The sequence below is a fragment of the Hakea prostrata genome, chromosome 7, assembly GCF_041222555.1.
Source record: "Hakea prostrata isolate BN-2017 chromosome 7, UWA_Hpros_2, whole genome shotgun sequence".
Lineage (NCBI taxonomy): Eukaryota > Viridiplantae > Streptophyta > Magnoliopsida > Proteales > Proteaceae > Hakea > Hakea prostrata.
Genome location: NC_142606.1, coordinates 24,958,698 through 25,030,465, shown reverse-complemented (window position 1 = coordinate 25,030,465; position 71,768 = coordinate 24,958,698). Strand labels below are relative to the sequence as shown.

At 38.7% G+C, this 71,768-nt stretch overlaps 2 protein-coding genes across 4 annotated transcripts; one reads left to right on the top strand and one right to left on the bottom strand.

Annotated features, from left to right (window-relative positions):
* Window positions 1–11,029: 11,029 nt before the first annotated feature.
* LOC149010767 (AAA-type ATPase family protein) lies at window positions 11,030–59,144 on the top strand. Of its 3 annotated transcripts, none has more exons than XM_089164467.1 (28): window positions 11,030–11,335; window positions 11,418–11,610; window positions 11,738–11,844; window positions 21,698–21,814; window positions 21,948–22,094; window positions 22,252–22,606; window positions 22,682–22,949; window positions 25,747–25,868; window positions 25,974–26,065; window positions 26,243–26,465; window positions 26,634–26,646; window positions 36,439–36,536; window positions 36,764–36,834; window positions 36,907–37,080; window positions 37,191–37,262; window positions 39,804–39,905; window positions 40,000–40,089; window positions 42,029–42,104; window positions 42,193–42,289; window positions 42,430–42,499; window positions 45,139–45,318; window positions 45,445–45,567; window positions 45,756–45,839; window positions 46,014–46,198; window positions 46,404–46,542; window positions 46,639–46,698; window positions 57,919–58,023; window positions 58,900–59,144. In XM_089164467.1, the coding sequence occupies exons 1-28, from the start codon at window positions 11,255–11,257 to the stop codon at window positions 59,011–59,013; spliced, it is 3,558 nt and encodes a 1,185-aa protein (XP_089020593.1). In that variant the 5' UTR covers window positions 11,030–11,254; the 3' UTR covers window positions 59,014–59,144. The 3 variants fall into 3 exon arrangements, with proteins under 3 accessions (XP_089020593.1, XP_089020592.1, XP_089020591.1); XM_089164466.1 differs by having other exon boundaries at window positions 26,634–26,697; XM_089164465.1 differs by having other exon boundaries at window positions 22,252–22,949; window positions 26,634–26,697.
* Window positions 59,145–59,679: 535 nt separating this feature from the next.
* Window positions 59,680–68,540, bottom strand: LOC149010766 (BTB/POZ domain-containing protein). Its single transcript, XM_089164468.1, has 12 exons — window positions 68,108–68,540; window positions 66,678–66,861; window positions 66,466–66,534; window positions 65,625–65,723; window positions 64,777–64,856; window positions 63,849–64,680; window positions 62,229–62,923; window positions 61,871–61,955; window positions 61,713–61,764; window positions 61,578–61,627; window positions 61,123–61,170; window positions 59,680–60,981 (listed from the first exon to the last, which is right to left on the bottom strand). Exons 1-12 carry the CDS (start codon window positions 68,356–68,358, stop codon window positions 60,805–60,807), a joined length of 2,622 nt encoding a protein of 873 aa, XP_089020594.1. The 5' UTR covers window positions 68,359–68,540; the 3' UTR covers window positions 59,680–60,804.
* Window positions 68,541–71,768: the final 3,228 nt, after the last annotated feature.

Sequence of the window (71,768 nt, the reverse complement as noted above, 5' to 3'; positions counted from 1 at the left end):
GATGCAGATTACAAGCACGGAACAAAGTGTCGGTGATATATCACCTTGTCGTCCCCCATATATCACCCTGTCATTGGGGGCGACACAACATTTACCAAATTTCGACGATATATATATCGCAAAAAGTCGATTTTTCACCATATTTAACATAATTTTATATGGTTTTTCTCCGATTTTTCATTCAAATTTTGCCATAGTGACGTAAGACCTCTACAGGCTCCAATGGTGCTGCCCTCACATCCCTACCGGGGTGGCCAACCTCGACCCCTGCCCGCTCACCGAGGAGCGAGACCCCATGTTTGTCAACAACAGAATGTGAAGCATGAATCATACTTCACATAATTGTATAATGAATCGTAGACTTTAATACTTCTCTTCACCAATTGTGTGTTTGTGTTCTATTTACATTTTTACATTAGTTTATATGAGTTTTCCAAACTTCCGGTTTTGTCCGCATATATCCTAGCATGTGCCAATCAGAAACTTTAGATTAAATGATGTTTTAGGCCAAAATAATGCTTCCAGTGTTTTTTTCGGCCTCAAATTAGGCTACACAAAAAAAATTCAAGCCAAAACGACCCTAAATACCTCCCGAAACCAAGGGTCGAATTTTCATCAACACTTCTGACAAACTGTAGTTTTCTATGCGAGTTTTTATTAAGGTTTTGAAAAACTATGACAACTTGAAAGAGATCAAATAGTTCTAAATCGAATTGAATTAACTTGTACCAAATCTTTTGGTCTATTGCCAACACTTAATAGGTTCACACAATCATAATAAAATTAAAACAAGTGACACCCCAAAACAAGCAAGGTTTATCATATCAACTAAAATTATAGTGTAAAACAATAAAATAGAGGAGATTTATTCTCTTGGTCATCATTATACCTTTCATAATACAAAGTATTTGAAACATTTGAGTGCCTTTTGGTATCAATCCTCATTTTGTATTTTGTTTATTTAAAAGAAATGAATGTAATAATTCATTTTTCGTTAATTTGTGACTTAAATCTTTATCATAAAAAAAATTAAATGTTATAGAAAAACAAAAACAAAAAGTAAAAATATTTATTTATTTACTATATTTTTTTTAAAGAAGCGTAGAAGGTAGAAGAAGAACTAGGTATGGATATCAATACTGACCAATAGCAGTTCTTAAATGCACGGCTGCACATGCATTGTCCTGAGTCTGGATCCTCATCCCGTCGGGGGGAGCACAGACTGCTCCCCGACGGCTTCCCAATCACACAAACACGTGGGGCCCATAGGTGAAAATTTAAAGTTTTCTTTATTTTTTTCAAAAAGTATTTTTTACTTGTGGGCCCCCACGTATTTGTGTGGTTGGGAAGCTGTCGGGGAGCAATCTGTGCTCCTCCCGACGGGGTGAGGATCCGGACTCCATTGTCCTCTTGTACACCCACTAATTGTGGATTTTCTTGTATCACGTGAAAGTTAGTGAACCATTAGAGAATCTCAATTTTAAGTTTTGTTTCTCTTCATGAGTCTAAAATGATAATCTGCACTACATGATCCGGATATAGTTATTTAATTTTGTGAATAATTCACGAATTATTTTTAGAATCCGAATAATACGATTTATTCTTCGAATCCAAATAGTACGATTTATTCTCCCGAATCCTCATTTTTCCTAGTGATTTACTAAAATTCACGAATAATTATTGCTATACCGAATGATATGCGACTAATTTTGGTTAATAAGGACATGAAAAAAATGTGAAAACTCATCAAATCTTCACTGCAAACACTTGATTATCCATACAATCCTTCTGCAAACAATTTATACACATTCATAAACTTCTCTATGATTCTTCCTTCTACAAATGATTTATACACATTCTTCTATTAATTGATTGAGATACTCAACTTAAGAACGACACTGCAACCAAGAGGCTAATTAAGTTCTCTATCAATTCATTGCTTTTTGAACTTGTAAAATCTACAACAGGTGTTTTAGATTTTGATAAACTATTGAGTAATGACCGTGTTCGTATAAACTAGGAGCATCTGAAACCACCATTTGATGTTGTTTAAATAACAACTTGTAACTAAATCTGCCATCACCGCCGATGCATGAACTCCTTGATGATGTTTAGAGTTGAACAACCAATTCAGTAGATAGGAAACAAAAGAAAACAAAAAAACATGATTCTTCTTGGAGATCCAGAGCGAGAGAAAAGTGATCTTTACATTTTGGAAGGGTTTCAGGTTTTCTTGTGCGCACCTCGATTACATCATCAGGGAGAGCTTTGTCGTCCGCAAATGTCGCACTCATAACCTCTCCACTGAGAAGTATGGATCTTACCACTCTACCCAACCCTGCATTGATAAGGTAGACGATTTGGCACTGTGGAAGAATATGATTGTGTTTGGGAGCAACGCTGCTCCCAGCAGTGCACGGTCCAGATTTAATTTGGGGTCTAGAGCAAATCTAGAACCGTTGAACGAACACTTCACTTCACTCAATGGTCCAGATTTGCTCCGAACTCCAAAATGCATCTGGGCCTTTGACGGCTAGTAGGGGCAGCATCATGCGATCAAAGAAAGAAATAGGGTATAAAGAAAGAAAAGAAAAATGGGCCTAACTGTAACTGGAATACTACTTTCACAGAATGCAGTACAGGAGCTTGATTTACAGTTGAAGTTCTATAGGCACATGAAAATGGGAAGAGGAAGGATGTAGGTCAGAGTCTCATTGGCAGCAGCAACTTGCTGTAAATGATGAGCATGATTGACTTGGATATAGAACAGTGATACAGGACAATAAATTACTTAATGACGATGGAAGATTCCAATGTAAGATTTTTATAGGCTTTACAAGTTCAAAATTAGGACTAAAAAAATGTCTTAAACAGGGTTCTATTAGGAAGAGGTTTCTTCTTTTTCTTACCTTACCCCTATTTCTCTCCTCACCCTTCATTAAAATTCTCAGCAACTGCATGGACCAAAAGATCATTACCGAAGATTAGAACTCTAATATTACCTAAAGCAAACCCAAAGGTAGAAAAGCTAGAAAGCTACAGAAAAATAAGACCAATGGAGGAATAAACAGAATGGTGGGATGACCATGCTAGCTTCACTGTGAAAACTTAAGAATTGCCCAGCAGGATCATGAGAAATTACCTTAGTGTCTCATAGACCAAGGAGCAAAGCTGATTTGGTGGGGTAGAGTTTTTTTTTTGGAAAGTAAATTTCATAGAAGCGACAAGCGGAGGAAACAGAGTTACAAAGAGCCTGTAACCAGGGAGAAAAAATGAGCAAATATGTCACGGCCGCTACTGACTCGGTCCTTCGAGCTCGGTGATCTATGACCCCGTTGATTGACCTAGAAATATGGAGAAAGTAAGAAGCTTCAAAGCGCTACCCTATCTCCATTATGTTTGAGATAATAGGCAAGACATCAAAAGGGAGGGGGGGGGGAACTCGACCCATTTACATAGAGAATTAAATTGTAGAAGACAAGACCAAATCCACGGAACCGGATGATTAAACAAATCACCCAAATGAACAAAATAAACCAAGATCTTGTGCAATATAAATTGAAAGACAATCACAAAGCAAATAAACAACAAACCACTACAAGAATGAAAATGAAATGCAAACAACACACAAGAATTTTACGTGGTTCACTAATCCGAAATATTCGAGATTAGCTACATCCACGGGGAGGGATTTCACTATTTTAATCTTCAAAATAGTACAAGATTTGAGTGTGATACAATGTTACCTCAACCGGTCACATAACCTCTCAAAGCTCCTTAGAAAACCCTTCCACCTTAAGCTCTTGAAGAAAACCCTTCAATCCAAGCTCAAGCTACAATGGAGTTGCAATGGAGAAGAACACAAGAGAGAAGAAACCCTTTTCTTGCAAAACCACAAGAAGAAGAAGACTCACAAAAGCTAATCCCGTTTTTGGACAAAACCCACTTTAGAAGTCCCTAGAAACTCACTTTTTCTCTCTCCATTTACCTCTCCCAAGGCCCTCTTAATGATACCAAACACCTACCCATGTTTAACACTAAGTGGGACCCACCAAATTCAAATTTGAATTCAAACAAAAGATAAAGTGATTTTCATCACTAAACCCAACATAAATCTTTACAATCTGATTCGAAATAATCGATGTCAATCCCCTCTGCAAGGGCATATAGAACAGCAAGTCTCAAAGCTTGGGCTACTGCCATAAGAGCAGTTGTTGCTGAGCTTTTATCCAAGATAGTTAAGACCGGAGCCCCTCTTTGATCCCTCACTATGCAACCAACGCTAGCTACGCCATTCTGTGCATTGAAAGTGGCATCAAAATTTATCTTATGGCCTCTCCTGTGGGGTGGGTGGCAAATGTGTTGGGTTTGTGGAGCTTCAATAGCATGGGGTCAGGCTGCAATGATCTGTATGAGCCTTAGAGTATTTGTCCACCAATCTCCAAGCCTCACGGCCACTTCTTCTAGTGCCCAACTTCTCCTAATGAAAATTCTATCGTTGCAGGCTAGCCATAGGGTCCAACACATACAAAACCAGGCTGCAAGAAATGTTTTCCTATCCTTCTTTGTTGCAAATCAGATGTCCAGATCAGGTGGAGTTTACTCTTTAGAGAATGGAATAAGGGATGACATGGACTCAGTAAGGATATAGTATCTAACTAGAGGAGTTCTTTCAAGTAAAAACATGAAATAAAGAAAGAAGGTGGTCTCTTAGAGAATTAGAATGGTGGAAAAGATTTGTGTTGCAAAGTAGCCAATACCACACAAAGGAGTCTTTGTTATCTAATGCATTGGCTGAATGATAGAATGTCTTTATAATTGTATGATAAATGAAGTTGTAGGTTCAACTAGAAATCTAATCTGACTTCAACTCTTATTGGAGAAAAAAGAAGAGATGCTAATCAAACAATTAAGGGAGGAGTACAAAGATTTGCAGTGTAATAATATAACCTATCATCACATAATGCTATAGCATATATATACTTTTGATGCAAAAGCTGCCTGTAACAATGGAAGTGTTAATAGGTTTTTTTGTAGTGATTTGATGCTTATATTTTACCATAAAATCTATTTTTAGAAATCAAAACTGACCTACTTTCCAATCTTCCTCCAATAAGAAATGCAAAACCCATAGATGAAACCATTTGCAATTAGCAAGATTTAGTTACACGATTATGAAAACAAGAAATTTTTATTCCAAAAATCTAACAAGATCAATTTAACGGGTAAGGAATAGAAAATCAATCTAAAGGAGAAGAGAACTAATCTTCTGATGGAGATATAAAATATCAGTCAAAGTAGAAAATTGTGTAGTTGGTCTAATAAATAATAGTTGAATGCTTATTCTAGACAAAATAGCATTCTATGTGAAAGTAGAAGTAAACAAGAGAGGAATGGCATCCCATGGTCCCTAAATTCAACTAACAAGCTCAACAATAAAAATAACAGCACACAGTTGAATTGTTTCTTTCATCCAATGAAACAATTGCTTTCATCATCTTCTTTCAATTGAATGTTGACTCTTCCATAAATGAGATATCTGCATAAAAAAATAAAAAATAAAAACATTGTTATGAAGATGTACATAAAAAAATGTACCATAAAATTCCCAAACCAAACAACAAAAGAGTTGGAGCCATCAACACCTACTACTTGAAAGCATGAAATGATACAATTTAAAACCAGATAACATGCTGAATAGTTACAACACTAATAAGATTCTTGTTAATGATCCTACCATACCAGCTTCAAATAAGCAGGCTAGAAGCAACAATTATATAATCAACTAGTCTACTTCTTCCTCATTGGTTGCAAAAACCTTCATTAAAGAACCTATTCATGAATCCTAACTTGAACACCTGAAAGCTGTAAGGAAATATTATGGTAAAAAAACATCATCAAGCAACAAACAGTTCTGCCACTAGTTAAAACTTCATTAGGGCAAATTTCGGGTGCTATAACATTCAATCTACATTTTAGTAAATGAGGCTTTGCTTTAGAGTGGTAGAGATCGATACTTCTCAATGGAGAAGTCGTGAGTTTGACCCTTGCAGACAGCGTCTCTCCCCCTAAGGATGTAATCAAGGTGCGCACGAGCTGGCCCGGATGAACCTCAGCTTCCAAAAAAAAAATAAGGCTTTGCTTTAACATAAAAAGAACCCAATAATACATAAATTCACTTGATCAATTTCAATTTTAACTTGGATAACATTGTTTGGTTCAAATTGTAAGCAGAATCGAAGTTGTTCACCTTCGCGTTTGATGCTGAAACAAGCCAATGCTGATGAATTGGAGTTCTACTTCGGCAGATGCCTTAGGCTTAAAACAACCACTCAAGCCTTGCTATGGTTTACACCCCATACAAGTGTTAGAATCTAGACACCCATAAAGGTACAAGAAAACAATGAAATAAACTAATGGATGGACCTTGGCCCAAATAGCCTTTTTTTCCCCCAAAGGAATGATGAAAACATGAAAAGTTTATACCTTAACGAGATGTGTGACATAAAATGGTTAGGGAAATGCATACATTTGATGTGAATGATGTATATTAAAAAAATCCATTATATTTGCTTATACCTTCACGAGATGTGTGACATAAAATGGTTAGGGAAATGCATACATTTGACTTGAATGATATATATTAAGAAAATCCATTATATTTGTTTATAAGAAAGGCACCATTTGTTGATTTCTTCTTTTTCAAAATAGATGCATGTTGTTATTATAAGAGATACTAATTATTTGACAATGCAAAGTTCCAACACTAAAACATTAGAGGAAACCAACTACATTAACTTATCAAGTAAGTTTTTTTTTTCTTCATATGATCAAGATTAAAGTATACACATTCTTACAAGAAAAAAATAATAATAAAAGTGCACATTGAGTGATTGAATTTTATTTTTTTCTTTTCTCTTTCATATTGAGAAGTGATGATTTTAGAATTCTAACCTTCATTTTGAGTTTTATTTTACTTTCTTTCTTCAAACCAAATTATTGGATTGGTATTATGTATTAGATTTCACTAATGCACAAAGTTCTAGAATCAATGATTTGATTACCCACTATGCAACGGGCCATAGCAACAATTTAGAGGAAGACTTGATATGTATGTATAATAATCTCCTTATCATATAAATATTAAAAAGCAAAAATCCTTTTATGTTGTTACATGCATGCTTTTTTTAGTTAATTACCATTTATATGACAATTTCATAAATATGGCAAATAATATCTCTAGAATGAGAGCCTCACACAATGAGAAATTTAAGGGAAAGAAGCAGATGAATTAGCAAAAAATGTTGTTATCATGATCTCAAATAGTCATCTCACTAAATTTAACTCACTCCATATTATGGTTATTATGGTTATTACATTTTCCATCAATAGGTTCTTTGATGATAGAATTGAGTTTTTTTTGTAACAAAGTATAATTGATTTTCAATTGATGAGATTGTAGGAAACCAATCAGGGCCAAGATCAAGATTGTAGTATAATTAACTCACTCCATATTATGGTTATAATTGATTTTCAATTGATCAAGGCCAAAATCAAGGTCAGAATCAGGGTCAAAATCAGGGCCAAGATCCAAGAATCAGGGCCAAGATCACGGTCAAGATCACGGTCAAAATTAGGGCTAGAATCAGGGTCAAAATCAGGGCCAAAATTTGGGCCAAGATCAGGGCCAAAATCAGGGATGGGCCGGGATGGGTTGGGCGGGCCAGAGAGTAATCCCAGGCCCGCCCGTGACCCTAATTTAAGGCTATAATATTTTGGCCCTAACTCGCCCTTAGGGCCAAAATCTTTAGCCCAAGCCTTATTCGGGCTCAAGGCTGGTCAGGGCCGCCAGGGCCAAACTTGCACCCCTAGATCCTGGCCCTGATTTTGACCCTGATATTGGCCCTAATCTTGGCCTTGATCTAGGCCCATGATTTGAGTCTGAACCCTCCACCCATATGAAGAGGAATTAATTTTATCCACATGGGTGAATACTTGACACGTGTCAAATTTTAAAAACATGATCAACTGACTGGGTCACAGTGGCCATATCAGCTTGAGTTTTGCTCTGTTTTGATTTTTTATTTTGATGAAACTTCTTAACCTAAATCTAGGTGATCTCTGAGGTTTACTGGACTTGTTACTTGTGAAGTTTAATTGTACTTTCAATAGCTTTTTCACTACGACAAGTAAGCTTACGTTTCCTTATATATGGATTGACATGTAATGTAATGACTGTTCATTGCTTTGAATGCATAAGTGATCTTATATCTTGTTGTTATAGTAGTTTAAATGATTCATTGATAATAATTTAATGTGCATGACGATTAGATCTACTTGAATCAATATGTGATATTGAATTATGAGTTGTTGTAACTATGATTGAGGGTATCCTTACTAGGTATCCCTAGTTTGGGATATTGGGGACTATGGTATGGGACATCATTCTCTGATGCCCCTAGCACTATCATTGTTACTGGATTACATACATAGGAGGTTTAGATTGCACGGTTAGGTACTCATACATACTATTACCCTTTTGGCAAGGGGATTGAAGCTGAATGACTGGTGATAACAGTGACGTGACTCTATTTCATCCTACAACAGTAGCCAGCCCATTGGGAGACTTAGTAGTCCACTATTGATCATGCATTGGTAGGGTTGCATATGTTAGGGTTGGGCTCATAGGCATCCAATAAGCCGCTAGGGAGTTGTGAGGGGACACGAGAGCATCCGCTTCAACAATATGTGGATGACCATAGGGTTAATGGCTTGAGTCTAATAGAGGTAGTCAGTTCGTGAGGATTCTTATTCCTAGGTGGAGAAGGATACTGAACTGAGTTGATTGGTGCCATAGGGGAAGTATATGGACCATATGTAGTATGTTCATGCCAATGGTTGTGGTTAGAGAGTGTGGACCTAAACCCCAGTCAAAGTTGATTAACAAGGACCGTACCCCTTACTCATGATTCCAACAGAGGTAACTAGTCCATGAGGGATTAGAGTGACAATACCTACTTAGAGGAGGGCTGGTGTATACCTTAAAGCGTGTCTGTCATGCTAGAGATTTACATAGTTAGCTACTAGATGCATCCATACTCATGCATATTATCTTTCCTTTATGTTATTTATTATGATATGATGTTGACATGTATATGAGATTTGTTGCCTTACTGAATTCGTTAGAACTCACTTTTTTTTTTTTTATAATTATTTTTATATTATTCAGATTGATACATTGAAGCGGGAGAAGTTTTGTATGACTGGGAGAACCCCCATGAAGAGGCTTTGGAGGCGGCAATAGGATATAGTGTTGCACAACACAAAGGCACCTGTGGGTGCATGGAGTGTGTTTATAGCACCTACTGATGGCAAGCGAATCCAAGTGATTCGCCATTTTGATAAGGTGATGAAGGAAGGATTCATGACTCATTTCATTGAGAAGAGAAGAGTGCCAGCCTTAAGAAAGAACAAAATAACATTTAAACTCTTATTTTCTTTTGCTTCCGCTGAAATACCCCTTTTGGACACGTTTATTTTATTTATTAATTGGATTCAATTTATTATTTATTGGATTCAAGACGCTTGTATATCATTTTATTTAATTACTAAATTGTTCTTTGCTTTTGATTTATTATTATGTGTATTTATTATCACTAATGACTAAACCGTGGATCTTGTGATTGTGGATTGCTCCAACGGGTTGTTAGGTGGGATTGATATTGGCGGGTGGGGTGTGTCAATTGCATTGCTGAATGGCCATTTAACTGCATAGCTCTACATGGTTATATGTTACAAGCTACATGGCCGAAACCATTTTTAACATATAGAACCAGTCCAAGTTTGGTTGTAACCGCTCTTTGGCTGTGACACACTCCATTAACCTATATATCAATAATTGACTTGCATGGCTGCTTGGTTACATTGCTTCTTGACTACATGATAATTGTAGAATTGCATGACTTTTTTTTTCTTAAGCAAAAAGGGAGATGAATACATTAGTCTTGTAAACTACCTGTGGATCACTCCCACAAGTTGTCAAGTGGGATCGATACTGGCAGGTGGGGTGTGTCAATTGCATTGCTGAATGGCCATTTAACTTCATAGCTCTACATGATTATATGTTACAAGCTACATGGCCAAAACAATTTTTAACATATAGGGCCTGTCCAATTTTGGTTGTAACCGCTCTTTGGCAGTGACACACTTCTTTAACCTATATATCTTTAACTGACTTGCATGACTACACGGTTTCTTGGTTACATTGTTGCATGACTACATGATAATTGTAGAATTGCATGACTTTCTTTTTTTTGGCAAAAAAGGAGATGTATAGTGGCACCCTTACACCCCCCGCTAAGTCAATGTTTGAACTTCCAAGTTTGACCTATGCAAACATTAGTCTTGTAAACTACCAGTGCAAATATTGACTCCATCAACGTAGCACTACCAGAGTGCTAGTATAATACACAGAATCTCAACTGCCCAATGTGAAAAATAGAGGAGCAAAGGAATTTGAACCTGAGACATATGGACTACCAAACTACTGATGAGTGAGCTTCAGACTAATGTATTATTATTATTATTTTTTTGGTAAATTATACTAATGTATTATTTGCATGACTGAAAGTCTGAAACACAAACAATACCTTGTTTTAAAGGCAAATTACTATGACAATTTCGGTTATAGCTCTACCCATAATCTAAAAAAAATGGAATATTAAAATAAACATATTTACAATGTTGACTTTTTCCTTTTAATTTTTCTTTCAGAAACTTTCCTTTTATAAAGCGAAAGCCAACCTTTGTATCTACCTTTTTTGAGAAATTAAAATTGCTTGTCGGTAAAAACTATTTCCTTTTATTAGTTGACAATGATAATGATAACCTAGTCACTCGTCGGTCGTTGGATAGAGCGACTGAATCGTTGACCTAACTTTCAAGAAAGAAAAAAAAGAAAACCTAATTTCCACTTCACCCAGAAATTCACTCGTCAGCACAAATCTATATAATAAAACCCAATCAAAATCGTCTCGGCTCGGCTACCGTCTGAATGTGTATGTTTTTTTCGTTTCCTTCTTCTTCAAGTCTGTGTAACCTTACAGAACAGAATTCCAAGATACCAAAATAAAAAATAAAAAAGAAGATTTTTTTTTTTTTTTTTTTTTTTTGTTTAGTATATTACGAATCTTGCACTCCTTATCTTCTCAATCTCCGACTATCTACGACGAAGTTCGACTGGAAAAGTGAAGAAATGGTTGAGACTCGAAGCTCAGCTGCATCTAAGCGTTCTGGCTCACCTTCTGGCAATTTTTCACAGAAGAAACGCTCAAAGGTGCGTGTAGATTTAGGGTTAGTGTCTTGTTAATAAAGTTTGTTCTCGAAGTGTGGTATACTGATTTTGAATGGAAACCTAGGTAAAGGAGGAATCTTCGGTACCGTACGAGGTTTCTAGTGAAGGACTGAATTCGCATGACTCTGGGTCTGAATCTCGCTGCCCAGAAGTTCCACTCGCTGATGAGTCCAAAGAAGTAGATGCAAGTGATACAAAAAATTCCCCAGATTTGGGCGGGGAATACGAGGCACCGGCTGCATCTTCATCTTTAGCTGGTTGGCTGGATCTTTACTCTTCCGTTGATTATTCATGCATGCAATTTGATTCTCTGTGTAGTTATTTATTTATTTTCCAGTTCTAATTGATTTGTTTGGTGGCTTCCTTTCGGTTTAAATGGTTTAGCGCCTGAGACCGACAAATCAGGTGTCGCTTTGAAGCGGAGGAGGAAAGAGTCTAAAAAAGCTCGTGCAAATGTTCCATGGGGAAGGCTTATTTCCCGGGTCACCGAGGTGGGTTTAGATGTCGTATCTTATTCACGGCCTTTGAGTTCAGTGACATCTTTTTTGAGATGTTGTGCATATTATCTATTTTAATCCTAGATTTCATTATCTGGATGTGCTATTCCTATAATGTCTATATCATTTAACAGAAAAAATGCGAGGCATTTTAAAAAATTAGGTGTTTAACTGTGAGCAAGGGGTGGTGGTTCTTAGACTCGCTTACCAGCATCAGTTCTGTCATCTGTTGACAAGAAATGCTCTTGGATCAGTGGATATAATTATGAATTTGATAATAAGTTCTGCCTATGTAAAATGTAAAATTTTGAGTCAGAGCTAATATAGATTTTTATTTAGATAAGCTGGATTAGTGCATTTAGCAGGAAAAGAATTAGGCATGAGAATTTGCTAAATTGCCTGCAAAGAGAGGGAGCCAGCCTGTCAAGAGTGACATTTTCATTATTTTGTGCTTGATGGCTTGTGAGGAGGGAGATATAGAAAATATTTTCTGAAGAAATAGTGTGAAGTGGATGAAGTGGTGCTCCTGTAGTGTAGGATGATTAATGTGATCTTGCTTTCTGATAAAAAACTGGGTGGTACTTTATCTTTATGGATCATTTATTATACTCACTAGTCACTATTTTATTGAAAACAATGCTGGGCTAAGAAATGACAATTCTGTGCTCCATGGAACAAGCATGATGTTAGCCAAGGATCTTTTGAAGGTCATAAACGGAGCATGAGGTTCCCGCTATTGTGGGGGTCTTTGGAGGGTCATAATGTACGTAGCCTTCCCCTGCTTTCACAGAGATATTGTTTCCAGAGCCAATGTTATTCTGAAGATAAGTTGAAAAGGCATAATGTCATGTGTAATTTCTTCTTTTAATTGCTGAGAAGGATGGATTTTTGGAGCTAAATGGAGATGGTGTATAAAATTTGATCTCAGACTCTGTTTTTTTTTTTTTTAATGCTAGTTAGTGAGTAGCACTGTGTCACTCAGCCAGCTATTTCTGGTATCAGAGAGATTTTAAATATGGAGTTTGTCATTGCTTAGCATTTGAACAACATCGAAATGTAGGCAGAATTTATTGGAGTATTTCATTACTTTTCATTAATGAAAATCTCATTCTTTGCAAGGAATGTTGTTCACATGGTAGATTGAGATTTGTTTTGGATTTTGTTTATGTTATTTCTGGTCTTTAAATAAATCTCAGTTGAGTGAAGTTTTCTGGGTTGTGCATGCTTGCAGCAGTACTGAATTCTAGGGAGTTAGTATCTTGTTTTAGGTTCAAGGTTGTGGTTGTCTGGTTTCTGCTTATTTGAACCTTTCTTTGGGTGCTGTGTTTGATGCAAAGCTTTGTGGGTTCAGGTGGTGAAAGATTTGCTAAAACTGCCCTGATCTTGCACCTCTATCTCAAAACATGGGTTTAGGTAGACCACATTAATCCAGTCTGCCCACCATTTCTTCTTCTTCTTCTTTTGTTGGTTTATTGTTGTTTCCAACCACAGTGGCAGAAAATGGAACTGTTTTATCTGTCAAGATAATATATTTTCCTTACAATTGTCATCTAGTTGGTTGTATGGATCAAGAATTCATGGAAAAATAGCATCAAACAACAGCAAACCATTTTTGTACAGACCTTCATCTCCTTCCATAAAGATGCTTAATATATTCCAAAATTCGTCGAAACTGTTTGGGTAGTTTGAAACTATCATTTTGCTAGTCAATCAAGATTTCAGATTGGACCATGGTTTCAAAACTCAAATATTTCGGATACCAATCAGATTTCAACCAAAAGCTGGTAACATTTCTGATGTAGATCAGAGCATGACAAAACAAATTTCAAAAACAAAGTTCCTAATCATGTACCATTCAAAGTTGCTGATCCAGCTTAGAATATATTACATGAGGACATCTATTCTAGAAGCCTTGGGCAGCAGGACACTCCTGGATAAGTGGGACAGCATCTAGAAGATCGAAGACTGAATTTAGCTTTCTCTTTTTCAAGGACCTAGTATCTGTTTTTGAGAGATTTTAATTTCTGATTTAGAGTTTCTATTGTAGTTGCTTAGTTTTACTTTAGAAGTTTCTGTTTTATGCATTTTAAGAATTAGAAAGTTCCTTTTAATTGCATCATTGTAAATAAGAGTATGAGGCTGAGTAGAAAAGGACTGATATACTGAATAATAGGGTTTTTGAAGTTCTGGGATGCAGTGATGGTTTGGTGGGGGACCATGAATGAGAGGGAGAAGCTGACCCTATCCTCTTCTTCTTCCTATTCTTTATGTTCTTCTTCATATCTAAACAGGAGAAAAAAGTTTCCGTTAATTTTATTTGTTCTTCCTTATTGTGTTGATCCTGGCTGCAGTTGATTTCTCACTGGTTTTCTCTTGTCCTAGGTCGATCTTGCGTTAATTAGGCTGGTTGACCATTTCTGGGGCTGAATGATGATCATATTTGGGCCTGAAACATCAAGAAAACCGTAATTAAGCATCTTATAGATATTTGAGCCCTTACATTATAACCTTCCAAGTGATACTTGGGCTTCAGACACTAGGTTGCTAGTCTAGGCTGTACAATGTGTACCTTTTCTAATATAGCATATTCTATACATAATCGAGTGCCAGAATATGCAAAATTCAATTGATACAATGTGCATTAGGAATTTCCCTTTAACCGTAATGGGTATGCCTTTGTCACATAACACTCCTGAAGCTCCTCTCTGTTTCATCATGACTTTAATTTTGTGGGTTGCATCATCCTCTATATCACTTGTTTGTTAATGGCTGACCTCAAGCATCTAACACATGTCCTTTGTGGTAGTTCTCAGTCTTCAAATTTCACTACTTCATCCTCTCTACACAGAGGGAAATTCTGTCTTTGTTCTACTTGTCTGAAGAACTCTTGATTCCAAGTTTCATTTTCATGACTCTAGCTTCACATTAATTCCCTCTATTCTCTCATCTATCAAAATATTATCACCATTCACTAGTGAGAAAAGCATACACCAAGGGGCCTCAGCTTGATTTACCCGGGAAAAAAGATAAAAGGGGACCTCATCTTGGATGTGGCTTGTTGCATCAACCATGATGAGTGTAAATAATCATTGGCTTAAAGCTGATCCTTGGTGTGACCCAATTGTCACTGGGAATTCACCACTTTGGCCCTCTTGGCAGTCCTAATACGTGTCATGCACCATCATACATGTCCCTGATTATACCTAGATATTTACTTGAGCTCCTTCTTGGAACACGCCATGTGAGCTCATTAGGGAATGTGTCATTCCTTTTCTAGGTAATTGAAGATCATAGGGACTATCCTTTTGTAAGCTCTATGCCACCTTAGAATGTAAATGGCTTTTAAAATCTCGTTTGGTTTAACTAAATTTTTTTTCTTTTTTTAACTTTTGCCTCAATGTTTTGGTGGGCTTTTTTTTTGGGGGGGGGGGGGGCTTTGGTGTCTAGCCTAATTTGAGGTCAATAAACACAATGGAAGTGTTATTTGTGCCTAAAACCTATCCTGAAGTGGCGTTCTCAATTGGCACATGCCCAACTATATTGCTGGCGAAACTGGAAGTTTGGAACATGAATTTTAATAGGTGTAAATATGGATATTATACAAGAGAACTGATGTAAAGCCAGATTTAGGGTTAAGGGTATTTGGGAATTTTCCTAAATCTAAAGGCTGCCTAGGAATTCCAGCGAAGGGAGAGCTGATTCAGGGTGTTTAGGGTATTCTATAGCTCTGAAAAACCCTGCTGTAACAGTAATTCAGGTCTGAACTTTAACTAAAATTCCAAAACTAGGGTTTGGAGGAAATTTCGGCTAGGGTGGGGGAAGATCTGCACTTGTAGTTCTGCAATTGCAGAACTGGCTTTCACTTTTCTTGCATGTAGGTTAGGGTCAGGAATTGATGCAGGTTCAGATTCAGAAGTTTCAAATTAAGTTGCAGAAATTTCGGAAATTTTCTGTTCATCTGAATTTTTGCCAGAAACAGGGACCACTTGGGGGGAGGGGGCTCGCAGGGGCTGGATAGGTTAGGGAAAGCGATCAGTAGGGTTGCAGGAAGGTGGGGAGGGTGCCTAATGGTCTGAAACAGCAAGGGTCTAGGGTCTGTGGGGGTCTGGGAGTATGGTTCTGCTATGCGCCGAACAGGGGAGAGGTCAAGGGAATCTTGCAGGTGGGGAAGGGGGTGAGGGAAGGGCTGGGGTCTTGCTGGGACTGAAGGGGAAGGGGGAGAGAGAGGGTGTGATGGGGGGGGGGAGGGGTGGGTATCCTTGGCCTACGGAAGAGGGGAAAGGGGCAGGGAGGGTGCAATTGAAAGAGGAGGCAGGGGAGGGGGATGATTCTATACTTGAGCTGCTGAGAATGATTGTTGGCTGCTTGATGATTGCTTGTAGACTGCTTGAATGGAGAAGAAGAAGGTTGAACCATTGAACTTGAACAAATTCTACTCAAACCAGAGCCCCCTCAACTATGAAACCTTGATCCCAAACTCAACAATTTTACTAATCATCAAACAATTACACTGAAATAACAGGCTATTTATAGCCTTTAAAAGACTTTGACCCTATGTGGGAATCCTTAACAGACAAGGATCCCACCACTTGACCTAAATTCTTTATCTTGGACTCTAACTACTAAAAGACCATAACTCTAGGTGGGATTCCTTTATGGATTAGGATCCCACCACATAACATGGACTCTTGATTTGGAACCTACTAATAAAAGACACAATGCTAAAATTAGACTTTAAGTTAAACGAGTGCATGCTCAATTCTTTTCAAATAGAACTCTTAAGCACTAATTAAGATAAGTGGGGACTCAACAAAACAATGTTTAATCAAAACAAAACTCTTGAGAGCAATCCAAACTCAACTTAAGGGTTTAAACTCAAATAAAATACTAGAATTAATATGAAAATAATTTAAAAAGGGGAAAAATGCCCAAAATACCCCTAATAGGGTTCGCCCAGCTTGATTGGTGGGCCTTGGGTTCCCACTTTAGGGTTTGGCCATTGAGGTCACAATGTTCACGTCAAAAACACTAATTCATTAGAATACAACAACTAGAATTCAATATACGAGTAGAAGTGTAGTGTAGGACTCAGTTGTTAGTACACGGTTAAAACAATATAAAATAATAGTAGATGAATGAATTACAATTTACAATGAACAATGAACATACGTATAAGAACTAAAAAGTCCACAATTACAATACACATGAGACTTACTCTAACCTAATAATAGATGTTGTGGTGGGTTAGATCCATCCCTTGAGCTAGGGAGCTCCCTAAATACTGTACATACTTAGGGCATCACCTTAAAAAAATAATCCACTTTGCAAAAAAATTTCGACACTGTGAGTTCGTAGATCGGCCCGTGATGTTCAATATATGCCCATTCAATAACTATCTAACATGCATTTTCAAAAAATTTAGGGAAGAATGGCATGACTTAGAGATGAAAAACTTCAAGATCTAACTGAAATGAGGCTCGATTCACGCGTTTGCAGGCAAGATCCACGTAAGAACATGCGGAAAATGACGAAGATTGAGTCCTAAAATTCCCAAAATCCAAGTTGGGGGTGAAATGTCGCATTTTGGAGTGTTTGGGTTGAAATTTTGTTGCCGAAGTGCCGCTTTTATTTGAATTTCGATCGAAAATTTGCTTAATTCGTGAGATTCCGATAGTTAGCGAGATTTTGCTGAAATTGCAAATTTGCACATCGTTCGGTATTTTGTTCTCCGTCCACCAAAATTGGCGAAATTCAAACATTGCTCATAAGTCATATATACATTAGTTTCCCTGCAGGTGGGTTTCGAGGATTTTTCCTCAAAGTTTCATTTTATGACTCATTGGTTTTACGGCTTTATTGTTGGAAATGCTTCTAGGACAACCCCTTTTGGTTACTTCCATCTTATTTTAGGACAAACCTGTTTTTTCTTCTTCATTTTGTCGGACTGAGGTACATATATCCAAGATAACCTTCTTGAAACACATAAAATGGGTCAATATTTTGATCAATTTCAACCATTATGGTGCTTTTATATCCATTGTTTTGTATTGCTTCAAGCAAAATGATATTGAAAGTGACTCAATTGCAATGTTGATTTTTTTTTTTTTTTTTTTTTTGATGAGAACAATGTTGCAATGTTGAAATTTTGATCAACACTATGCATGTTTAGAGCATTGACCTATATTTTTTTTCAACTCAAGTTGAAACCTAAATAAACAATGAGGTTTCAACCATTCCTACTGAAATCTTAAACCATGATAAAGTATTGTAAAGTGGTCATATAGTTTCCCTTTCTTGGCCATGCCTGGTGTAAGCCCCTTCTTTTGTAGGGTTTCTTCAGTGGGTGGATTGGAGAAAATGCAAACCATTGGCATCTTTGATTGAAGAGAGGGGAACCTGTCCAGTTGATTTCCCTCTGATCCAGCTTATTTTGTGGAAGATTCTCTAGATTTGAATAGGATATCAATTAGGATAAGCTGCCAATATTCTGCCTAGATGTCAAGGATCGATCAGCTTGTTTAGTTGGAAGGTTCGTAGCTATCCACTAGTTCTTTGAGGAAGCTTATTTTTCAGAAGTAGTAGATATTGATTTGCCAATTTGTAGGAGTTTTATCAGATTTTTGTGGAAGAAATTTCCAATTTTGAGGACTCTTGGGGTTGGGCAGCTGTATAGGAGATGATAATTAACATGACTATGGGGCCATGCCTTGAGAAGATGTGGAGGAATATTTCAACTGATTTGTGTCCCCCATCCTTGCTTTACATGAAGAACATTTGATGTGAACTAGGATCTAGGGTATAATTGATTGAAGGGAAGCCCTAGATCTAGGTCCATCCTCAGATCAGTCAAGTAGGGTTTAGAGTACCCTATGAATGAAGGAATTGGGCTGTTTTGGAAGTCCCCGGGGGGGTGTTCAGGGTAGGGTTAGGTTTGGCTAGGGTTTAGGAGCTAGGATTTGCAACTCAAGTTTGATACCTTGCTGTTCTGTTGAATTCAGATTTGAATATTCAAGTTTAGGGTTTTGGATTGTAGGGGTTCTATTGGAATTAGTGTTTCTAGGGTCAACTTGGGGCTAGGGTTACTTGAGTGTTCAAGGGGTGGTAGGGATGCTAACTCTAAAAGGGTTTGGGGTTTGGTTGATTGATTAAGGAGATTTAGGGTTTTGAAGTGTTTAGGGTTTAGGGTTCCTAAAGAAGAAGATAAGTTGCAGAAATTCTAGGTTTTAGTTGAAGAAAAGGGATGGGGTTGGGATTGAGTGTAGGCAAGGGGATGGGCAAGGTAGTCCTAAAAGGGTGAGGGAATTGGGGTAGGGTCTAAGAGATATGGGTGGATTAGGGTTGGGTGAAATGCTGCTGTTATGAACTATGGAATTTCCCGAACTACCGAAATTCCAGAGTTACCGCAAGTAAGAAAGGAAGAAGCAGAAAAAGAGAGAAGAGGGCTGGGAATAGTAGTCTAGGGTTTAGGGAAGCCTCTAGGGTGATGCCACAGGATTGTGAAGGGGTTTTGAGAGCTTGCGATTGGAGTGGGCTGTGATGGTAGAATTAGGGTTTGGAGGATGTGGTAGGGCCTGTGGATGAGAGAGGAAGAGAGGGGAGGGCAGGGCTGGCACAGGGGTGGGGGCTTGGCACTTACTTGGAGATGCAAAATGGGAAGCCGGAAATCTGAAAATTCTGCAGAACACTCTCTTCTAAAACTGCCATAAGTCCCCTCTAAGGAACCTACGACTCCATCAGTTGTTCCTTCGACTCTTAATTAATTTTATTACTCATCAAAACCGAAGATTACATTATAGTGAGGCTTATTTACAGCCTTTAGAAGGAACTCACACTAGGACTCTAATTTAGAAAACAATTCAAACTGAAAACCCTAATTGACTAAGGACTATTACTCACACAAGGGTTCTTTCATATCTCACCCTAGAAGATTCCAAATTGAAATCTAAGAGTAGATATTGAATCCTTGTAAGAAGTAAAACAAAACTAGATGACTCATTTATAATGTAGAAATCCTGACCTAACAAGGACTCTTCAATAATTTAACAAATATGGACCCAAAAACAAAAGTAGAGCTAGGGTCCCACAAACATATTGGACCCAACTAAACTTTAGGTGGACTCAACTGAAATAGTGCAAATTTACCAAAATACCCTTGCTGTTACGAGAGGGCCGTAGGGTTTGAGGAAGCTACCCTAGGCCCTATTTCGGCCCTGGATTTGGTTCACATCAACAATATTGAAGTGTTGCTGTTTGCATGGAAGAGCCCTCCAAAAGCAAATTTATTGCCCCCACCTTTAGCCCTTTACTTATTTTAGGTCCTTCATTTATTTTTTATTTTCCCATAGTGCCACGCAACCAACTCATTACTTCTCTTCACTCTCATTCTCATGTTTTCCAAGTATACTCTCTCATCAAAATTTGGAGGATTTGTTTTCTTTGCTAAATTGAGTTCATTTCATTTACAATTTTGCCTCTATTTTTATAAACCCACTAAATCATGGAGATTGATTGATATGACTTACTCCTTCAATTAGTGGTTGGTTCTGTAAATTGTAGATAACCTTTTAAACTGATGACATGTTTTTGGGAGCTTGTTCATATTAACAACTTCTTATCTGATAATATGTCAAGCATGATACAGTCGTGAAAAGGTCAAATGCAAATCAAATATGGAATTGGACACTGAAAGTGAAGATCAGACTGAAGTCCATAATTTGATCAAGGTTGCAATTGAAGAATGGATCAACCGACCTTTTTCAATTGTGAAACCCCATGATCAGAGTCCCATTGAAAAAAAGTCGTTTGCTCATGGCAATCTGAAGATATTTACAGTTTATCATGAAAGGCACTTGATCTTCGCCCTGCCAAAGCTGATTGTTCGACTGAGTAGTACTAATTTTCCGTTTTTCAAAACTGAAAACTCGTGGACAAGATTTTCTCCAAACACCAGAGGAATTGATGCTGACACACTGCCTTGGTTGGACTCAGACCCAGTTGTGTATCTAGTTGAACATGAGCAGCGTCCAAGTAGAGTGGATTTTAGGAATTTATGTTATTTGGGAAAATGAGTGATGCCTTTTAGTTTATTTAGAAGTTAGCCACGTAGGGTACTAGATTTCTCAATTGTTCCTATTTATAAAGTGAGTCTTACTTTTAGGTGTCCTTTAATTCTCTTTGTATATGATGTAATTAATTCCCCCATTGTTGAATACGGATTTGAGATTATGGATTGAGTTATAGTTTGGGAGCCTATGTGGCTGTCTGTGCGTGTGAACTCCCTCCCCCTTTCCTTCTTCTTTCCAGATGCAACTCTGATTTATTTCAGGATTCCCCTTCTCCTAACTGTCCCCCATCAGACTTTCAATAGTCCATGACAGAGGTAGTGATATTTGCTATTACAAGAAAGGAAATAAAGTAAAATAGAAAGTCCCTTACTAGCATATTGGAACCAGTCAACCAAGCATATATATATATGTGTGTGTGTGTGTGTGTGTGTGTGTGTGTGTGTGTGTGTGTATTTGTTAGTCTTCACTTTAGGTCTATTGCATTTAAATGATTTCATGTGTGGATGCTTTTTTAAGCTCCTAGCTGCTTTGCTGTAGATTTATTGTCCATTTGACTCAAGTCCCTATTGCTTTCTTGTTCTTTTACATATGATGCATGTACTTAGAAGTTTCCCTGCTAAAACATATTTGTTGTGATATGAGTTATCTGTGCCTGTAAGAAGATGAGAGTTGGTACAATTTTCAGATGTATTCATTGGCTGTCTTATCTTAGTATGAGCTAGTGGTGCCTTTCTAATAATTGTTTTACAATTTTCTTCATTGTTTTAATTTATTTTTTGCAGATGCAGCCCCTGCTAATCTTGGAATCTACTTTCACTGTTGGTCAAGACCAGAAATGTGACTTGCAGCTGACAGATCCATCTGTGAGTTCAGTTTTGTGTAAACTGAGGCACATTGAGGTACAACGTTCAATCTGCAAACACTACTTAATTAGTTTACTTTGCATTGAGACACCATTTGTGGTATTTGGATGTTTTAACAATGTGTTTGTAATACTCATTCTTTCTATTTGTTTTCATTAATTCTTAACAGAAACACGGTTCATCTGTTGCCTTACTAGAAATATCAGGCAGCAAGGGGGTTGTCCGAGTGAATGGCAATATATTTCCCAAAAATTCCTCGACCATCCTTGGTGAAGGGGATGAGGTGATTTTTAGTTCACCTTCTAAGCACACTTATGTATCCTTTTGACTGTTTTATCTCGCACTTTGTGATGTAGGTGTAGTCCCTCTTACTTAATGTGGAGACTGCACACTTTCCTTTTTGCTTTTTGGGTCACTGGTGTATATCGAACAATTTTCATTTTGGAAGAGGAATTCCTTAAATATGTTCTCAGATTTTCCAACTGCTCACAGACGACAATGTAATTGCTACGGCTCTGCCAAGTTCCATGAGAAATTCACAATCTCTGGGTGATTCAGTCAAAGGAACCCTTCATGGGAAAAGGTCTGGTGACCCGTCAGCTGTTGCCGGAGCATCGATTTTAGCGTCTCTATCAAATATCAGAAATGATCCATCATCTGCTCAAGATGGAGAGGGTGTACAACAACAAGATGGGGAAAATAAAGTACCTTCTGGGTGTGAAGAATTGTTTAGCCCTGTACTGGACCTTGATGTCAGTTGCCATGCTGGGAATGGTAGCCCTCGGCATAATGAGGCTGGTGTTTCATTGAGTGAGAAAGTTGCACCTGGTCTGTCTCCTGACTTAGCTGCCAATGACTCCTTGCATGTTGGTGATGTTGACTTTGATGCTTGTTTTGGTGCAGAGATTGGAAAGTTTCGTCAGCCAAGCTATGAACAAAGGCTGCTTTTGCGGATGCTTGTGGGGAAGTCCGTTGCAGACACTGATTCGAGTGGAAACATATTGAGGACATTTGATGGACAAAGAGAAAACAGAGAACTTCCAAAGGATTTGGATCAACCTACGATTTCATCCTCAGCTAGGCGCCAAGCATTCAAGGATACTTTACATAAAAAAATTCTCAATCCTAACAACATTGAGGACTCCTTGGATAATTTTCCGTATTATTTGAGGTATTTTATAATTCTTTTCTAAGTTGCTTCCTTGTGTGTTTTGGATTCTCTGCTGTATTGGTACCACAAAATTGGCATCGTAATATGGTGTTTCTGTATTACTGTATAAAGAAGTCTATTTATCCTTTGCAGCAGCACTACTTTACATACTGTGTTTAGTTCTCTATGATAGTTGTTGATTAGTGAGAACAAAAAATTTGTAATTTTGTGTTAGCATATGGAGTTCTTAATGATGTCAGTATAAGTTGTAATTGTGTTATGTGAATGTTGATATTATTCTCCCAGACTCTATAAATCAAGCTTCATATTGGATTTCTCTTTTCATTTTGGAAATCAGTATGCAGTCAGGGTTTATTTCCTAACATATTTACTTCCTTCCACTTCCTGCCTGCAACTCAATATTATTTTTATGCATAATAAAGAGTGAACAATTCCAAAATTCTATCAGATGAGTAGATTTGGAGATGAATTTGGCTTAGGGAGTGCTTGTTTTCTACTTTTACTTTTAAGAGAAAGAGAGGAGGGGGGGGGGCAATAGAACACCATTTCCAGTGACATTGTGATTTAAACCCAGTTTTAGGGTTAGGGTTTGTGGGAATTTTCCCTAGAACTAAGGGCTGCCCAGGATTTTTCAGCAAAGAGAAAGGTTATTCTAGAATGTGTAGGGTGTTTTATAGCTTTGAAAACCTTGCTGTAATGCCCAATTCAGATCTGAATTCAACAAAAATTTGAAAAACTAGGGTTTAGGGGTGTTTCGGCTAGGGTGGGTGAAGGGGCTGTACTTGCTGCCTAGTATTTCCAGACGTTGTTTCAATGATTTTGGAATGTAGGTTTAGGTTTCAGAAGTATGAAGACAATTTGCAGAAAATTTAGAGGAAGAAGGTGATGCGCAGGAAAATTTCAAACCTAGGAAACGAGGCTTATTTGAGAAATAACAATTGGATTGACACCTAGGGGATGGTGCGATTCTAAGGGAAGAAGAAAAGGAGGCTAGGGGCTGGGAATTAGGGAGTTGCGGGGGGTGGGATTCTAGGGCTGCCGAAGAAGAAGGGGTGGGGAGGCCTACTGGTGCCAGGGAAGGTGGGGAATGGGCTAGGAGGGTTGTAGGGATGAGTAGGGGCTAAGGGATGTTGTAGGGGAATTGGGGGCTGCTGATGTGCTGCTGCAGCAATGTGGAGGGGCTTACCAAGGCGCACAGGACAGGGGAGGGGCTGGAGATGAAGGGGCAGGGTTAGGGATATGCTTGCATGGGTAGGGAAGAAGGGGGGAAGGGGCTGGGGTGTTTACTCAGTAAGAGCTTCTGTAGAGATCTAATGGCTGCTGGAAATTGAGATTAGCTGCTGATTGTAATTGATGAAAGCTTCAAAAACCGCCGTGGCCCTCCCAAAGAGAACCACGACCCTGTGTCTCACAAATATTTTAATTTTATTCAGTCAGACTTTAAGGAATTACAAAGAACAATAGGCCACCAAAAGACTCGAACACTAAATGGGATTCCTTAACAAACTAGGATCCCACAACATAATCTGGATTCTTGAATTAGAATCTAAAAAAGACACATGCTGAAAATAACACTTTTATCTCAAATTCTAATAAGCACGTGCTTGAATTCTGTTTTAATTGAAACTTGAATGACACACTTGCTAAACTTTTAGATAACCAAGGACTCCTGAAAGATAGGAACCCTTGTTGAACATGAGTCTTATCTTATCCACAATTTTATCCACTACTTATCCAATGGAAGACAACTCAAATTAAGAAGTAAAACCTAAATAGAATTCTAGGAATGATGCTGTAATTAATTCCATTGATAAAAGAGGGCTGAAAATGCCCTAAACACTCCTGCTAGGGGGTTTGGCCAGCTCATGGGGACTTTTGGAGCCATCTTGGGGTCAAACTTGTGATCATATCACACTGGGTGAGAATTGATATGCGGTTGAAGGATTACATGTGAGAGGAAGTCTGAAAGGATGCAGGTTAACTTTTTAGGATATGAGAATATCGTATAATGTAATTTACATTCAGGGAGAACATGGTTCTGGATAGAATCATATGATGAAATGTGATTTTTGTTGCTAAAGGCTGATTGGGTTCAGGCTCAGTTTCTCCCCTGTAGAAGGGGAAAAGAAAATATTTTGTCGGGGCAACCAGGATTAGCTTGTGAGAGAATTCTCATATTATCAGTTTCCGTTTATCTGTTTCTCCTCTTCTGAGTTTATAGGTTGCCTCTTTTAGCTCATGCATTTGAGATTAGCTTATGTTGCATTAAAACTCTTGTTTTAGTTTGTATTTGTGTATATGTGTGTTGTCTAGTTCATCTTTCCGAATTGTGATTATGTGTTTTTTTACGTCATTTATGAATTTGAATAACGAAGAACATCCAAGAGAGTGTGTATATCATTATGCTTGTATTGTCCTTGTACTTTAATAAAGATGATCTATTAGCCCCCCCCCCCCCAAAATAAAAAAAAATAAAAAATAAAATAAAAATCATGCTTGTATTGTTGTACCCCTTATTATTTTTTCCCTTAAATATTGTTTGTTAACTTTACTAGTGTTTATAATATTTTCTTCTCCGTTTACGGCTCCTATTCAGTGGTTCTAAATATAATTACATATCTTTTAACGATGTGTTCACCCAAGTTCTGCAGGGCCATTTAGTGAATAATATCTTTGTATTGTTTCTTTGTCTTAATCAATCTTTTCCTTTCTGTAATTTCTATATATAGTTTTATCATAACTCAGGATCTTGAACTTGTGTCTATGTTAATAACCCTATCTGACTGAACTCATACAGTGAAACCACAAAAATTACTTTAATTGCATCAGTATATATACATTTGAAGAGAAATAAATTCGTGAAGTTTACATCAGAGCTCCCAACTCTGAGTCCACGGGTGTTGCTGTCTGGTCCTGCAGGTATTTTTTTTTTCCATTTTTTCTTTCTTTCTAAATTATATATTTGTTATCTAGCTTTTCCTTGTTTTCAGTAATGTGGAGTATTTTTCTTCTACCTTATTATAGGTTCGGAAATATATCAAGAAACGTTGGCGAAGGCACTAGCCAAGCATTTTGATGCTAGGTTGCTCATAGTTGATTCAGTAATGTTGCCCGGTGTAAGCAATGGGTTTCCTATTTGGAAAATTTGCAATTACTTTATTCTATTAGCTTAGCTTAGAATGTTATGCTGAGAATTTCTGTAAATTTCTGCTGCTTTCCTTTGTGGCAAATACTCCATTTGACTCAGTGTTAGACATACTGAGCTGCTGAAACTGCTTGTAAAATTGTTTCAGGGACAACCATTGAAGGAGTCAGTATCATTAAAAGAGGGTTCGAGATCTGAAAGATCAAGCACATTGGCTAAGCAACGGGCTACACAAGGGGATGCTTTAGCACACAAAAAACCGGCTTCTAGTGTTGAAGCTGATATGGTTGGGACCTCTACACTTTGCTCTCAATCTCTGCCAAAGCATGAAGCGTCTACTGCATCATCTAAAAGCTGCACATTTAAAACAGGCATGTTACCTCTGTCAAAGGCTCCTAGTGTACATTGGTGATTATCTCTTGTTTATTTTTTATGTAACATTCCATTTCCCTTTTCTTTTTTAAATATATCATTTGCTTGGTCCTCAATATCTCGTTCTTCAATTTCTTAGCTGCATTAGGACTTTGTGAACTTGACAGGTGACCGAGCAAGGTATGTAACTTCCACACCACCATCTGGGTTTTCTGTCCCTGCTCCTTCAAGGTATCTCTACTAATACAGTCTATTGTAGCCGTGAATGTCTCTTCAAATTGATCATTTGGTGTGTATTTGCTGCACAGTAGTATCATGCATGGCTTTGACTCCATGGGAAAGCATTTATAAGTAAAAATGAAATAACACCCCTACGCCAATATCTGTATCTTTCACGGTGACTTATTGATCTGGATCTACAAAAGTGTCTTCTTCCTACTCAGAGCATTGGGATTATGGTTTACAATTGGTCCAGAATAGGCTCTCCATTATCCAACTACCATTTGTTTAACTCAAGAACAGCAACTGTGTTGCCTTATTTGCTGGAAGTACATGACAGTGCATAGCTTGTTAGGAGTTTGCTGGGTTAGAGATGAGAAGAGAGGTAGCCAGCAAAAAAGGGGGAAAAAATAAAATTTCCTGACTTTTTTTTTTCTCCTAACCAAATTTAACCGTAAACATCAATTATGAATATACATCATCAAGTATGAGTGTTGACTCTCCATTCCTGCTCTCTCAAACACGGAAGACATCTATCCATCCTGTCCCTTTCCCAGTCATTAAGTGAGATATGGATTCCTAGCTTCATGTGAGATAGAAACCTATTCCCATTTTGACCTAAAGCAAGCCTTCCTCACACAAAAAGAGGAAGACCAGTAACTAGAACGTATTGGAGTAGGAATTGGACATCACATATCTGCTACCCTGTAATCAAGCTAGCATTTCTCACCTTTTCTGTATTGAATCTCATTCCTGAACCTTATGTACCTTAGCTGGTCTGTCATGTCCCTTTCCCAATCCAAAGCTAGAAAAAGAACACATTTTTTGAGTGGGCCTTGTTTGTGCCCATAATTCACATTCCTTTTCATCTTGCAGCACCTCAGTGATTTTCTTGGGCTTCTTCTGTTGCCCACTATATCTATATAGTTTTCATTCTCAAGCAAATTCCCCGGTCAAGACCTGAGGCTCTGGCCCTAGCTTGGGGAATCTTTCCCAAATCCGCAGTTGCAGAAGCCAAGTGTAGTCCAGATATGTTGGGCCTAGCTGTTAACCACCTAGGACTAGTACTTCACTTGCCTACTCAACTCATTGAACCCATGATGGAGCTTTGCAACCATGCTGCCAGAAAAAAAGATTCTCCCTTAAAGCCACTCTGGTCGCCAAACTCTATACATAAGCTCATGGTAAAAAATTTGAGGGAAACTCAAGTTTCGACCGGGTGAAAATGGGAAACTTAGTTGGAAACTTGGGAAATTTCGAGGAAACCGAGGACTTTTCCGTACAAGTTTCGACAGGTTTTAGAGAGTATTTTGGGGTGGGATCCTGTATTTAAGTTAATTAGAGTATAAAGAATACATTTGTTGTATTTTGCTAAAAAAATCAATGTAGATATGTCATTCAATGTACATAACATCAATGTAGAGTTGTCCAAAAAGTACATTATAAACTTAACTACTTAAGCACATAACATTCAATATATAATTTCTAACTTCAAAATAGTTGTCAATAAAAGGAAAATACAACTTAGTGTTAAGAGGAGTGCCAAGAGTGGATTCATCCTGTGAGTTGAGTAGTACTATGCCTGTAACATCCTCTTCTCCAACCAACGAACATGGACATCCCATGACATTTTATGCTTATGGTTTTCAAGTTAATCGACAACTGTAACTTTATGATTCTGGTCATCAATATGCTTAAGATAACCAACATGAGGGAATACGCACTTTGGATAGGGAAGTCCTGATGGAGGGGGTATTTGGGGAAACATGAAATAAACAAAAAAATTGAAAATTTGGGAAAGCTACAAAATTTACAGGAAAAAGTCCCAAGTTTTCACGAAATTTCTCAGGTTTCCACGAAATTTCCCAAGTTTCCACGAAATTTCCTAGGTTTCCACGAAATTTCCCAAGTTTCCACGAAATTTCCCAAGTTTCTATGAAATTTCACAAGTTTCCCATGAAATTTGGGAATTTTTTTCCTCATGAACCAGTTGGTCCAACTGGGTTGAACCAAGTTTCGACAGGTTTTGACAAGTTTCGACAGTTTCGATCAAAACTGAGGACTTTTTTTCGGTCCTCCTGAGTTTCGTTTCGCATTTTCCAAAATGTGAAATTTCGGTTGAAATTTCGCAAGTTGCGATGGAATTTTGTTCTATGCATAAGCTGATGTAACTCAAATTCTAGGATTTAGGGATTTTGACACCAAACCCTAAAATTGGGTTCACTTCAGGATCCTCTCTCGGAGAACCAACAATCTTATGGGATTCTATTGGAAGAAATTTAGGGTTTTATTTCCCAAACAATACCCAAGATGGGATGGGATTGTGGGAAGGGGATAGCTTTTAGGATAAATAATATGACCCATGGTAGTAGTTTAGGGATTGTGGGATAAACTTTTTGAGATGTAAGCTTTGGTTTATAGGTTTCAAAATGGGCTGAAACTTGGATGGAATATAGGTATTAATATAGGAAGATGATTCCGCAAGTTTGGTGGGGGTTTGGATGGCTAAATTGAAAGATATTAAGGTTCTTGTTTCAGAAAAATAAAATAAAATAAGATCTAGGGTTTAGCCAACACACTGGACTTGATGGGGCCTGGAGGCTGGACCTAAGACACCCCAAATTTGTCAAAACAACCAAAATACCCCTATAGACAAAATTTGACAAGCCCTTGGTGCGCAAATTGGGCTTCGTTCTAGGGTCCATCTTTGAGGGTTTCTTTTTTTGGGGGGGGGGGCGGGCAGGCTTGGTTACATTAGCGCTCCCCTCCTTGAAAACATTCATCTCTTGATGAATGTGCTTATTGTGTGATTCAGGATCAATCCTCTGGTGATCTATTCTGTAAACTCGTCCTCACATTCTGCAGTGGGGGGGGGGGTGGCATGTGTTTCATTGCTTGTGTTGCTCCTGGGCAAAACTTTGGTAATGTGAGTAATGTAGTCTTTGAGTTTGGGGGCTTTCTCTTTGAAGAACCAAGGTGGCATGTAAAATTTGATATGCTTGGCTCAAAGTCGGCAAAAAAGTTCGACCCCAAATCCTGTAGTGTGGTGGAGCAGACAACTTGTGTGCTACAATGTGGATCATCCCCAAGCAGAACTCTGGCAGTGTAGAGCACTAGGAATGAAGTATTCAATTTTGACGAGTTTCTTTCCAAAGAACCATGGGAGCATGCTCAAAATCGATAGCAATGCCTATGGAATATTCTGTAGGCACTTCCCCAGCTGGTGGTGTTGTTCCAAGCATGTGCCTGTAAACTTTGGTTGTACCATAACCAGTTTTCTCGGTCTCTTTATCAAGGGCTCGAGTCTCCTTGACTTCCACTTTCTCATTCCTGTGGTCTCCCTCAAGATCTTCTGACATTACTTTAGTAGGCATTAGCTCCTTTTCTTCCACCATTTCAGTAGGCTCAGAATAATTGTCTAGGGCTTCATTTTCACCAAAGGAATCTTCTGGGGCTGCTTCTAGAGGTATGCAAAGGACTTCTTTTTCAAGAGATTATTGGTGGGTTTTGAAGACAGCAACTCCCATTATTTGTAGGCAAACTCTGTGATGTAATCCAGGGTCTAGGTTAGCATTCCAGGACCCTCTTTAATTAGGGCCAGCAAGTAAATGGGTTATCTATAAGGTAGGGTTATCTATGGGATGGTTTGGACATGGTTTTGGGATTTCAAGGTTTAACAAAATAACTAATGGGATGATTTTAGGATAACAAGGATCCCTAGGAGGGATGGACCAATTTGGAATTTGGTGTCTTGTGAATGGTATGTGTTAGAGAAGGGGGGTTTAATAAAATAATAAAGATTCTATGGGATGAACTAGGGTTAGGAAAAGGTATGGGGAGAATTAGGGTCTATATGGTATCATTTGAGATACCCAAACTTACCTGGGGAGGATAAGGGAAGACGATGATTGAGTCTAGGGATGATTAGGGTTAACAAAGATGGTTTTTCTAAGGTTTGCGGTTAGAGGGGAAGGGGTAGGGAAACTTGCAGAAAAGGGAGAGGGGGTTCTTGATTGGATCTTGAAGAATTCTTGAATGGATCTTGGAATTCCTCAAGATTCATGATTGTTCTTCTTCTTTCTTTTTTTTTCATTCTTGGAATTCTGCTGCTTTTCTTTCTTGAAAATTCTGTTATTTCTTTTCTTGGATTTCAGTCCAGGTTCAAGTGAGGAATTTTATTACAGAGATTCTGCAATACAAATAAGGGGCTGCGATGGGGTTTCTTTTAGGTTCTTGGGCTGTCGCAAGGCTGGGGGAGGGGATTGAAGGTTAGAAGGAGGGAGGGAGGGAAGATGGGGAAAAGCTGGGTAATCAACTTACTTGAGAGAGAGAGGGTTGTTGGAGAGATAAGGAACTTCAAACTGCCACAGGGAATTCTCAGCCCTGAAGCACCATGCGCACTTCCTGGCTGCAACCTTCAAATCTTTATTCGTTCAAAACTAAATTTAATTACAACCATGAACCTGAGTTGTAATCATATTGAGACTCCTACTTGGACTCTTAAGGCTGCGTTTGTTTGCAAAGGTGGGGTGAGAAAAAAAACATGTGAGCCAGTGAGGGAGAAGGAAAGAAAAGGAAGGAATTTTGTGGAAAAATATTAATTGTGGGTCCCACATTTTACTTTTCCACGCTTTTCCATAAAGTCCCACACATTTTGTGGGGTTTTGGAAAGGCTTGGGGTGGGAAAGTTGGGTTGCCACCTCACCAGACAAGTTTCCTTAAATTAAGAAAACTTGTTTCTCACTTTCTCACCCCAAGCAACCAAACAATCTGCACTTTTAGGATTTAAAGGAAAAGTAGGAAAATTTTGCTTTTTTCAAGAATTTTCCCACCCCACCTTTATTCCAGCAAACAAACGCAGCCTAAAGGAAACCTAAACTGACCTCTAACTAGGGACCCACTTGAACGTAGGACTCCCTCTACAACTCAACACTTGGTAAACCAATAAAAAGGAATCTCCTTAAAAACTTGCAAACTAATTTTTTTTGGATGAATAAATGATTTCATTACCAAAGAGGAGAAAAGAACAAGAGCACAAAGGGCAAAGCCCGAGCAACGGGAGCGACAAGGCTGAACAAACAAGAAGAGGCAATGAATTTAGCAACCACCTAAGAGCGCAACGGTAAGCAAACTAGTCATACAAAGACAGTGCCTCCCTTTTTCTTTTTCTTCTTATTTTGCGGCAACATAAAATCAACAATGAAATCTTTGCTGACTTGGTGTTGCCCTTTATTGGCATGGTTGCTCCTTCTACAATGCTCACGATGGGGACCAACAAACGATTTGGGATGGCAACCTCGGTTTGGCTGGAAGGGGGGAATGGGGGTAGTGAAATGTGCTGGAGAGAAGGGGGGTAGGGACCAGAGGAGAAGTGGGTCCGGATTGCTAGGCAAGCAAAGGGGGGCCAAGAGGTTGGGTTAATAGCAGGGTTGGGCTAGAAAGAACTAGAAGGGGGGAGGACAAGGGCCTGAGCTAGGTGAAAATCCCACTCCTAGAAGGAATCGGGCCCAGTAAAAAGGTGGGGAATGGCCAAGCCCATTAGGAGGAGATATAGAAAGGTGGAGAGAAGGATTTAGGGTTAAGTGGGGTAAATGGGCTGAAAGAGTGGGCTTGTTAGGAGGGAAAGGTAAGGGGCTGGGATCCAAGATGGGGGGGCCCATAAGGGAGGGAATAGAGTGGCGAGAAGTGGAGGGAGGAGAGAGGGTGGAGGGTTGGTTGTAAATCACAAACGAAGGCAAAGCAGTGAACAAGGGGAAGGGGGTGGACCAGTGGGAGGGAAGGCATCAGGGGAGGGGAGGCATCAGGAGTGTCAAGTTAGGGATGGTAGCAAAGGCAATGGGAATCCCGGCCTATGTCGCAACCAGATTCCTGTCCTAAAGCACAACGAAAATAGCATCCAGAGAAGTAGAGTCAGTGGCGGGATTAGTAATGTGGTCCAACCATTTTGAGCTAGTTAGCTACCTACCGGAGCACTTGTTGGAGTGATGGTAGGTCGCCGCTGTCAACGTTGTTAGACCGAGGGAGTAGAAGCAATGACAATGGGAGCTTCGGGGAGGTCTCTTGTAGCAATGGGAGCTTTAATGGAGACTTTTTAGACAGGAATGTCATTGCCGTAGGGGACGACCATCGATACCTTTTCGAGAGTGTCTATGATGGAGGACGAAACAGTTGACAGTTCTTCCAAAGGCATTCTTTCTTCAATTGAGGAGGGAACCATGGATCGGTTTAGCTGGATAAAGGAGTACAAGGAGTTATCATGGCCAAAAGAAGAGTAAATACCACATCTAGCAAGGACCCGATCGTAAACCACGATTTGGTTGACTGAGACCATTGTTGTCTTCAATGGTGATAAAAGGAAGCAGGGCTTTAATAGCGGAACCTCCACACAAATTTGAATGTAAGAAAGGCGCTCCAAGTTGGTCATTTTTGGATCTGAGCACAAGATCTTGAAGAGCCAATACAACTCAAGTAGTCTTGATTTCAGAGGGAGATTGGGGAAATTATTTCACAAGGGGAGGGAATTGATATTGAGTCTACAGAGGGGCATCAAGGGTTCCCAAGGTCTGAGAAGGATTGGGGAGCTAGCTATAGCCCATGGAGAACCTTCGAGGGCTTTAGACATGCAGGCAAGGGAGGCAAACTTAAAGAGAAAGATCCCATAGTCAAGCATGAAAGTGTACATCATGCCTTGAGCCTTCCATTGTTTATCAAGAGATGATTCAACTATGCTAAAAGAGGGAGACGCCCCAAGGAATTGGCCAACAATAACACTTTTCCGTCAGTGGATACCAGCGTTGGTGGCAGAAGAAGGGCAATGGATGTGGGGTATGGGGTCAGTGGAGGAGGGAGGGATGAAGGTTAAGTCTCAACTAGCAGAGGATTCCAGAGCAGGGGGAGGAAGAGAGAGAGTTCCATGGTTTGGGAACAGGAGGAGCAAGGGGGATGGTGGAGCCAGGAATAGGAACGGGAGGAACAGGGAGGGGAGAGGTGGAGGGGGTGGTATTAGCCTTTAAGGAGAGGAAAGAGGTTTAGAGGTGGTGAAGGTAGCAGAGATCACTTGAAGCAGTTAAGGTAACCATCACCAGAGCATTCTCATGATCTTTTACAAGCCACTTAGAAGAGCATTTTCTTAAGAATTAGTGTACTATGGATTTGTGAACTATTGCTTTAGTACTTGCAAATTAATTAATCTTCCTTGAATCCTGTGGCAGAACTGAAACAGAAAAGGAAAAAAAAGAAAAGAAGGAAAGGAAGGAAGAAAAGAAAAAGAAAAAGAAGAAGAAGAAAGATCATGGAGTTTGAAGAATTCCAAGATCCAATCAAGAACCCCTCCCCCTCTTTGTTTCAAGGTCCCCTATCCCCTTCTCTCTCTAACCGCAAGCTTCTACACCTATTTCCCATCCCCATTGCTCCTGAATTTTGATCCTTTTTAATTGAGTTCTTCCTTCTCATTTAGGTTTGTTAAAAACTTAATATCTCACAAACTCTACCCATACTAACCCTAATCCATTCCTTTCTTTTCCTATCAACCTTAGTTCATTCATAGGATCTTTGGGTATCCCAAATCTTGTAGCTCTAGCTCTGGCCATCTCATCTTGATAGTGCAATGCCTTGCTCTCTATCATCACCCGCGTCAAATCCCTCTCCTCATGATCTCTGCCCACACCAATGGGGTTAACATCTTGATCATAATCTGAATCAACCCTATAGATGATGGTCCCGCACCACATCATCTAGTGCCTTGTCCACTCTCCTCTTCTCCTCTTTCTTCTTCCCCTTTGCTCTCCCTAACTCCCAGATTGCCTTCCCTACATCCGAATGGCCTCTATGCATGTGGCCACATCCTTCGAACTCTCGGTGATGCGAGCCTTGAACTTGTTGATGCCACCTAAGTTTAACTTCTTTGCACTGAAATTACATTTTGTTTTATTCTTGTTTCCATCAATATCCACACAATATTGACATGCTAGGTCAACCCTTCCTTTACTGCAATCTCTGTGGCTCTCCTTGTGGCTGTGGCTTTCCTTGGCCCTGTTGTCCACCATGTGAACCACCTCCCCTCTAACTCCCACTAGCAGACATGATAACTATTGCATCCAAAATGATTACATGAGTCACTGAATAACACCAAATTAATTTTCTCTAGAGAAAGAAACAATTGTGTACCTAGCGAAATTTTTTTCTCTTTCCCATGGTTTTTTTATTTTTATTTTTTTTAAATTTTTATTTAGAGAATGAATTTTTAAATTTTTTTTCAGCAAGAAAATAGACTATCCCTACCAAAACCGGTGATGAAACCACATGGGCAGCACTTTAAAAACATTTACCTAGCTATTACATAATTTTTATATTTTTCAAAACCCTTTTCCCTGTTTTCCCCTTTTTCCATAATTATTTTGATTTTTATAAATATTTTATCAGTTTTTGAAAAAATAATTATTTATTGGGTGGAAAGATTTTGATTTTGTGAAACCGTAGATTGGCCATGGAGTTCCACATGTGTATTCCATCACCATACAAGATATATATCATGTTGCATTTTAATGTAGGAAATACAATCTTTGACGCCCAAAAAATAAAAAAATAAATTACTTTGCGGAAAAAAAAATGCCGACACCTTGAGTTCGTGGATCGGCCCACTGTGTTCAACATTAAATTCATATCCATCCAACAACATTATAGCATTCATTTTGTGAAAATTAAGTTTAGAGAATAGTGGTGTTTTTTGGATAAAGATCTTCAAGAATTGAGTGAAATGCTGCTTGATCTACACGATGCACGCGATTGTTGGCGAAAATTTGGCAAGGAACACCCCCAAATGTCAAAGATCGACGGAGAAATAGCAAGAATCACAAAATATGAGTAGAGAGAAGCTCTAGATGCTTGAGACGAAATTTTGGCAAAATGAACCGGAAGTTCGATAGAAACAGGGTTAAATTGGGGAGAATTTGGCGATTTTTGGCCGATAAAATGGATTGAATGGGATGTATCACCCAACGGTCAGTATTTCGTTCGTTGGGTGAAATATTGCCAATGTATCAGCGACATTTGGGAATGTCGTTTTTGCTCGGCTGTTTCCTGTCACCACTTACTCACACACCAAAATATCGCCAAGTTTTGGCGATATTTCATTCTATGGTGGCGCGGCCGGCTGGGGGGGATAGGTGTGGTGGTTGCCGGAGGTGGTGGGCAGTTTCTGGTGAGGTGTAGGAAGAAGATGTCTACTGGTTGCGCATGGGATGAGACAGAAGGATAGTTTTGTAAGTTGATATTATGAGGGTATTTTGGTCATTTCATTTTGGACGTAGCTGAGTCTGTTATGTGCGAGCTTCATGTAATATTGGAGTGAGTTATATGTAATTTTTCCCACTTGAGTGAGGCAACAAGAGTTTCAGCCCCACTTAAGTGAGTTACACTGAAAAAACTCTTAAATTTGTGTGAAAACAAGTGTAGACATGAGTTCCTACTGGACCCTAAGTTCTGAAGAAGTCAAGATGTGAGTACCAAAATTGTGATATCACAACTGGCACATGCATCTGTGAAACATGAAAGGATGATGCACCGCAGAAACTTTAATCTGCAAGTCGCTTAGATCCACATCCTTCAAAATCACCCTAAGGTATCTCCTTGCGATAGAAAATTATGTTAAAATGAAGACAATATCATATTCTTTTTTCTAAATGGATGTTGATGTGTTTAACCCATTGTATGCCCTTCTCCAGTGAAGAGCTTATGCAGACTCTGTATTTACAGGGGACCAAGTTATGGTTTGCGACGCAGTGTAGTAATGAATTTTGAAGAAAATGGATCATCAAAAGCGGGAGTGAAATTTGACAAAGCAATCCCTGAAGGTAACGATCTTGGGGGCCTATGCAAAGGAAATCATGGATTCTTCTGCAAGTTTGGTTTCCTTGTTAAGGGTCTTGCATAGACGATCATGGTTTCTTTTGCAATTGAGATTCCATTGTTCCAAGGCATATTTTGTCTTTCATTGATATCTGTGATCATTTGTTGTTTCTAAATGTTCCCATGGTACTTTTATTACCAACTGATCCCTTCCTCCACCCTACTTCTACAGCTGATTCTCTTTGTTTAGATGACTCTGGAGGTGATGATATTGACAATCTCGCTATCAATGAGATGTTTGAGGTAAAATCCCTACTGGCCTGATTGTAGGGTTAACCTTGCTTGCTTACTAATCTGAACCATCTCCTAATCCAGGTGGCTTCCAGTGAAAGTCAAAGTGGTCCATTGATATTGTTTATTAAAGACATAGAGAAGTCTATGTCAGGTAACCTAGAGGCATATATAAATTTCAAGAGTAAGCTGGAAAATCTGCCAGAGAATTTAGTTGTCATTGGCTCTCATGCTCAGATGGACAACCGCAAAGAGAAGGTAGAATATGATGACTCTCCTTTGTTACTTCTTTCATATTGCAATGCTTTCTGCTAGGAATGCATTCGTGTTATTCATGTCTCATCTTGACATCTGAGCTGATTGTCCAGTCACTCCCTGGTGGTCTTCTGTTTACAAAGTTTGGAAGCAATCAAACAGCTCTGCTCGACTTTGCTTTTCCGGTATTGCATAAACTTGCATTTCTGAACTTGTTTAATGAATGATTTATTAATTTTCATTTCTATATTTTTTTCTTTTTTATAGAAGAAAAACGTGATCAAACATTTGAAGGATAGTTGTCATTAAACTATTTGTAACTTGCAAAACGGATGGTATTGTATGTGAAACTACCCACACGATTATTTGACACTCTGCATTCATGCTTTGAATAGGGAAGATTTCTTTGCAGGTGCACTACATAAAACTGATCTAAACCTGTTTGGGAATATTGATGGAGACCGCATCCAGATTGAGTTTTTGGAATCTATTTGAATTTTAGGAAATTATTTGTTTAGGGAAAATAATGTATTTTGCTACTTTACTTTATTCTTCTTATTTTACAAGTTAGGTATGTAGGATATTTAGTTTCCATATTTGGATAAGTTTCTTTGTTAGCGAGTTGGTTATTATTTTCAGGAGTCTTCTATTTATTTTTATTTGTTTATGATATGGAGTAATCCCTTTCATTGAGATGATTGAAAACATGAATTGCATTTGTGAAGAGATTGCATGGCTGGTTTTGTGTGTTCCTTAATCCCCTTCTCTCTGAGCCCCCTCTCTGTCTCTCTTTTATGCTTTTTCCTCTTGCTTTAACTCTGAAATCCTATCTCAGGATTCTTTCTTCTCCTAATTCATAACAACTCGCTGCTAAATCTGGTTTCAAGCCAAAGGATTCATCCGTCTTCTCCATCAATTTCTCTAGTCCCTCCTTCTATGTTCCACATTACAACCCATCTGATGAAAATCCAAAATCCAGGGTTTATCTTCAGGATCTTATTCAAAAACCAACATAATTTCTAGGGTTTTAATACCCTGTGATTGTAGGCTTAAGGCTGGATTGGGTGGTTCTAGAATTGGGATGGAGTGAGACTAGGTTCGGCTATGGCTCGGAACTATTCAATCCTGAAGCTTACTGTAATTTTAAATTCTGAACTGAAACTTCAGATTTAGGGTTTCAAACTTAGGGTTTAATAAGAATTAGGGTTTCTAGGGGGTGACTAATGCTAGGCTTAGTGTCGCAAGGAGGGGTTGGGTAGGGTGATTTTAAAGGAACTAGGGTTTGGATGAAAGGTTTAAAAGTTATGAGTGAAAGAGGGTTAAGGTTTCTAGGTTTCGGTGAAGAAGATGAAGTTAAGGTTTTCCTAGGGTTTTGAGTGAAGGGAAGTAACTGAAACTTGGATTGAAAGGGGAGGGGAGGGGTATTGGATTCATAAAGGGGGTGGGAATTAGATGGGGATTTGGAAGATCTAGGGTAGGGAAAGTTCAAGTTTACAAACCTGGAAAATCCAATGTTGCTGCAACAGAGAAGAGAAGGAGAAAAAGAAGAAAACAGAATAGGTGGGGCTTGTCATAAGAGAAAGGGGATGGGGAACAGGAGGGGATTGAAGATGGGAGTAGGGGAGGTGTGGGGATGCTGCTGCAGGGGTTGGGAAGGGGAGGTTTGCAATAGGTAGGGGGTGGGGGGCTGAGTTTAGTGAATTAGGGTTTGGGGGTTTTTTTTTTTGGGGGGGGGGTTGTTGGGTTGCCACAGGCAAGGCTGAAGGGAAAAGATGGGTTTTGAGAGAGACGAAGGGACAGAGGTAGGGGCTGGCTGGGGTTTATGCTTACTTGAAGATTGAAGGACTTGCACATTTTTTAAACACTAAAGCAGTTGCAGGTTTCCCCCTCTTAGGGACACTCATGACTCCCCAACTTGGCACCTTCAATTTTCAAATTTTACTAGTCATCAATTCTGTCTCTTTACAAGCTAAAATGGCTTTATTTATAACCTTACATGAGTGTCCTCACACTAGGACTCAGACATAACTCATCCTAGGATAATCAAAATTACAAAAAAAAAAGAATAGTTCTAGATCCTTGTAGAAATTTGACTGAACTAGGGAATCCCTCTTTAATTGGGACTCCTAACCTAACTGGGTCTCTTCAATAACTTGACCAAAACAAATCCAAAATTCAAAACAGAAGTTGGTTTGGAATCCTACTAACCTATTGGATTCAACAAACCCTAATTTGACTCTACTAAAACAAGCAAAATTTCCAAATTGCCCCTTATTCTTGTGCAATCTCCTAAAGGGCTGTAGAATGTGGGGCTACGATTCTAGGCCCTGTTTTGGCCCTTAGGGTGGCCCTGATTCTGGTTCACATCACCATCTCAGTGCGGTGCATCACCAAAGCTATCCCTCCCCAACTTCAGCAAGCAACCCATCTTTGTTTTCATTCCCCTTATGGTTTTTGTATTATAACTTGAGCTTTTCACGAAAATCTAAATCAAATCTGGGTTCCAAGTCACCAAATGATTCTGCATATTATTTTCTTTGTGCAACATTGGATAAAAAAGAAGTGTTTAAAGAGGTCCCTCAATAGCTTATGGTTTGAGTACAAGAAAATTTATCTTGTCCTCCTTCACAATTCAGATCTCTCTGTATAAGCATAATAATTAACTGCTTGCTGGTCACTTGGTTTGCAATCCTGGAATAGTTTAATCGATGCTTGAAATCATGCAGGATAACTTTGGTAAGCTACATGAGAGAAGCAAAGACATTCCGAAGGTGATGAAGCAGCTAAGTCGACTTTTTCCAAACAAAGTGACCATTCACACTCCACAAGTATTAGACAAGCTCCTAGTTGTCAGGCTTTTGTGTGCTTTTTTCAGATTTTCTTCGTTGAGAGTATATTTGACATTTCTGGTGACTGTGGTAGGATGAAGCCCTGCTCTTGGATTGGAAACAGAAACTGGATAGTGATGTTGAAACTCTGAAAGCACAGTCAAACATTGTTAACATTCATTCAGTAAGTGGGTCTGAGAGCTTTAAAAAGTATCCATGTTGATCTTCTATTTGTGCAGTTCTGTTTGTTTTTCTGTTTGTTTAATATGCCATCTGCTTATTTTTCTTCGTTAAGTTCCCCTTTCAAGAGGGCATTTATGTAGTATTCTTCATTAAAATTTAAAAATGGCTAGCTTTTGAGAACCTTTATCCTTCTCCCCCAAAAGAAGGTGAGAAGTGTGACAAATGTGCAAGTGATTATTTATTTATTTAAATTTTTTTTTTTTGGGGGGGGGGTTCAGAGTGTGGAGGCTTATCTGTTGAGAATGGTAAAAGCTAATGCATTTATTATTATTTGGTTTTTTTCTATATTCATTGAGAGAAACCATTTCATCCCATAAATTGATTAAAAATGATCCATTTATTGAGAACCAAATTGCAGTTGCTGGTGAATTGTCTGGATAATACTTTGCATGGTCATGGCATTTGAAAGGTTTTTACTGAATGTAGAGATTGCTGATTGTGTAAGAAAGAGTCTGTTTGGTCATATAACTCATATCTGGGTTGCACCAATGCCAGATTACAAGTAGGGAATACTTGTAATGGATATGTCTGTGTTATTTGGACCGACATTCACTCAGATGTTGTAGATTTCTCTTTTATGATGTCCATAAGATGTTTTATTGGGTTATTCTGCTTTGCTAGTTCAGAGGTTATAATCTTCCAGGGTCAGTGAACTAAATGATTGTGAGTTGATATTCATGTGAAATCAACCAAGGATGGTTCGTACCCTCCTTCACTTGTTGCTACTCTACTTCTTTTCCAAAAATTCTGGCAGACAAACCCCCCCCCCCTCTGTGGCTGAGTACGAGTAACTAGACAACATTAATTCGTTTCATAATGTTGTTCTCAAAAGTTAGCAATTTCAATTGGCACAATTGTTCATCAACGATTTAGATTATGTAACTTTTAGTTGGTATTTTGAATTGATAATTGCCATCCAAATCTTTTGTTTTATTTGTATTTTTTTTTAATGTTGTCTTTGGGAAATGCTTGCTTCCTTTATACATGTGAACCATGCTCTCCTAGTCATGATGATGCATCATCTTTTCTTTTCCTTGGTAAATTGTTAAGCTGTCTATTTGATGCATTTCATGACAACATTGCATCTCATTAAAACTCTAGGCTGCCACTAGCATTAATATAACAATTGTGGCATTCACTGTTATTTTGGGGCTTTTGCTGTATTCCCCTCCTCCCCCCCCTCCCCTTCCAGAAAAAAACCATGGTACTAAGTTTTCGAAATTTCACGAAATTTTGTTCGTCTCAAGCCTACCAAGACGAAATTTGGTCCAAAATGGTGACTGAATTTTGACAATTTCGGAGTTGTAATTTTAATTTGTAATTTGTAAACTGTTTTTGGCTACTTTTCAATATTTATCCATGTTTACATTTGTGAATACATGATCAATTGTGCAAATCAAGAAGACCAATTGTCTTAGGTTTTAGTCAAAATGACTTTGTCATTGTGTTTATTGGCCTCAAATTCGGCTGTACGCCAAAAATCGACCCAAAGCCACCTAAAACCCACGGAAACATGGTACAGTGGTGTACTGTATTTTGCCAAAATTTTGGCCTAAATCTTGATATCTTGGAGATGAGATTTTAACTTTGCCCCTAAACACTCCCCCCCCCCCCCCCACCAAACAAAAAGAAAAGGAAAAGGAAACATCTCCTATCAGGAGAAAAGAAAGGATGATTTGTCTTGCTGCCTGGCTTTGTAACCTTCATTTATTTCAGTTAAATGTTGTTTCAAAATTTAATTTGTGAGTTCTCACCTCACCAATCTGCCTCTTTTTGCAATACCCCTAAATTTGTCTCTCATCCTTCCTGGACCCAATATGTTGATCTTCGTGGTTGTGTTGGATATTAAGTAATGTAACCACCTCACTCAATGTTTTCAGGTTCTAGACCGAAATGGGTTGGATTGCCCTGACATTGAAACACTCTATGTGAAAGATCAGGCCCTCACAAATGAAAGTCAGTACTGTCTTGTATTTCAACATGAATCTTTCTACTTGAGAAGAAGTGAGCTAATTTCACCTTTTTCTGTCGTTTGATTTTACAGGTGTGGAGAAGATAGTCGGTTGGGCACTAAGTTATCACCTTATGCACGGCACTGAAGCTTTGACCAAAGATACCAAACTTGTAATTTCCAGTGAAAGGTAACTGTAAGATAATCTACTAGTCTTGAATAACATTTTTGTAACTTTTTTAGTGGAGCAGCTGTATCTTGATAACTTAAAGCAGTGGGCTTTGTGAAATCTTGTTTGCTTGCTTTTTAATTCTACTTCATGTACTGCAGCATTAAGTATGGGCTCGAAATTCTCCAGGGTATATTAAATGAGTCTAAGAATCTTAAGAAGTCACTCAAGGTAAACTTGCCATTTTTCACTTTATAGTTATTTTTATCATTTAGCTATTGGTATCAATTTGGTGAATTTAAAAGACTTGTCATCAGATGTCTGAGTGCATCCAAAAATGATGCCTCTGTGGCTCTATTTGTTTCATTTCGCCATTTCACTATTTCAGTCAGGTCGAACCCACCAGAACACTAAGAGTCCAATGAAATATGACTAAAATGATGTAAATTCAGCCGGTTATTTTGGTGAGCTAACAGCCATAGTAGGCTGTGATACTTCAGGATACATTGTTTTAGACCAAATAAACATATGTCAACCTTCAAAAAACCAGTCACACAATGTTGTGTGTTTTATTTGCACCATTGTTAGGCAACAAATGCCAAACCCTATGATTTTACCTTATGGCATACTGCGTATTCTACACATTGTTTTAGTAAACGTCAAATCCTATTGTATATTGTAAGTAATGTTGCATATTCTACACATTTGTTTCAGTATTAGACATGCAAGTGAAAATTAGTAAATTATACAAACATGGGTGATGGAACATAGCATGGAACTATGCATACATGGACACTCGAGCCCCAAGTCTTCCATGGAACCATGGCCCTGCAATACGGTATTGTGATTGTCTAATGATATGATAATGACATGCTGGATTGAGTCCACATATGGTCCGATTGAGCCAACCTACGTTGTCCTCTGGCTGCATGACAGATGCGTGCCGTGTCACAGCGCTCAGGAAGAAATGGGAGTAGGTGTTTTCATAGATGCCTTTTAAACCCCCTCATCTGCATACAATAAGTAACATGTCCACTGAAATTGCTACTCCAATAGGAGGATGTACTATCGGGTTAAAAGCCAACCATCTTGTTTTATTTAGTCCATCCCTTTCATTCCTCCAATTACCTTTCTCGTCTGCAGTGGCTGGTTGGAGATACAACCCTTATTATTATATCTTCTATTAACATCCACCTCTTACAGGTTGCCTACTGTTAGAAGGCTATACTAGGTATTCTGCCCACCCACATTCATGCTGTCCAAAATTTTGAACAGTACATGTGAACAGAGCTGCTTCAAAATTCAAATGATGGTGTCAACAACGTATGGCTGGTGGGCTGTGTAGGAGAAGAAGCTGTTGACGAAGGATGATAGAATATGTCCTTGTGAGCGGGCATCATGGTCAAAACTGGGAACAAATGAATAAATGCATGCTCCCCCAACACCCCCATGCATATTAGTCACGGTGACAAGGCGATGCAAGGTGGTTTAGGCCAGTTGAGGCGCCTGCCGAGGTGCTTTTGAGGCAGTCAAGGCTTTTTAAATGACAATTTTTAGTGTACATCCCCATACACACTAGTTGATTATAAATATATCATATTTCATATAATAAAAGATTTTACAATAGGCTACCTTTGCTGGAGCAAATGAGGATGCCGGCTGGCTGTCGTCTGAGAAGAAAAGGCATTGTGCCTCAGTGATCAGTTGGACTTAAAAAAATAAAGCCAGTACTACCTTTGCCAGAGAAGATAAAGAAGCCTGCTGTTGTCTAAGTAGAAAAGAGGCTGAGATTTAAAGGCACCAATCGCCTCAGTATTTTTTTTAAAAAAGAAAAAAAACACTCACAGGTTTGGGAACATATTAACATAATTGAAATTAAAAATAATTCGTAACTTACCTGGCCTGAAAAGAGAAGCTTTGGAAAGGAAGAACCCTCAGAGACTGCCACTGCAAGTTGGAGAGTTGACTGTCGAGTATCGAGACTACCTCTGCAACTCCAAAGTTTCAAACGTGAATCAGAGTCGCAGAGTTAAAAACTTAGAAAGAAGGAAAGAAAAAAAAAAGATTTGCTGGCGAGAAGTAGGCCAGCACTTGACTTCACCTGAGAAGAAGAGTGCTGGAAAGGGTCGGAGACTGCTGCAAGTCGCCGCTTGAGAGGTTTCGTTTGGTGTTGCAAATGGTTTAGGTTAATATGTTATGTTTTTCTTTTTTTCTGGTATAATTTATTGATCCCATGTAGCATAGGTGCAAATGTAAGCGTGTAACCAACCAATATGATTTTTCAGATCAGAGTCTAGTGGTTAATCATCATATCATTTATGATTTTAAAAAAATAAAAAGGGTGGATTGCTTGAGGGCCAAGGCGTCCGAGGCGACTGCCTTATGGAACTTCCTTAAGGCGAGGCTCGCCTCACCACTCCAGGGGCACCTGGACGCCTAGGCGATGTCATAACAACTATGTCCCCATGTCTGCTATTCATCAAGGATCCATGGGTTTATTGGCCCTCTACCCAGTGAGGCTACATCAATCCATTGCACGAAGCTTCCTCCACTGAGATCGAGGGTCAGATGTTCTATATGTTATTTTAAAAAGGTAAAACAAAACTATGACATCTCCATTACTCTAATTGTGAAATAATGTTCATTGCTGGTGGCTTATTATTTGTTCAATACTCTGGCTACCATTTGCTTTTAGAAGAAAGTTTGGTTTCCTTGTTAGTATTGCATTTTATGCTGAAAACTGATACATGTTGAACAGCATTGTGGAAAAAGAATTGATCTTATAACCTGGAAGTCTCCCTTTAGTGTGCATTATAGTCTTTTCAAGAAAATAGGGAATAATGTCTCTTTTGGACCTTGAGTTTTTTCAGGATGTGGTCACTGAGAATGAATTTGAAAAGAGACTTCTTGCTGATGTTATCCCAGCAAATGATATTGGAGTCACTTTTGAAGACATTGGAGCATTGGAAAATGTCAAGGACACACTGAAGGAATTAGTGATGCTTCCTTTGCAAAGACCAGAACTATTTTGCAAAGGGCAGCTGACAAAGGTAAACTGACAGTTTCCTTTCCAAGTTTATATTTTTAATTTCTCTGTAAGGATGTCTTACATAGAAATCCAATGTAGAGCTATTCGACTATGTTTGGTGGCTGAATAGTGGTTACTGTGCTTCCAGCCTTGCAAAGGTATACTGCTATTTGGACCTCCTGGTACGGGGAAAACAATGCTTGCAAAAGCTGTTGCAACAGAGGCAGGTGCAAACTTCATCAACATATCCATGTCAAGTATTACTTCAAAGGTACTTAATGCAAATCTTGTTGGTAGTGTCCCTTCTCTCCAGTTCCGTCCCCCACCCCCCAAACAAAAAAAAAAAAGAAAAGAAAAGCCCACACCACCAAAACAAAGATGCACTTCCTCTCCTCTTTCATTTAGGGGATGTGGTATCCTTTCCTTTAACCTGACAATGAAAACTGATGTTACTTGCAGTGGTTTGGTGAAGGAGAAAAGTATGTGAAAGCAGTGTTCTCACTAGCCAGTAAAATAGCTCCTAGTGTTGTTTTTGTTGACGAGGTTTGTGAATGTGTTGATAAATTTTGTTTTCTTGTACTGGTTGAGGCAATTTTTTGGTCAACTAAGGAACCTTTAAATTGTTTAATTTTGTGGCAAGGTACAGCTTTTTATTCTGCTTTTTAGTATGTAGTCTACATCATCCATTACTATTTTCCCACTTATTCCTTTTCCCAGGTTGATAGCATGTTAGGGAGACGTGAAAATCCAGGAGAGCATGAAGCTATGCGAAAAATGAAAAATGAGTTCATGGTAAATTGGGATGGTTTGCGTACAAAGGACAAAGAACGTGTATTGGTACTTGCTGCAACCAATAGGCCTTTTGACCTAGATGAGGCAGTTATAAGAAGGCTCCCTCGCAGGTAAGCATTTATTTGTTTCAGGGTTGCTTTGATAGTCCTTTGTAAAATAATGATAAAATTGCTGAGGTAAGACTGCGTAGGAAAATTGCTTCCATGTACTCTGCTTGTGCGGAAGCCTTCAGCACTGGGTTCACCCTGTTTCTTTAATAATTATAGTAGTCTGTTCCATTGTTGTTTATGTGTATTTAACTGGATCTTTGTGCAGGTTGATGGTAAACTTGCCTGATGCCCCCAATAGAGAAAAAATTCTGAGAGTTATATTGGCAAAAGAAGAAATGGCACCTGATGTTGACCTGGCCGCAGTTGCAAATATGACTGACGGATATTCTGGAAGTGATCTAAAGGTTTGAAGTTCTTAGTTTCTAGCTGTCAATAAAATCCATTCAAAAATGAGTATTTTGTATGCATTGGATCTCCTGTAACCAATATTTGGATTTCAGAACTTATGTGTTGCGGCAGCACATTGCCCCATCAGGGAAATTCTAGAGAAGGAAAAGAAGGTTAGTGTTATGTTTCCACCACATGACAATCTGTTATGAATTACAGTGACCTATATGTTTCACCTGTATTGCTTTTAATTTTGTATTCTTAGTTTTAGTTTTTTTTACCTGTCAATATTGTTGATTATGATTGCATACAGTTTTTATGGAAATTCTGCAGCTGCAATATTCCTGCTTCATTAAGATACTTTTATATTATAAATAATTTCATTTGTTGGAACATTAAAGAGAGTTACAATGCATAAAATACATGTTTTATGGTTCATGACCTCTTTAGGCCCTTTCTACTTCTCCTAAATCCTATTTATTTATTTTTTTACATTTTAAGGGTTTAAAGTTCGTTAATTTACAAAATCAGAACCCTCATTTACCCGACTCCCAAATCTGAGTGTTGTTCCTTTCGTCTTCTTCTTTCTCTTTCTGTACTTCTCTTTCCTCTCCACTGCAAACATATCTTCTGATCAATTCGAATTGGAGCCATAGTCCTTGATCATCCATGTCTCCTCATCATAGAATCGTCAATGTTTACAACCCACCATCCCTGGTATTACAAATAGAACTCCCAGGTGTTCACTCGAGTTAGATGAACTCATTTTAGGGATTTCCGATTTCTCCCGCTTTCTTCTTCCTCTCTTCCTTTCCTTTCTAATTCCTGCACTTATCCCTTCATATTTTTCTCACTCGATGCTTCGATTGTGGATTGCATCGCTTTTCAACTGTTGGAGCTCCTTGTGATGTTTGTGGTCCATTCGCTACATAAAGAAACTATACAGAGTTGCAGTTTGCAATACACAGTACATTTAGTTTGATTTCCTCTTATTACTCCCTGCTACTTCAGAGGGAAAGAGGAGCTATAGTGCTAAATTGAGCTAGGTGAGCTTGCTCATGCGATGAACAAGTGATATCGATGATGATCAGAAAGTGGAGATGGGAGAAGAAGATTGATACTTGAGGATCTTCTTCTCGAGCTCTTCCTTCTTGGCACCCACAATTTTATCTACTTGTTTCCCTCCCTTCATGAGAATGAACGTTGGCATTTCCTGAAGCCCATATTCCTTTGCCACATCCTATTTGTGCATAACAGAGTAGCTAGATTAGGAGAAGTGAAATTAAACTAAATTCTATGAAGTGAAGGATGTGATACCATCAATTCATTAGCATCGAGCTTGAGGACGAAATCGACATCGGTGTATTTGTTTGCCATTTCAATTACTCCTAAATCGATGTCGGTTTAGGAGTCCGGTAAATGTGGGGTCTGATTTTGTAAATTAGCAAACTTTAAACCCCTTAAAATGTAAAAAAATAAAAAATAATAATAAAAAAAGAAGAAGTATTTACAAGTAAACCCCTGCCATTTGATTCTCAACCGTTAGATCTTATTTCGATTACATGGTGCGATCACCACCGTTGGCAGCAGCCAGCAGTGGCTGCTGCAAATAAAAATCCCCCCCCCGGTTAGTTATGGTAACTCCCCCTTCATTCTCTTTCTTATCCTAGGACCCTATCATTACCGGCCCTTCAAAATTCACCTTGTCTTAAGGTGAAGGAGAACCAAAAGCTTAGTCTTCACATGTTTGCCACATAACCATGTGTTGGGAAACATGATATTGGTAGAATGGCTTATGGATCAATGATCTCAAGCCTTCTATTTATAATTAAGTGGAAAGTACTCTATTCCAAGGAATAGAATTTTACATGAATACAAACTCTAATTTAACTCCTATACAAACTCTAATTGAACTCCTAATAGAATCCAACACTCCCCCTCAAGTTGAGGCATAGATATTAGTCATGCCCAACTTGCCTACAATAGGAAGGAAATCTCTTTCTTTCAAACCCTTAATGAAAACATCTGCTACTTGGTCTCCAGATCTTACAAAAGGCATGCAGATAAGACCTTGTTCCAACTTTCCTTTGACGAAAAATCTGTCAATCTCAATGTGCTTAGTCGATCATGTTGCACCGGATTATTAGCAATACTAATAGCAGCCTTGTTGTCACAATATAACATCATAGGGTTTGGAACTTGGACTCCAATATCTTGTAGCAAGCCTTTCAACCATAGTAGCTCACAAACTCCACGAACCATAGCTCTATATTCAGCTTCGGTACTAGATATAGCTACCACATTCTGTTTCTTACTTCTCCAAGTAACTAGAGTACCTCCAACAAAGGTACAGTAACCTGAAATTGACTTCCTGTCTGGAGATCCAGCCCAGTCTGCATCAGTGTATGCTTCTACTTTAGATTATCAGCGGGTGACATAAGTATTCCTTTTCTAGGAGTTCCCTTCAAATATTGTAGTATTCTAGTAACAGCCTTCATATGAGCTAAATATGGATCATGCATGAATTGGCTCACTCTCCCTACAGCATAAGCGATGTCTGGCCTGGTGTGGGACAAGTAAATAAGCTTCCCTACCAGCCTTTGGTATCTTCCTTTGTCCATTGGTTCTCCCTCTTTTTCTTTAAGTTTAGCTCCAGCTTCAATAGGGGTATCAACTGCTTTACACCCCAACATTCCCACTTCTGATAATAGATCTAGGACATACTTTCTTTGGGATAGGAATATACCTTTCTTTGATCTAGCCACCTCAATCCCTAAGAAATACTGTAACTTCCCTAGATCTTTAATTTTCAAACTCTCTGCCATGAAAGTCCTTAACTTTTGAATTTCTTCACCATCATTACCTGTGATGACAATATTGTCTACATAGACAATGAGAAGTGTGATGTTAGTGCCTGACTTCTTGACAAATAGTGTATGATTAGCATTGCTTTGCTTGTACCCAATAGAAGTCATTGCCTTCAAGAAGCGTCCAAAGCAGCATCTAGGAGACTGTTTTAACCCATAAATTGACCTCTTCAACCGACAAACTTTCCCTGCATTACTGTCATCGGAGAAACCATGTGGGATTTCCATATAGACTTCTTCTGCTAACTCCCAATGTAAGAAGGCATTCTTTACGTCTAGTTGGTGCAAGTTTCAGTCTTTGTTCACAGCTGCAGACAACAGAACTCTGACAGTGTTTAGTTTTGCAACAGGGGCAAATGTCTCCTGATAATCAAACCCATAGGTCTGGGTAAACCCCTTTGCAACTAGTCTAGCTTTTAACTTGTTGACTGATCCATCCATATTTTGTTTAACCACAAATACCCATTTGCAGCCCGCTGGTTTTTTTCCTCAAGGAAGTGTAACCAGCCCCCAAGTGTCATTTTTCTTCATTGCTTGCATTTCCTCTACCATAGCTACCTTCCATCTCTTATCAACATAAGCTTCCTGCCAACTTTTAGGAACAAATACAGATGACAGAGAGGATATAAAAGCACGGTAGGAGTCAAACAAAGAGTTATAAGAAACATATTTAGCTATGGGATGTTGAGTACAAGATATGACCCCTTTTCTAACAGCAATAGGAAGATCAGAAGAAGATACCTGAAGGGGAACAATAGAATCTGATTCTGGAGCAGGATACTAAAGTGGTAACGTATCACCTTTCTCCACTTGCTTTAGCCGGTTGTAATTCTTCCTCTGATAAGTCTGCACCTTATTCTGGTCAATTTGGTTTTGAAAGACCCCAACAGTGTGTCTCACTAGAGTGGTCTCCCCCTGGCTAGGTTCTTCACATGGTTCAGAAAACGAAGGGGGAGGATTAGAGTCCTCAGGTATACTGGCCAAAGTCTCCCCCTGGTCAGGAAACTCTTCTGGGACTCTTAAGTTGTGTTGGTGTGTGATAGGAAGATCTAGAGTCGGAAAGAACACCTCTCCTCTAAAAGGACTCTCCCCCTGGAGAGGTGTATAGTAAGGGCAAGACTCATGAAAAATTACATCCATGGATACAGTGGTTTTCCTGGATGGAGGATGATAACATTTGTACCCTTTCTGAGTAGCATAATACCCCAAAAATATGCAGCGTAGGCCGCGGGGAGTCAACTTACTCTAGTGGGCTATGATTCTAGCATAACACACACATCCAAAAACCTTTGGGAAAATAACAAAGAAGAGGCTCCCTGAAGAATCTCATTAGGACATTTAAAACCAAGTATCCTACTGGGCATCCTATTCATAAGGTAAGAAGCAGTGAGTATAGCATCACTCCAGTATTGGTCAGGTACATTCATAGTAATCATAATGGAACGGGCTATCTTTAAGAGATGCCAATTCTTCCTTTCACAACCCCATTTTGGGCAGTCGTATCAACGCAACTGGTCTGGTGTATTAAGCTAGAGTTAAAGAGATATCTTTGAAATTCACCATCAATATACTCTATGCTATTGACACTGTGAAGGATCTTCACAATGGCATTGAACTGAGTTTTAATCATATTATGAAAATCACGAAAACATCGAAAAACCTCATTTTTTTGTTTTAAAAGATAAATCCATGTAGAATGAGAGTGACAATCAATAAAAGTAAGAAAGTACCTATGGCCAATAATAGACACACGTCGCCGGGGACCCCACACATCAGTATGAATTAGCATAAAATGAATAATTATTCTATTATGAAGAGAAGGTAAATAAGTAGAACGAGTTTGCTTTGCAGAAATGCAGGCTTCACAAAAAAAATTATCCTCATTACAAGAAGAAACCAATTCAGGAAATATTTTCTTAGGAGTTCCTAGAGGGGGGTGACCTAGCCTGCGGTGCCACTGATGAAGGTCTGATATTACCGAATGGACCGGATTAGAAGATGTAGTCAAAGCAGACGCAGATCCTCCAATCAGCTCGAGCAAATAAAGTCCATTGTCTAGTTTACCACGTCCAATCTCCTTCCCCGTGACCAGATCCTGAAAGACACAGTAAGATGGGGAAAAAATCACTTTACAATTCAAGTCATGTGTAAGATTACTGATAGAGAGCAAGTTAGTAGAGAAAGAGGGAACATGTAAAACTTTAGACAAAGAAAGTGATGGAGAATGCTAAATGGTCCCTTTTCCAGCAATGGAAGAATAGGAGCCATCAGCAATTCGAACTTTATCCTTTCCAGAAGTTGGAGAATATTGTAAGGAAGAGGAGGATAAACCTGTCATATGATCTGTGGCTCCTGTATCAATGATCCAAGGAGTAGAAACTGAAGAAACTTGAAATCTTGTAAAAGTTTTACCTAAAGTAGCAAGGTAGGAGTTGGTATGGGTAGTAGAGGAAGCAGTGGTCGAGGCTGTACTGGCAGTAGAAGACTGCAGAATACGTTGCAGAGTAGCGAACTCCTCCTTTGAAAAACCAACGTCTACAGAGGGTGTGGTGCAATCTGTCTCAGAAAGATTGTTTTCCCTTTCTTTGTGCTCGTTTTTGCTCAAAATCAGCAGGCTTCCCATGTAGTTTCCAACAATTTGCCTTGGTATGATATGGTTTGTGACAGTGCTCACACTTGACAATCTCCTTAGCCGGATCAGATTTAGTGCGAATAGAGTATAAGGTTGATTTCTCTATAATAGGAGTATGAAGCATGGCTAATCGACGACTTTCCTCACACTGAACAAAAGCATAAGACTGTTCTAGTGTAGGAAAGGGAGAACGACTTAAGACTTGCACTCTGATCTGATCGTACTCCACATTCAAGCCTCCCAAGAAGTCATATACCCGAATCTTCTCAATGTGCTTCCTATAAGTAGTCACATCATTTGGGTTAGTGGGGTGATAATCCCCATAATGATCCAACTCCTGCCAAAGAGATCGCAACGCGCATAATATTGGGCCACAGTCAGTTCCTTTTGAGTAGTCTCATGAAGCTTCTTTTGTAGCTCATAAATCTGTGCATCATTCCCCAACTGTCCATATGTTTCAGTAGTAGCCTTCCAGATTTGGGCTGCAGTATCAAGTAATAGATATCCACGGGCAATATTTGGAATCATGGAATTCAAAAGAAATGACACAATAAGAGAGTCATTTGAGATCCATTTATCCTGTGAAACGTCTGTGGTAGTAGGTTTGATAGTGGTGCCCGTAATGTGTTCAACTAGTCCTCTTCCGGCAATAGTTAGGTAAGCATATCGGGACCAAATCAAATAATATGTCCCATCAAAGCTTACCGAAAGAGGATGAAGAGTGGGGTAATGTTCAGAGCCAGTGGGAGCAGGAGTACCATCAATAGTTGTCATGTTGACAAAATTATCTGCAGTTCTTCAGTCTTTCACCTTTTCACCCTTTCGAAGTAACAGAAATGTCATAGAATGCAATAGTCGAACAACTCAAACAAATCTACTTTTTTTTTTCTTTCTTCAATAGTTGTCATGTTTACAAAATTATCTGCAGTTTTTCTCTCTCTCTCTCTCTCGCTCTCGCTCTCTCTCTCTCTCTCTCTCTCTCTCTCTCTCTCTCTCTCTCTCTCTCTCTCTCTCTCTCTCAAAAAGAATAGTAGATTAGAAGAAAGAAAAAAATAATAATAATAATAGTATGGTTCGGCCAAATATGCACTGGTCTGGTTTGGTCCAAATTTGGAGAGAACCAAAATATGGTCTAAATTTGGTTTGGTAATTTGGAAAAAACCAATATATGGCTCGGCCAAAGAGAACCAAAATATGGTCTAAATTTGGTTTGGTAATTTGGAAAAAACCAAAATCTGGTTCGGCCAAAGATGAATTGGTTTTTATGGGATTTTAGGAATACTGAAACATCACTGCATCGTCGAGTTTCAGAGGGTTAGGTTTACCTGGCTTCGATGGTGATGGTGGGTGAAGTAGACTTGGTCAATGACTGATGGCTGAAGACGATGATGGCAGCGATGGCGGAAGACGATGGCGATGGCGATGGTGAGAAAGAGAAGGAAAAAAACTTCTCGGCCTGAAGTTTGATCTTGTGTTTACGCTATAATCGTCGTCCCTCTTTTACTTTCTTCAACAGTCGCTATTGGTTACCGTCGATGTAGATGAAGGCAGGAGAAGGACTGGAAGCATATTCGAAAGACAATGGCTTATGTATGGTTCAATGATGAAAAAAAAAAAAAAAAAGATGGTTGCTTGGAGAGACGTCTCGGTAATGGAGGTAGGTTTTCCTCACCGAGAATTTTTTTTTCCTCTTTTCTTCCCTAATCAAACTTAGGTTCTGATGCCATGTTGAGAAACACAATATTGATAGAATGACTTATGGATCAATGATCTCAAGCCCTCTATTTATAATTAAGTGGAAAGTACACTATTACAAGGAATAAAATTTTACATGTATACAAACTCTAATTTAACTCCTATACAAACTCTAATTGAACTCCTAGTAGAATCCAACACCATGTCAGTTAATAGCTCTTCAAAACAAACCTCCTTAGAAACCAATAGATTCGGTACCCACTGAACTCCAAACAATCCATATGAAGAATAACTTTTGGAATCTTCAGTTTCTGTACTGAGTTTTCTATCAATATAAGAATCAAGGACTCCCTGCAGATTGGCAGCATTGATCTCCATATTGTCATTGGCAACCATTGCCCATAAAATATTTAAAATGATGCCTGTATTTTCTTTAAATATGCATACGAAGCGACCAAACGCAGGCCATTCTTCGCATTACCCTGCATATTGTTCAAGCAAAGAAGGGGAGGAAAATGCACCCCCTGATTCTGAAGTTGCAAAGGACCCATTACAGACGGAAAGAGACACGTAGCAATTGTTTTCTGGTGCTTGAATTGAAGCATCTCTGGCATCATAGGCGACAAATGACTCACATTCCAGTGCTCGCATTCACCCAGAGCACACAGATTTGTCCCCATAGAAAGTAAAACTCGTAGGGTTTTGTCCACTCTGTTTGTCTGAGTTGTTTCTGCTGGAACTAATAGCTGGAGTGAAGTTTCGACAACTACACCTGATGTATCGCAGCCCACTGCCATCAATCTCAGTTGTAATATAGATCCCTACAGTGACGGACAGAAGATGACGAAATCTTTTTCAATCACTTCCCTTTCCCTTGAATCCCGCCTTCCATAAACAGGCCCGTGTACCTCATCGCACTTTGGTAACTTCTCCTACAACTTCGCGATGAAAAGAGTGGGATTGCCAATAATTCGAGAGGGGTTTTCTGTTGCTGTCAAGCTAGACCTCCACTGTTGGGCTTGAAGCCACTGCTATCGTCTCTTGCTGGCCCTGGTTCACACAGCTGCTCCATATGATGAAGGAAGAAGAAGGAACAGGCGAAAATGCCCCTGTTCATAAGGTTTAGTAGATGGGCCATTTTGTTTTTGGGCTCCTGTTTGCACATTAACTAACCCAATTGTTGGGCTGGGCCTAGAATTATAACCTCTTATGGGCCTTTGGCTTGAGCTTATATTGTTCAAGTTAGTTGAGCTTTCCAGGGCCCAATTTCTTGATTTATGTTGCTAGCCCAAGTACGTCAACCCAAGCAGAGTTAGGGTTTCAATGACTGCCTGGTTCACCTCTCTCTTCTTCCTCTCTTCTCATGGGACATCTTTCCCTTTGCTGTGAACCTAACTGCCGATTCTGCAGCCAACTCTCCCCCTTGCATCATGGTCAAATGGAGGTGGCTAAAATCAGTTATGGAGTCTCTCCGTAACGGCCTGCACATTGCATTGTTGGTCCCCTTCTTTCTGTGCTGTAACAGTTCACCTCCTTTTTCTGTCATCTCCACCCACTGCCATGGTGGTTTTCCAGAATAATGCTGTTGTTCTCTCTGAACTGATGTAGCTTCCAAGCGCAATGTTTTGACCTCTTGCCTCGCTGCTCCTCTTCCAAACAAAAGAATAAAACCTTGTCAAGCCATGCGTTCATGCTCCCTTCACCAGAAAACATGGACAATCTGGTCTCCATCTTCCTTCCTTAGGATCGAACGTGCTCTGATACCAATTTTCTAGGAACCCTCCTATCTAGACTGATATTGAATTATTAAAACAAGAATTACAGCAAGAAGTAAAGATAGCCCTGGTTTTGATGGTGCCAGTCACCCCATACAGCATTCTGATAGGGCCCTGGGATTACGGTATTATGTTAAATTGAGGAGAGAGAGAGAGAGAGAGAGAGAGAGAGAGAGAGAGAGAGAGAGAGAGAGAGAGAGTTAGAGAGTTAGAGAGTTAGAGAGTTAGTGTTAGTGTTGATTAGGGGTTATAAATTGGGGTAAGATGTGAAGAGTAGTAGTAAGGGAATAGTTTATGAGAGTTGTTTTGGGCAGCCGTAGGCTTTGGGCAGCAGTGTGCTGTGGGGGTGACTAGTACCATTGTAACTAGTTTATCTTTGTTGATTGTTCTTGCATATTATCTTAGTAATTCAATATTAGTATTTATGGTATTCAATTATTGGGTTCCTCTCACATTCACACAATGCTGCCCTCAGCCAAAGGCTGCCCAAAACCTTGCATAAAATATTTGATATCTTTCCTCATGTGTTTCCCAATATTTATAATCCCCCCTTGGTTAGTTATGGTAACTCCCCCCGTCACTTTTTTTCTTATCCTAGGCCCTATCAATAACTAATAAATTTTTCAAATTTTAATTAGCTCCCCATCAATCTGAAGCCTGCACTGGACTACATGACACTTTTCAGGTTATCACCTTTGAATTTCTACTTGTAAGAGCTACTGTGGAACCTATTCCACTTGTTCAGTTTTCTGTCTAGGTTTGGAAAGCTTGATATATTAGTGACCTTGGAATCCCATATTATTCTTTCCATCATTACGGAGAATTTCATCAGAATCTAGTTGCAAAAATCCTACCATCTAGATTAAATTGGTTCGTTATATAAGCTGCAATCTGTTTTAGGTGGTGGTGGGTGGTTTTCAGCTGCTCCCTTCACCCATCTCATGTGTAAGCTTCAACTTTGAAAATAAGGTTAAGGGGACTTTGAGCTATTTTCACACAAAGGGGTAATTTGGTCATATTTTAAATTTTATTTGAATTTCACAAATGGTCTTCAACAGTCATCAACTGAGTGGAACCCCTGTAGTTTTTTGGCACACTAGGAGGGGGGGTCAAGTTCCATGACCAACTTGAGGGTTTGCACACAAAACTCTTTTGGGGGCAGGGTAAAAAAGAAAAGAAAAGATGAAGAAGCCAAGAGGATGAACCACTGTTTCTTGGGGCTTCTTACAGGAGTAGCTCATGCTGGGAATCTTCTTGCATGAATGATGAATAATTGCTGTTTTCTTTTTCTTGGGGAAGAGGATTCAGTCATTGCTACTGACCTGTTTAGTGAGAACCAACTTCTCCCAATGCTATCTAGGTACTATAAATCTTATCAGTATGGAGATTGTCTCAAAATATTGTCACAACAACAACAACAACAATAAGCCTTGTCCCAACTAAATGGGGTCGGCTACATGGATTCTTGCCCTCCAATCAGTTATGTTCGAGGCCATGCTAGATACAAGACCTAAGCTATGCATATCCTTTCTCACCACTTCTTCTAAGGTTATCTTAGGTCTACCCCTAGCTCTTCTAGTTCCTTCAATATAGATTATATCACTTCTCTCTACAGGGGCATTTATAGGTCTCCGTTGAACGTGGTCATGCCACCTCAAACGACTTTCTCGAAGCTTATTACTTATGGGAGCAACTCCCAGACCAACTCTAATATGATCATTTCTTATCTTATCCATCCTAGTTTTGCCACTCATCCATCTTAGCATCCTCATTTCTGCTACACTGAGTTTATCTATATGATTCTTTTTAACAGCTCAATACTCTGCACCGTACATCATAGCTGGTCGAACAACAGTCCTATAAAATTTTCCTTTAAATTTTAATGGAATACACCAATCACATTTAGTTCCCAAATTTATACTTTAGGCATGTCACATATTCTGGTAACCTAGGATGTGTGGGACAATAGTTCCCTATTCATTGGATACAACGCTGATATTTCTTCTCAGCTGCCAAAATATCATTCTTGTCAAATTTCTATACAGTTAATATTCCACCACAGCTGGTTTCTATGATAAGATATTTGTAAGTTTAACTTGCAAATTTAGCTTCTCAATGTTTGAGGGTCTTCTTGATCCCTGCAGAAATATTTCTTCCCCTTAATTATTAAGACCATTGAATATGAGTGTTGTTTAATTGGAAAAACTGATTTACATATCTGTAACTTAGTCACAAATCCATTCTCTTCTGAAAACTTTGAATATTGGTCCTGCTTATAGTGACGTGTACTGTTCCCAGGATTTGCTTTTTCCATGTGTAAATTTTGTCTCCAGTGTTCTTTAGTTGCGTTTGCTTGACTAGATAATGGGCTGGGTGAATGCCTGTGTAATTTCTTTTCTCTTTTATTTTTATGTGCCTCTCCAGGAAAGAGCTTTAGCATTGGCAGAGAGTAGACCTCTCCCTGCACTTCACAGCAGTTCAGATGTTCGTCCTTTAAACATGGAAGATCTGAGATACGCACATGAACAGGTATCCATATTTAATAGAATTCTTAAGCCAATTTGAAACAAATGCACAATGATGTAATTCCCTGAAGTTTTTATTGATTTTCTTAGATTGTTTCTTCTTCTTTTTACTAGTATCAGAAGTTTTATTGAGTAAGATGTCATTGAGTCTTAATTTTGAATGAGATTCTTTTAGCAGTACAAGGGAATAAGAACCAGCATTGGGAATACACTAGGCATAAAATGTTTAGTGGTAGAAATATAGCAGGTTAAAATTAGTTTTCACACCCATCCTTTGACTTCATGATCTGTTTAAGTGCATCCACAAGCTTCCAGTTGTCATCATTTAATTTGATTTAAGTCTTGCTTCATAAATTTAAGAAATTTAAGCTGTGCACTGTAGCACCACTCTATAATCCTCTATTTATTCCTACATTTCTCATCACCTGCTCAATTGTTTCCTTGAATTGGCTTTTTGCTCATTGATTGCACTTTAGGCATTCATTTTGTAGTTTCTATACATTTGGTGCTACTAGGTAGTATATATTTATCCTCCATGTTTAACATTTTACTGATTTGAGGACTACGGAATGATTAAATACTTCGATTAATGTTTGGTTAATGGGTCTGTCTTTTTGGTGTAAATAATTTCACGGCAATTGTCTCTTTGGATATCAATTCCTGGTGGGATTCTATTCTTCGAGGTCAACCTTTTGCTGCCTGTTCATATTGGTTTAATGGTTGCCCATTTGAGGGGACCAGAACTGCTTAGTCCATGATGTTTCAACTATAGGGATCTGTACAACACTGTCATACATTCATGCACATAGGGTGGATGTGGGGGGCTTTTTCCCGATATTGTTCTGTCTAGAGATTCCAAAATTCGTTTTTGTATATGTAGGTATGTGCCAGTGTGTCATCAGAGTCTGCAAATATGAACGAGCTTCTCCAGTGGAATGAACTATATGGTGAAGGTGGGTCAAGGAAGAAGACATCTCTCAGCTACTTTATGTAGAGGATGTATACTAATTCATTGTATAGTTCATATATTTGCTTTTTTTTCCTGCTAAAAATCCTTTAAATTAGGAATTGATATTGATTGGTGTACCATCAAAGGTTCTCTCGTGTATTATGTGCATGATGTCATACTTGTCCAATATCCATGATGTTATTTACTTGATCTAGGGAAGATGGTCGCCTAAAAGAACGTCTTTCTAGGTTGTTTTCCTTTGTTGTACATAATGGAAGAAGCATCTTTCAGTTCTCTTTACTACATAGGGACCAGTTGTACTAGCAGGAAGACTTAGAGTTGTAGAACAGGGAATAAGTGTACATTTAAATACAGCTAACTGATTCTGTTGTAATGCTCTGAAGTGATAATCATCAGGTGTCATTGCGAATAGCCTAAATCTGGATATTGTTGCGTATTTTTTATGAGAGAGCATTTTTATTGATCATTCTCCGAGTTCTGAAGAGCATTTTATCAGTTGATCATTGCGGATGGTGTCAGCTTGGGTTAGCTAATGGGCTTAACCTGCTAGGGAATTTTTGTTGCTTCAGCTTCTTGACTGTCTTCCATGGGGTCAAACGAACTATTGTGTTTTAATCTCCTAAAACTCAACTGTTTCTCGAATTTGATCTGTTATGTTTGAGATGAAGAGGACAATGCTATCAAAGTCTAGCCCCGCACCATGGATTTGATTCATGGAAAAGAACAGGTTGGGGTTTAAGATTCCTGAAGAGGTTACCAAGTGTATTTTCGGGATTCAGAACACTGGCAGCTGAGCATAGATGGAAACTTGCAATCCTACTGATCCTGCTTAAAACGGCCCTCGGATTTGGGAACAAATGTAATCAAAGGTGGTAATCAGTGAAATGATGGTGCTACCCATAAATAGATCAGTTTTCCAGAAGTTACCAATTAATTTGCTCAGCTCAGTTACCAAAGGCAACGATAAGTTACAATGTTGATGATTCAATTGGAGCAATGTAAGACGGCTTGAAGCTTTTTGGAGTCTTGCATTTCTCTAGTTGCAGCCATGGAGGTTACTATGGTGAATTCCATATGGTAAATCCCCGAGTACAAGACCTACGCATTGCTTATGTCAAACCTGGCTGCTGTAACCAGAGGAATGTGAACCGATTCAAAATTGGGCCAAGTTAAAGCACTTTGATGGAGCACTGACTTTCTGTTGCTCCGCTCGGCAAACTAATGTTAAAGCACTTGCTCCGCTACTGATGATCAATCCGGCAAACTAATGTCAAAGCCCACACATAGTATTTTATATCCACTATTCTATGAGCCTCATGATTCATACAATCCAATCCCAACGTCAAAAGAAATACTTTTTTTTGGGTTTTCCATCCAGGTTTAAACCTTAGTCTTTGATGTTCCACGCCAAGAGTTCCATCTTCCAGGACGCCAAATTCATATGGCAGTACCCTGTGAAGTTGTAACGATGAGATTAACAGTAAATTTCCCTGAGTGACAAATTGCAGCACTTCCCAACTGAGGTGGTTAAGGCATTTATAAATGGCGTTGCTCTCAAAGGGTGGCCAAGTATATTAACTACATTGTCCCTGTACATGAACCAACAGAAAGCCAACCTCATTTTCACTAATTTCTCTCTTTAAATGGTGAATGGCTGCTCTTGCTTCTCCAAATGCTAATCCTAGCTCTCCCTAATCATTTTTCTAACTCTAGCAAGGAAAACGAGGAATGGGAAACAAAATGAGTAGGAGGCGCTTGTCCAAGAAAACCACCCAACTATAATTAAGCTACTGCAAGAGATTAGCTCGCTAAATCTCAGACAAGCTGGACAACAGCAGCCACCCTCAAGGAACCTCCCTGGAGAAGGTCAGCAAGTTCATCAAATAACAAAGCTGTGCGCCAACCCCATCCCTTGGGAGCTTTTGGAAGTAGAGTCCCAGTTTGTTTGAAACTTCCAAATACCATCACTTCTCTCTTCGATGGGCAAATCAACTGTAGGCAAATGTGAGAAAGACATGCAAACATCAATAAACGCTTTCAAAACCCCACTAGAGGATGGTGTCACAGCATTCTAACAAACATTATCACATGATAGAAGAGAAAAATAGAAAACCATTTGGTAAATGATCTAACCTGATAACGAGCAGTAACTTTTTCACGAGAATCAACATACATACGAGCCTGCAAATCAAAAAGCTTAAATAAATACACCATCCATATGGGATAACATAATTTGAGCCACTTCCAATTTTCCATGGAATCATTGAGAAAAACCTAGGTATTTCTCCAATATATAAAGAACATTGATCAATTTTGACTAGGATCGCAAAGTTGGGCCAAAATGGATCCACTTTTAAGCAAGATGATCTGGGCTGTGCCTGTTTTATTTTGGGTCAAAATTTATCAATTTCCCCACCAAGCTTTAGGCCACTTGCAATGTAATGTTAACACTTTCAATAAAAAATGCTGGAAAATAACAAATTCACAATTTTTAGGGAGTAACAACAATGCATCACACACAAACATCCTTCTCTTGAATTACCATGGTGAGCATCTAACAGGTTTCCATTCCAAGTAAAAGAGCTAACCTTTAGAAGAGAATCAGTTATCTCTGCTTTACGCCGATGGAGAAACAATCCTTGTGAAAAGAAAAAGATGCACAGTCAAATAAAGGTTACTCAAAAATAGGTTACATGTGAGCGACTCTACTGTTGTGGCCTTACCAAGAGTGCGGCGCCCCTGGAGATCTTCATCACTGAAAGCCTGAACACTAACCTGTATAACCCACAGAATAAAATTTTCACATTTAAAAATACAAAGGGGCTAATGCTTTGAATTTCTCAGAAGAATATTTAATGACAAATTTTAATGATAATAAAACCTTCCACAGAGACCCAGCATAAAATACTTCTGGCGAGTGCTTCACTTGTCCATCAGAAAGCCTATGCACATCCTCAAATTCAACCCTGAAAAAGTGGGGGTTTACATCAAGTAGATGATAGAATGAACCACATCCCCAACAAACCCACCAACCCCCCAGGGGGGAAAAAAGAAATGAAAAAAGAACAAGAAAAAGGAAACCATATAAACGGGGAAAAGAAAAGAGTGATTGGATGGTGAGAGATGTCCCAGGATATTGAAGGACAGGATGAAAAAGAATTACTCTCACTTGGGGGCCTAAAAGACTACCAAATGTCCATTAATGGAAACAAGAAAAGCAAGAGGCAAAGGTGACTTACCCAAAGCGGAAAGGGGGAAAGTGACGCAAAGGGGTTTTCATATCCAAGGAGATGGATGAATCATCTTCATTTTCCCATTCAAGTCCCAGGGCATGATCTTGTGACTCTAGCATCTGCAGAGGAACACTACCGGCACTAGATCCTGCAAGTGAAGCTCCGACTGATCTGTTTTGCTGAACTGGTTCATAACTCCTCTCTCCCTGCTCTCCATGTGCAGACACATTATTAGATCCTCCTTGGGTAAGCCCAACCACTGCAGTCAATCCATCTCCAGAAATGTCCCCATTAAGTTCAGTTCTTGCTTCTGATTCATCATTAGCAGCAGATTGCTGGCAGTTCCGGTTTCCCAGACCAAAAGGGACACGTGAAAAGACGAGACGTGTTGGAGGCCAAGCAGCTGTAGACACAAAGGTAGTTCCCCGCCCAATACCAGCAAGCCCATCTATAGGCCCCCTAACATGCAGCCGTACAGGCCTGAAAAGGTTATTTCCTTCTCCTTGAGGAGCATCAGTAACAAATACATTACCCAAGTTGCCAGGGGGATTATTCCTATCATGCTCTTGCATATAATAACCAGTGGTAGTAGCCCCATGTGAAAATCGATATGATTGTCGACATGCACATGCCATGTGTGTCAGGCAGCAGTTTTTGCATGTATCAGCACATATTTCTTGCACCCTATGGCTTAGAAGCATCTGGATGAAAGAAAAAGAATAAGACAGGATCAGAATTTCAATTCACTTCAGAAAGCTCATTATACAACGAAACAATACTTCCATCAAGAAAATGGTGCTTCCATATTCGCCTATGTTGCGCCCTAGCACTCATACTAGGAAATTTTAGACTGACCCAGTGGGAGTCTTTTAAATGTTCCCTCTATCCCATAATAAATCTGGGTCATAGGCTTTAACATGGGGTTGGTTGCATATATTTGTTAAGGAATCAGACTTACTGGAACCCCAAATCTTAGGATCAATGCAATCTGATGATCTAGTTTCCATTTAGATACAACTACACGGCCATGGTACAGTTGGCAATATGAAATCTTGAATCAAGTCATCTCTGATAAGATAAATTCATTTAATATTTTATGCCCAATGAGGAGACTACCTAGCAACAAGAGAACACGATAAGGAAGTTGGGGCTAAGACTAAAGCTCCAACTGTGCCATCCATAATGAGCAATCACTAGTCTAAAAGAGCAGAAATGGTGGTTGGGCATTGACAATTCAAATACCCTCTTCTAACTGCAGTTTTTCTAAGATATGGTTCAAAGTTTACATTGTTTCAAAAGTAAAAAAATGATTTTCATGGATCTCACACATACCAAACCTAAGTTGTGTAAGGTCAGCCAAAGTACTTCACATAAAATTAATAGTCCAGGGATGGTTCCTTAGACGGACCAGTGAGTAGGATCATTATGATTATCCAGGAAAGACAAGAATTGGGCTGGGTGATCAGAGACATCATTGATGCTGATCTCTCACCCCCTGCTTGTATCAGATGCAGACCACAAGCAGCTTTGTATTTATCCTCTCACAAACAATTCACAGTTTCATATACAACACAAATATTCCACTTCATAGAAGGTTTCGGTGGAAGAGGAGAGTTGGTTTCTGACCTGTAGCCAAAGACCATCATTTACAGCTTTGCAGGGGAATCCCAGTTCTTCAAGCTGCTTTCTCACATTTAGTAGTGCTTCAAAGGACATGTTACAATATAAAAGAGAACCTCCTTCGAAGATGTTAACAAATACATCATTATCCTCAACACGGATGCCATAGTTCCCTTTAGCAGAACCTTTTACCTGTCTCCTACCCACGATCCTGCCACCCCATGAAGTAGGCATGCCGCATCTACCCCACTCACCGGCCATATGTCCATTGCAGGTAGAACTTGCAGGAGAGCAATGCCTTGATTGGTCATTGGGAATCCAAAAAGTGTTATTTAAATGGTAGCTCGTGCCTTCTTCAGATGGCCCTTCCATAGCAACTCCATTGCCCCCAATCCTACTTCCTTCAACACTGTTTGGCATTTCAAAATATGTGCCGTGTCCTCTATTTCCATCTGGATCTGAAAATGAGTTGCTCAAAGAAGCAGCTTGTTCCATCCTGGAGGATAATCTCGTCTCCACACTAGATTGAGAATATGCCGTTTGCCGCATTTCTTGTGGTCCACTGTGGTAGTCTACAACACAGTCTGCAAGCTCAACCAGAATATTATGAGCAGTTTTATGGCCTTCAAGATCATCTTTAACGTTCAAATACTCTAGTTTGGATTCTGGTAGCTTCTTATTTGTGCAGCTATCAATGACATTCTTTCCCTTCACTCCAACAGAATCGAAATGAGTGCCTTTTCCTATATCAGAACTTGAGCTTTCATGTTCAGGATGTGGATGCTCAGCTTTTGAAAGAGCATCTTTTGCAAGTAGTGTGTACAGTGCCAGTTCAAACCTTAAATGGGAAAATAGGTTAGGGGGACAGAAAGAGACATAATTAATTAAATTGATAAGATTGGAAACTTAACGAGCCAGCTATTGTGTCTGTTACCGTCTCTCTTCACTAGGCACCCATAGTTCATCCGCAGTCAGTAGTGCATGCAAAGTTTGAGAAGAAAGCTTAGGAAGCACCTACTCATAGGTTAAGCACAAACAGATTCAGTCTAGCTAACCAGCTTGCCATGAACTAATATAATTTGAAACTGCAGCTTCCACAAAACTGAAAATTAGAAAGAAAATGCACAGGACAGACTCATTTAGCGTCCAAGAAAGCAAAAGGAAAGAACAAAAAAAAAGCAGCAAATATGCCCAGCTTATGGGAAACAGATAAGAACCAACCCACAAGAAAAATAAAAAGAAGAAGAGAGAGGAGCATAATCTATGAAATGACCGATGCTTCAACCTGTAAGAGTAATAATTGAGGAACATGAAAAGATATGAATTCTTCTAATATACATGATCATACATATTAGAAGAGACTTTGTCCCTTTTCATTCACTGGTTTTATATGCATACGAAAGTTTTGTCCCTGTCTATTTACGGAAAAAAGAAAACCTCAAGCTGAACTATAAAATAATATCAAGATTTATCTATGGTGAAGATAAAGAAAATAATGAAACTGACACATTTACAGAAAGTATGAAGATATTTGCAGAAGAAATTACTGACACGTTTATGGAAAGTGCAAATATATTTGCAGAAGTGATTGAGATAGCAATCAATTCAAGTTGAGCTGAACATTATGGACATGGTTCACTAAATACAGAACTAAAGGAAGATAAACCCAGACCCACCATTCACAACTTAACAGAGGTGATCATACCTTACCTTCTAGGAAGAAGAAGAAGAAGAAGAGGGGGGGGGGGAGTGGAGGGAAAAAAGGGACTTAACATCTCATACCTCTTTCAATTCCATGGAACCACTTTGACATAGGTAACCCCAACAAGCATTTCTCACACGTTCACCATGCATACCATAGTCCTGGCTCTCTGCAAATACCTGAGTCATAAAAAGAAAGTCGAAACCTAGAAGAATCAGGTGTAATTCTATACAAATGTGCTGACACGTGACTGTTCGACCAACTGTCTTAAAAACAGGCGAAGATCACTGGTTTCACCCACAGATCAACTGCTGGTTTAGAGGCTTTATTCAAAAGAGAAATTAGCAACCATATAGATAAATATCACAAGGACCCAAATACCTGAGTCATAAAAAGAAAGTCGAAACCTAGAAGAATCAGGTGTAATTCTATACAAATGTGCTGACATGTGACTGTTCGACCAACTGTCTTAAAAACAGGCGAAGGTCACTGGTTTCACCCACAGATCAACTGCTGGTTTAGAGGCTTTATTCAAAAGAGAAATTAGCAACCATCTTGATAAATATCACAAGGACCCACTTTTAGAAACGGTTAAAACTTCGCCACAATGTTAAGCCTGACATGTAGCAAAATTCTGCAAGCATAAGGGTTTAAACCTTCTTAAAACCCTGAAAAAAATATATACAGCAGAGAGAGCCAACACTGTTAGTGGTTTGCATTCCCAGTAGAAGGTTTTGCTAAGCAGTTGGGAAAATGGTTCATGGACAGTACAGAAAACTTCCATGGGGTCCAGCCACCCAGTTTGGGGGTTGATTAACATTTAATGACATGATGTTTGGTTAACTGGTTCATCAGGGGCAGATTTTAGAACAATTATCAATGTATGGAGAGATCAATAAAGGGCAAGCATTTGGACCTGACCTGATATGCTAAGAAATTTGATGTCCAGAGCTCAGATATGATGAAATCGGTGCATATTGAACATAAGTCCTGCATTGGAACTCTTTCAATTAGACAGATACGCTGAAGAAACACAAAATATAGCAAAGATCCATTTGGAAACCTGAAATATGATGGTCAAATGAACACTAGGATGAACCTAGAAGATCACATTCTAGAAAAGAACAAGATACCTGAAGGTCCAGAAAGGATGCAGCAGCAAGAACGCGAAATGCATTACTATCACTAAGTGTAGGATGATGCCCATAAAGATACGCCAAGGCTATTTCAATTGACTCCGCATTGACATTGTCATCATCAATATTCAATGTCACAACTGGTGCATTTGCCTCTTTCCACGGACCATGAAGCATGTTCCTGCCAATTCATCATATATTTGTATGGCAGAAAGTTGGAGATTGCAAGTTACCAGTAACATATTGTTCAAAAACTGTATCTACAGTATGCAACTAGGACTACTAACTTGAATTCCAAAACCCCCCATGTTACTTGCACACAGCTGCTTCCTCTACACAATTAAAGGTTCTATAGGCTGCTTTGCTTGCCTAGGCACTTCACTAGATGAAACAGGTGTACTAAGACTCTAAGAGTATGACTCTATCTAGCAACTCCTACTGCTGCCCAGAGAGCTTTTCTTCCAAGGCTGTATTGGATTTTTGGTGTTTAAACAATTGTCAGTTTAGGATTGTTAATTTTAGTAATTTTGATGGACCAGTGATTATAGTCTAAAATAAGGTAGTTCCCACACCTCATCAAAGTAAGCAAATGTTTAGGTAGAGATTAAAACTGCCATTGTCCTTGGGATTTGGGTTGGGATGATAAAGCAGGAAATTACTGGAGCAGGCAAATTTCAATGGATTCAACCACATATCGGATGATTCCTGAAGCAGTTCAGAACCAAAACGACACATTCTTAAAATGTATAATTAACAGTCAGGCCTTGTCCAAAGTATTTGAAACGGGCTAGATTTTCTGACCAGGCTTAAAGAGATTGTTCTCCACAATAACTGTCTAACCTTCTTTATGCTATGAAAACATCTCAAGTTTTATTACCTGCTGGATGTACTAGTGTGTCCAACGTCATCTACAATAGTTTTTTTTTTTAAGTACGCCGGTCACTCTAAAAAGCTGTACTTGGATGCCCAATTTCCTAGTGCTCGTTCTATATATCGTAGTTGATCAAACTGTCTGACAGGTATTTTACATGAGCAGAAACACCATGCCTCATGTGTTTTTCTCTTTTCTAAGTATCTTTGGCCATTTATGCTATCCACCTATTTCTCTAATTACATGCGAGCAACTCTTACCACAATCACTCACTCATTAAAGAATATTGAAAACCAACAGTTATTGGTTATCTATTCAAAAGAAAACCCCTTAGCATTCAGATAAATGCTTATGATCACTTGGGACAAAAAAAATTGTTCATTTCTACACCTTTAACAAATAACTAAAAATCTCAATACCTAAGAGTCCTTTTGTGATTGGCGACATCCTTCCTTGAAGAGATAAGGTAAAAGAAAACGGTACAGAGAAACTAGCAAGGGCCAAAAAAGCAAGAAATTGAGCAGGAGTAAGGAGGGAAGAAATGCAATATGTCTACCTGAAGTATGAACTACGAGAGAGGATTAATCGATGAAGACGATAAGTAGAACCCATGGCCTCCACAACAATGTCGGAAAAGGACCCAGAATTGAAACCTTCAATCTGGATGTGATCACATAGGGAGGAGAGATTGCAATCCAGAGCTCGTAATTCACCACTGTTCTGATCATTATCGGATAGTTGGGGCGCATCGATTCCCATCTTCATCGCGTTCCCGAACGAACGCCTCCTCTGATACTGCGATTCCATTTTCTCTTCCCTTACACAGCCACAGTTATTGTGATTCGTGAGTTTGTGTTTGTGAAGAATGATCAAAACAAGCCATCAATCATCGATCGAGAAATGGACAGAGATTTATTTAGTTTTTTTTATTTGAGGCTCTATTTTCTCTTCGTTTTTTCCGAATGACTAAAAAGATTTTGTCCCCATAAAAATCGGGTTTAACCTAAAAATCTTTTTCATGATTTTTTTTTTTTTTTTGGTGACGTGTTTTTTCCTTTGGAAGTTGTTAAGCGCATGACACAGAGCTGCCGGTCAAATCTGGCGACTCTCTTTTGCGTTTTTCTTTTCTTGATAAAGCTGCTTCCTAATCCTGTCAAAGCATTATGATTTTAAGAAAAAGCATGTAATATTCCAGGGGACAAACAAATATAAAGGTACATCTATAAGTATAATACCAGGGAAAGACCCCGACATGATACGTCGATACAAATATAAAGGTACATCTTTAAGTATAATACCAAGGTTTAAAGTATTCCACGATGCCATATGATACTAGTCGATACAAATATAAAGGTACATCTTAAGTACAATACCAAGGTTTAAAGTATCCCACGATATCATATGATACTAGTCAATGCGTATTCATATTTGACCCAAGCAATACGATATATCTCAATACGTCTATGTATTAAACTATGCTAAAATACATTAGTTAAAACAATACAATACTCAATACAGGGCGATATATCTCTTAAAATCACCTGATCGATACAATACTCGATACTGATACTTTAAACTTATCCAAGGGACCAAGACCAATCAAAACCAATGGATTGACACACCCAGGAAGGTCAAATGTGTCTTTTTCAACCATTATATAATTTTTTTACAAAAAGCATGTAATACCCAAAAACGAATAAATAAAGGTACATTTTAGTCTAAGGCCAATCGAAACCAATGGATTGACACACGTAGCAAGGTCAAATATGTTTTTTTATATTATTATGAAATTATGAAATATGGGGCAATCCATCCCATCTAAGGTGATCAGGCCTTTTTTTATTATTACTAATATAAAATCCATGCATGCCATGGTTGATAATAGGAGATGATTTAATAGCAATCCACAAAATAGTAATAAGGGTAATTTTCAGGGCTGAGGTTTGGTCTATGTTATTTTTAGTCTTAAAAAAACTGAGATTTTGCATATGCCTCCCCTGTGCTATAGAAAAGGTAAATCTAATGATAAATTATTATTTCTATGACCAATTTGTCCTTCTTTTTTTTTTAAATTTTTATTTGGACCCTTAAAGTTGGGTTTATGTTATTTTTAGTCAAAAAAATTGAGACTTTGCATTTGTCTCCCCTGTGCTATAGAAAAAGTCAATTTAAGGACAAAATGTCACTTTTATGACCAAATTTATTTATATATTAAAATGACTCAAGCACCCCTTAGCTTAAACCTTATGTGCAAAGTAAAATCTTAAAAGTGGTAGGATGAATCAATTATAGAAATAAGTTGATACAGTAACTAAAAGCCTTCAACTAGGTCTTAACAATAGGAAGAATCAATTATAGAAGAGAACTAGAACAAAGAAGATGAATACTAACATTTAAGAAAGCAAATCATCGTTTGGAAACCTTGTCGGATGTTCTCCACACTGTCTTTCACGGTTTCACCTTTGAGGAAGGTTTTCTAATAGCTTTAGATCATAATAACACGTTTTAAAACAAAAACACATTAAATAGGTTTTAAAAATCAAATTTCCAAAATTGCTCTGTTTTTCATGGAACCAGACTAGTCACCCGAGGCAAACCAAAGCAATCAATTAGCCACTAAAACTTTTGTTTTAGGAGAAATCAAGGCATAGGAAGCCTATGGCTTTGCCCTAGTTCCTATTCTACACTCCAGAAGGGCCCTACCTGATTTTCGGGACCTTCCACATGTGTTATTACTGAATATTTGATCTATCTACCACATCCATCAACGTCCAAGTTAGATCTCCTTCCAAACACTAACATAGCTCCAAACTCAGCATCATCTCCATCTACTTCCATTGGTTTAAACTCCAATCCCATGGTTTCTATTTAAATGACCCACTATCATATCCCCCAGCCGGTATTCTATTTGGAATACTCGAAAATGTGATCCATGGACTCAAAGATCAGTTCATAACAATCATCCTCCTACATAATACATTAGTATAATTAAGAGCAAGAGCAAATCATGGTATAAATATCATTAAAAAAAAATAATAAGGGCAAATTGGTCATAAAAGGTGGTAATTTGTCCATATGAAAATTACCCTAATAATAATAAATTTATATATGTATAAAATTGTCGTTTAAAGAAGCATTTTTGACACACCAACTTAGATGATATCGACCAATACCATATTCGATACCTTATCAGTTTTGTGTTGACAACACCCATTTGGAATTGGAAACCACGAAACAAAACCATGCTTTGGACCAAGAGGAAAAAAAGACCATAAATCTGACTTTTATGGCTTTTGCACATGCTCACATTGTTCTTTTGCATTGCTGCATGGACTTATTGCCAGATGAGGAATTGTTACTGTTCCTACCGAAAAAACAGATGAGGAATTGTCATTGTCTTCATTTATTCATCTATATGAGTAGTCAAATATCATTTTAGATGTATATGGCCATTATACAAGCAAAGATATATAAAATCCATGTTATATTTTTTTGCAAATTGTATCCTTTATTTCTTAAGGAAATTTTCAGTTCCACTCCACAAGTGACTCCTTAATATTAACGTCACATTTTGAGTTATCCAATTTATCAATCAGACCTCTATTACTAGCATTATTATTTCCAATAAGTTATTATTGATTCATTTTTAATATTACCCCCACATAATTAGTTTACAAATATCATACATGAACTTTATCTCCCCAAAATTTGAGAGAATTTATGGATAAAAAAAAGAATAAGTCGCAGTCGGTAGAAGGATGAAAAATTGAGAGCACAGGGTAAAAGTTGGAGTCAAACAATAGTCGAAGGAGATGAATTGAAAGATGGAGTCAAACGAATTGAGCATTTTAGAATTGGGTTTTTAGAAATGGACGGGTTAGTTTTTAAATGAATTGTAAAGATGAGTTTTTTGATCTCAACCCTTTATTTGGCATATTAAATGTATCACACGGATTCACATCCTCTGTAATTCCTTCCCCTGTAATTCCCTGTAATTCCCTCATAGGATTGTGCCATGTGGCATTTAAGTAATCCAATGGTTTTCAAATTTAAACTAAATTTGAATTTTATTTAAACCCACCCATAAATTTGAATTTTATTTAAACTCTAGTTTGTTAGGTAACTTTTGGATTACTTAAATGCCACATGGCACAATCCTATGAGGGAATTACAGGGAATTACAGGGAAATGAATTACAGAGGATGTGGATCCGTATT

Bases quoted from the DNA above. Each gene is read 5' to 3' on its own strand.
- LOC149010767 (XM_089164465.1), top strand. From the start codon at position 11,255: ATGGTTGAGACTCGAAGCTCAGCTGCATCTAAGCGTTCTGGCTCACCT. The intron at 42,290-42,429 runs GTAACTGTAAGA...CATGTACTGCAG, and splicing joins CTTGTAATTTCCAGTGAAAG to CATTAAGTATGGGCTCGAAA. The intron at 46,699-57,918 runs GTTAGTGTTATG...GTGCCTCTCCAG, and splicing joins TTCTAGAGAAGGAAAAGAAG to GAAAGAGCTTTAGCATTGGC.
- LOC149010766 (XM_089164468.1), bottom strand. From the start codon at position 68,358: ATGGAATCGCAGTATCAGAGGAGGCGTTCGTTCGGGAACGCGATGAAG. The intron at 64,857-65,624 runs GTATGAGATGTT...ACCTATGAGTAG, and splicing joins GTTCCATGGAATTGAAAGAG to GTGCTTCCTAAGCTTTCTTC. The intron at 61,765-61,870 runs GTTTTATTATCA...TGGGTTATACAG, and splicing joins ATGCTGGGTCTCTGTGGAAG to GTTAGTGTTCAGGCTTTCAG.